This window comes from Melitaea cinxia, chromosome 18 (genome assembly GCF_905220565.1).
Source record: "Melitaea cinxia chromosome 18, ilMelCinx1.1, whole genome shotgun sequence".
Taxonomy (NCBI): domain Eukaryota; kingdom Metazoa; phylum Arthropoda; class Insecta; order Lepidoptera; family Nymphalidae; genus Melitaea; species Melitaea cinxia.
In genome coordinates, this window is record NC_059411.1 from 6,679,058 (window position 1) to 6,750,729 (window position 71,672).

Sequence of the window (71,672 nt, forward strand, 5' to 3'; positions counted from 1 at the left end):
CTGTACAGATCGAAATACTTTTTTTTTGTCATTTTGATATATTTTTTTGTCTTCTAGCACTAAAGATACAATAATTGTGAAATAACAAACCTCATTATACACATTATTTGGTGTCCATAAATATAACGTAAACAAATTCCTTTTACGTAAAAATGTATTTTAAAGGTTTTTAAATCACTAAAATTCTTAATTTTTAGTTACCTACGCTAAACAAAAACTATAACAAAAAAAAAAAAATTATACTTTTACGTATAAGGAATTAGTTTACGTTATGTTCATAAAACTTTGATTAAAAACGGGATATTAAAACGCGAAATGAATAGAATGCGCTACGCGATGTAACTCCGATCTTACTACGATCTTACTTAACACATTCAACATTAATCGTTTGTTCGTACTGTTCTGATGTATAGCTCTGTTTCATTTTAGAGCTAACGAACGTCGTACGAATAACATCATCTCGGACAGTCGGACAGTCGGACAATCGGACAGTGTGATACTCGGACCCATAGAAGTACAATACAAACTCGTCGGACCGCGCTGAACTGTGATAGTTGATAGTACTGTTACAGTTTACGATTAGTTCGACTAGGTCCGAATAGCGATTGATATTTGTTACTATTACATTTTGTACCCTACTAAGTAACGTAACCTTTTAGTACATCGTACATGTGCTACCAAAGACAAAAATAGTAATATCTTGCATGAAATACAGCGTCACTAAGTCCACACATCCTTATTAACTATGTAACTGCGATAAAATGCGAAAAAGTTGTTGCATTAATTTTTTTAGTTACAATAATGTTCACTCAATCACAAAAGAAAAATAACTCTTTGAATAATCTTGGATAACGCATACTTAGTTGACTATTTTTTCGTCTACCTAAGTACGTTGTGTTACCTACTTGTCGATGTACCTAATTGAAGTCGTTTTTTTTTCGTTTGCGAGCAAAGACAATTATGTTGTTGTTTTAAAATTTATCTCCAGTAGGGAAAGGCAAAGGACTATAATCCATACAGCCGCAAGTTTCAGTGGACATCACAACACTATTTTTAACTTACTTTACTATTAAAATCGAATGATGCTGGTGAAATTCAGTAATTAATTAGTTATAGCACTGGTATTTAAAAAAAAAAAAAAATATAGACTTAGAACTTGTTTCGTAATAATTAAAAATTCCATGCTACTATAAAGTAAGCGCGAAAAGAATACTCCCTATATTATATCATATTATTTTCAAAAATGTACGTATAAGTATTTATTAAAATCACTTTATTTCATTAATAATTGTTTTATTTTTTCTTACAGTTTCTAACTTTCTATCAGTTTCTACGTTCAGGACGCAGTTCTGAGCATAGCGGTTTAAACTTATTATGTCTGTAGAAAGAAAATTTGAATTATCAGCTATTTTAAATATTATTTTAAAAGTGAAATACAGAGAAAACTTAATTAAAAATATAAATTACTTTTGCTTAAAAACTTTTGATCAAAAACTTACAATACTTACAAATCGGTGCGAGTATTCGTCTACCTTTGGTCTATTCGTTTTGTACAATATCTGTAAAATTAAATTGACACAACACAAATGAACATTGAACACGTCAAAATTAGTTTTTTGTTCTAGACTGATACGAAAATGATGTTTTGAAAATGTATTTGTTGATAGCTATGCGTTTTAAGAGTACCAAAATAATTTATTAAACTATTAATACCAAATTTTAGTTTATAAACGTGTTGTATTTAGTTATTTTCGATGAAGATGAAGGCTTTAGTAGCGACTGTAATCAGTCTAGCACTAACGACTGTGGTAATAGGCAATGCTTATTACCAGAAGAAACAGTTTTATCCCTCTGTAGTTTACCTCACCAACTCCAACCCTAGTATGGCTGTAAGTAATTTAAATATTTGTATACCCTTAACACGTTAAATATCCAGAGATGCCAATAGTAGTCTTCAATCTTTTTGATCGTCGTATTTACATTTTTACGCTGAATAAATATCCACGTATGAGGGTCATCTAATATAATTTATTACTGTAAACTTGTAAGCAGTGATTAATACTTTACTGTGGACTTGTGAATGTAAAACTGTTACATATGTTAGCAAAAAACTTATTTTACAAATTGATAACTATAAATGTCATTGTAAAAATTGAACAGATATCCTGCACAAATATATTTGAATTGAAAGAAAATATGATACATTGTTATGAAAATGGATATAAAAACTCAATGATACTTTAAACTGTTTGTAAGTAGGTAACAAACTTTCATCACTTGCTTGTTCATTATCAGATTATTGCACCTGTATCACTATTTTTTGGTTTGGATTTCTAATATGATCCTTTGGTAATTGTCTAATATAACAAAGGGCATATATTTAACTCAATGTATATGTTGCAATAAAAACATATGCTGTAAACAAGTTCTTACAAAAAATTATAGGGAAGATTAAAAAAGTATCTAAAAACAATGTGAGTACCCTCACCTTAGAAAAAAAAATTGTTCCTTTTTTAAGCGACCTCAAAAAAAGAGGAGGTTACTCAATTTGACTATATATATATATTATTTTATGTATGTTTGGGGTTAACTTTGTCGATTATGAACCAATTTTGTTAATTCTTTTTTTGTTGGCAAGGAGATATCCCAGGTGTGGTACCATGATAAGGAAACTAGGATTTAGTGATGGGATCCCAGAGAAATCGAGGGAAACCTTGAAAATCCGCATAACTTGTTACTGGGTGTACCGATTTTGATGATTTTTAATTTAATCGAAAGCCGATGTGTATCATGTGGTCACATTTAAATTTAATTGAGATCTGATTACAACTTTTAGAGTAGTCCTTAATAATGTGTATTTACTTACGATTATTTTTTCATTAACCTACATTGTATTACTTGTTGATGTAATTGAAGTTGGTTTTATTCATTTGCCAGCAAACACAATTATTATTCAATTGAAATTTTCATGAATTTCAAATAATCTTCACTGAATTCTGTTCAAATTACTCATTGGATAAATTTAAAATATTCATTACCATTAATGAATGATGAATAAAAATATTTTAAAGATTTTCAAATAAATTTAAGGTATTTGTTATTTTAGGTCATGTATCTGCAAGCTTTCATACTGGTACTGTTGTTGGGTAAAATATTAAGAAGGATCTTCTTTGGCCAACTTCGACCTGCTGAATTTGAGGTGAGAAAATATCAATTTTGTACTAAATTTTTTATTGTAACTCCAAAATATAATTTATTACATTAAAAAAAAATACAAATGAAAAAAGTAATATAAAATTTATATCTCACAATATACCCTCATAATGTCAAATACAAAAATTGACATTTAAAAAAAAAAATTGTTATGATTCTAGCACTGATAGAGTGCTCCTAGTATGCCATGATATTTATTAATCAAATAGTTATCTTATGATTCTAGCACTTAATTGAACGCTCCTGGTATGCCATAACAGAGACTTGTTTGGCGTTTACGGTGTTCCGAGATGACTTCAATCCTAAATTCATAGCTCTGTTTACCCTCTTGCTGTTCCTGAAAGCTTTTCATTGGCTAGCTGAAGATAGAGTTGACTATGTAAGTCCTGTTGCAGGGTAAATAAATTTAATTATTAATACAGTATAGAATATTTTTGATTGCACATACAAATATATTATTATATTGCTTGAAGAATATACACGAAATAAAAAAGAACTTCAAGATACATAAATGACACAAGGGTAGCAAATGAGGTTGGGCACAGCAGGAAATTTCCTGCTCATATAATGGAGCAGCTCGACTGGGGTAGTATCTCGACTTTACAGAAGATCACAGCTAAATAATACTGCTTTCTAGCAGTGTTGTGTTTCCGTTGATAAGTAAGGTAACCAGAGCTCCTGGGGAAATTGGGGGTAGGGTCGCCAACGCGATTGTGATGCTTCTGCTGTTGCAGACGTCAATAACCTACGGTAGCCGCTTACCGTCAGGTGAGCCGTACAATTGTTTGCTGACTTAGTTATATAAAAATTGTAAATATCTAAAAAAAAATCTATCACTAAAAGCTATATCTTGCTAGTGAATGGAATGCCTACCTTGAAATAGAAAAAAAAATAAAAATAAAAATTGCATGTTTTTAGAATAAAAAAGGACATGGGTTCATAAGCCCGTGGATGTATATAACTTGTAAAAAAAAAAGAAAAAAAGTGAATGGAATGAATAAAAATTGGCCAAATAAAAAATTAATAATCATAAAACGGATAATAATGATCATATTGTTTAATTGTAATAAAACAATGACAAATAAATGCCCCTTGAAAAATTAACAATGAATAAAAAACTAATAATGAATTTTTTTCATTTGTTAATTTCTTTTATTAGAATTTTGCATTTATAAAAACCTAGCCCTATTATTAACAAAAAGTATGCGATGTGGTGCAGTCGTTCAAAAGTTGTGTCTGTATACATTTCTGTGAGTCATTTTTATTTATATAGATTAACTCACCAGTGGACAAGTACAGGATTAAGACAGAATTGCATATTTTTTTTTATAGGAACAATACCTTTGTTCAATAGTAGTGTGTGTTTAAAATACTATTAGTCGGGCCATTTTCACTTACATCTATTTTTGGTACCTATAAAAGTGGTTGACAGTTTTGATTACTGCTGCCCTACTGTGAGTCCATCTGCTCATGCTGCACCATGAGCATTATAACATAACTAGCTATACCTGTGTGAATAATTCGCACTAAATAAGTATAATTATTATCATTTTACCATATGTGAGTTGATTTGAAAATGAACAAAAAATCTACCTACCTTCAATCATATTGACGTTGTTTCCAAATTAAAGCCGTGCTATATATATAATTTTAATAATTAATTATTTTACAAAAAAAAAAAGCAGTAATAAGTTTTTGAGATGTGGATGCTGGCAGAACAAGCGATTATCTATAAAATAATATATAATTTATGTGGAGTAATTGTTAGATTTTTTCTTAAAGGGAGTAAAACATCTTAACCTTAGCGTATTAATATATATGATAGCTGTGATCAATTTAGTTTTTAATTTTGTATGGTATAGTTACAATAATAAAAATAATAAATGACATCTATATAAATAAAAATGAATGTTGCTAAGCGCATAACTCGAAAATGGCTTGACCAATTCGGCTAATTTTTTTTGTATGTTCCTTAAGGCCCACGGAAGGTTTTAAGGCAAAAGAAAAACAAATATTGGTTAATTTTTTATAAAATTTTTACGATTAATGTTGACAGATTGAAGTCTGTCCGGGCAGCTAGTTTCCTAATAAAAGTTTTGTCTAAGAATATATAAATAAATACACTTCTATACTTACCAATGGACAAAAATTATTAACAAAATTGATTTCTTTTCTTTAGATGGAGAGGAGTCCCGTAATTGGATGGTTATTCCATGTTAGGATCCTGAGCCTGTTGATGCTTTTAGCTCATGCTGACTTGTACTTCATACACCACGCATATGCCTTCACTGCAACTAAGGGCCCCTCAGTACAATTGGTCTTTGGTTTTGAATACAGCATATTAATTATCATGATTGTGAATATATTGATTAAGGTAAGAAAATTAATTTCGAGATATTATTATATTTTTGTGCTTCTTATTACTTCTATTCTTTTGTTACTTTATTTTTCGGTATGAATTTGGTCAAAACGAATTTAATAAACAAGCCATACCAAGACCGGTACTGGCTGATGGTACCCTTCTCAAAGTTGTTCAGGATTATGTCTAACTAGGCCATACCATCCATCTAGGCTGAAATATTTTCGAGAAGGGAGCCGATAGGAGAATTCGGATGGGCTAACTAATTGTTGCACTTTACAAATAAATTATATTAACATTATTTGTATTACTTGAGGTGATAATGCATGTTATGATAACCTATAAGTAAAAGAACATTGGCATCCTATTTCTTATGTGTGAGATCAATGTATTTTTTGTTGGTTATCCTTTGATAAATAATTAAATAAATTATTCCATGTTTTGCTATCAAAAGGAAAATATTTCCACCTTTTAGCAACATTTTCCATTGATGCTTATTCGTCGTAGGGTAATATATACATATTCCATATTTTTCTTTAATAAGTGCGCTGGCTTAATTTTAAAACTCCATTTTGATTTTTGTAAGAATAAATATTACTTCATGTTGTAACATAATATAAAAGATCTAATTTAAAGTTATAAGCAATCATCATCATCACATCATCATTACTTCAGCCTATTGCAGTCCACTGCTGGAAATAGACCTCCCCAAGTTCGCACTAAAAATGGAGTGATCTCATGTGTGTTGCCCATAGTCACCACGGTGGGTAGGCGGGTTGGTTACCGCAGGGCTGGCTTTGCCCTACCAAAGACGCTACTGCCCGTCTTCGGCTTGTGTATTTCAAAGCCAGCAGTTCGATATTTATCCCGCCATTGGTCGGCTTTCTAAGTTCCAAGGTAAAAGCGGAACTGTGTTATCCCTCAGTCGCCTCTTACGACACCCATGGGAAGAGAGAGGGTGGCTATATTCTTTAATGCCGTAGCCACATAGCTTGTAAACAATACACACTGCGAAACAACATTTGTCTGAAAAGTGATCGTCAAGATTCAAACCCAGACCACAGCAAAGACTGCAACTAACTAAAACACGGCTGCCCAGCTGTGGATGATTTATGATGATTTGATAGCGATTAACCTCGTAGATAGCCAAATAAATCGGTACCGGACATACATTAAAATCCAGACTAGCTCCTTGCTAAACTTGTTTTCCGCGTTAAAAGCCTTTTACCTAACTAAAGATTAGGACATAAGTAGGCTGACAAAGTGTAATCTAAATAAAATTATTATAGATACATATGCCTTAGGAAGTTAATGTCTGTGTTTTAGGTAACAGCCGACTGATCTACATATTTATGTTTATCAATGAATCCTGTGTAAAAATATTACACCTAGACCTGCGGCGATAATCCAACCTACGACCCTGGAGCGGATACACTGCTAACTGCTGTTTTTAATGTTATAATATTGTTGTTTAGTATGTCCTGCACGCCATCGATTCACGCTGGGAGGCCCCATGGGAGAGCAAGGCGGCAGTGCTACTCTACACCGAGCTGGCCATCAACTTTCTCAAAGTTCTGCTCTACGTTGGTTTCGTAGCGGTCATGGTCCGAATTTATACACTGCCTTTGTTCGCTTTCCGACCCATGTATGAGACTATGAGGTATGTAATATATGTACATATTGGTTTCGTTCTTATTAATAGCTTCGCCCCGCGGCATTGCTCGCGTCACATTCCACTTACACACTCTTAAATTCAGGATTTTATAATTTAAATTAGCTATTGTATTCTGTATTTTTTTTTTTTTAAAAAGTAGTTTTTTTTTATGTATGTTACTTCAGAAGTTTTAACTAGTAAGTAGTAAAGTAAGTAAGGAAGCTAGGTCTTCTGAGCAGGGCGGGGGTAGAGTAGACAATGCCTTTTCAATGTTCTGAGTATTGCAGGCGTCCTTTGCCTAATGGTATAAAAAAAATGCGGTGAGTAGATTCAAATAACAAAGCAAACAGAGAAAAGCCTCTCAAAGACTCACAGAATTTTATAATTATTTGTTTACAGGTTTTGTTGGAAGTAATCCTCCATCCAGACCTGACATATTCCTCTTTTCTAGACGGATTAAACATATAATACTAGTAGAGCTCACTGTTCCGTGGGAAACCAACATTCCTAACGCTCACGCTTCAGCCTGTAATATCCCACTACTGGGCATAGGTCTCTTTCCCCATGTAGGAGAAGGATCAGAGCTTAATCCACCACGCTGCTCCATTGCGGGTTGGCGGATATATTCCCTACTATATAGTAACGATTGCTATCAGGCGTACATGATAACAACCGGGACCGACGGCTTAACGTGCTCTCCGAGGCACGGTGGGGAGACCCACAAGGACTGCACTGTGTGGGGTTCGAACTCGCAACCGCCAGCGCAACAGGTACAATCCATGGCTATAACCGTTGCGCCAACGCAACATTACTAAAGACCACATAATAAAATTAAATAAATATTACGAATATTACGATCTAACAAACGAACTTAAACAAAAATGGTTATGTGATTAATTTATACGCGGTAGAAGTAGGAGCGAGAGGTATACCAGCAAAATCTCTCTACAATCTTCTGAAAGACTTTGGCCTGTCGAGAACTGCAGTAAATTCTATTTTAGAACGAGTGTCTAAGGCTGCACTAACAGGTTCCTACCAAATTTGGCTAGGCAGGGCGGGAAACTCGAGCAGTGAAGGTGAGCGTTGATGCGCATCTCAAAGGGGGCCCCCTTTAAACCTACACCCAGGTCGCACGTTCTGGGAACTGCTTTGAGTTTCTCATTCTGCCACACGATGGACCCGGCACCGGCACGGTCTCATATTGAATTTTTGTTTTTAATTTTAGTATATTTTTTTTTTCTAAAAAATGTGATTAATATTTTCTGACAGGGGAAAGAACAATAATAGTTCCGTCCCCTTCCGCTCGTACTCATCCCCATGTGCCGCGGTCCGCAGGAGCTTCAAGAAGGCGTACAACGACGTGGTGCTGTCGCGGCGCGCCATCCGCAACATGAACACGCTGTACCCGGACGCGACGCCCGCCGAGCTGGCCGCCGCCGACAACGAGTGCATCATCTGCCGCGAGGAGATGCACAGCGGTGACTACACCTGTCTGCTTACCTACACCACACTTCCTGCACTCACTGCACTTACCACACTTGCTACACTTATTACTACTTGCTACACTGCCTACACTTACTATACTTCCTGCCTTTCAAGACTTTAATACGGGTCTACCTCTTTTTATAGCCTAATAAATAAACGCCTTGCATTAAAAGTCCCGCCAATAGGGTGAAATTCTGTATCAGCTGTTTGGGAAAACACATGGATTAAGCAAAAATACCCAGAATGCAATAAAAATTTACGCTACTCAAAAGATGCTACTATATTTACTTACTTTTCACATTTTCAATTGGAAAGCAATATTCTTTATAAAATTCGGGTTTATATACATATGTAATATAACGGGGTATAAATAAATACGAATACCGAACAGAGGCGCGCACAATACTTGATCATTATTTTGCTGCGATGTTATTTTAAAACTGCGATATCTCGAAATCGAATTATGTAAAAGGCTATTTTGTTTTAAATTAAATACTTGTGATAATTAACGTATTTATTTAAATAAGGATTAATATCATGTTTATAAAAACGTCGTCGCAAATAATGCATTATTTTAGAACAAACTTGGTTAGTATAAAAAAGGTTATAGTGAGCCAAACTTAAAAGATAGATATATGCTGTCGCGGACTTTTTTTAGAACTTTTAAAGAGGATTCTGTCATACATGATTTTTGCGAAACTTTAACTGTTTTCACAGCGCACACAGCGGAAGCTCTCAAAAGGAAAAAAGAACCTCCGATTTTGAAACATTCTTCATTGGTGCTCCGCTCCTTTTGGTCTTAGCGTATATAGTATAGCGATGGTATATCATCATATATAGCATATAACCGTCCTCGATAAATGGGCTATCTAACGCTAAAAGAATTTTTCAAATCGGACCAGTAGTTTCTGAGATTAGCGCGTTCAAACAAACAAACAAACAAACTCTTCAGCTTTATAATATTACTATAGATATAAACTTTCCTCTTCAATCACTCTATCTATTAAGAAAAACCGCATCAAAATCCGTTGCGTAGTTTTAAAGATTTAAGCATACATAGGGACATAGTGACATAGGGACAGAGAAAGCGACTTTGTTTTATACTATGACTGTAGTGATATAAAATCCTCGTGTCGCGGTGTTTGTAGTTAAACTCCTCCGAAACGACTTGTCCGATTCTCATGAAATTTCGTGTGCATATTGGGTAGGTCTGAGAATCTAACAGCATCTATTTTTCATCCTCTTAAACATTCAGGGTAGTCCACCCCTACTTTTTTTTAGATAAATTATTTATTTTTTATTTTATTATGATTTGTCGTTGAAAAACAACATACAACCCTAAATTTTCACCATTCTACCACCAACCCCTGTTTATAAATAGCGTTGAGCGGCAAGACAAGGTTTGCCGAGTCAGCTAGTAGATTATAAAATAATGTTAGCGTAAAGCGATTTGTTATTAATTGTTTTTTTTTCTTTTTTTTATGTTCAGCGCAAAAAAATGCTTACAAAATATTGCAAATGTCAATCTTTTATGGTAAAGTGTTCATTGTAAAGGTTTTATTTTATATTATGAATATTTTGAATATCAATTTCACCCTGGACATTTTTAACGCTATCCATATAATATTAAAGTATACCACATAGCAATGGTATAAAAGTTTACTGTAGTTCACAGGAAATAATTTTGAGACTTTAGACTGAGACTTAGGATTGTCCAATGAGAGCTTCGTGGAGAACAATGTTATTTGTCCTTTTTTTTAGATGTTAGAGAGTGTGTCGCCGGCGCAAGGTTTTTTTATTCATAGTAAATACATATATAGTCCTCCTCATCGATTTCGATGTCGGCGATCCAGGGAGTCATAGCTTATTCCTCTGATGGGCTCTAATATGGCTCGCCAATTCGCATTTAGTTTTAAATGTCCTAGAGCAAGTGCGGCAGTAAAGCTGACCCGCAAAGTTGTATGTGTAAGTAAGTATAGGAGGGTTTAGGTCTCTGTTTATTAACATGGCGTTTTGAATCAGGCAATACAAATAATGTCATACACAATAAATGTAAATACAAATAATGTGATAGTAATATTAATAGGATCGACTTTTTTTTAACCGACTTCCAAAAAAGGAGGAGGTTCTCAATTCGACTGTATTTTTTTTTTTTTTTTTTTTTTTTTTTTTTTTTTTTTTTTATGTATGTTACATCAGAACTTTTGCCCACGTGGACCGATTTCGACAAATTTTGTTTTAATCGAAAGGTGGTGTGTGCCAATTGGTCCCATTTAAATTTATTTGAGATCTAACAACTACTTTTCGAGTTATATCTAATAATGTGTTTTTACTTGACGCTTTTTTCGTCGACCTACGTTGTATTATACCGCATAACTTTCTACTGGATGTACCGATTTTGATAATTCTTTTTTTTGTTGGAAAGGGGATATCCCTAGTTTGGTACCGTGATAAGGAAACTAGGATCTGATGATGGGATCCCAGAGGAATCGAGGGAAACTCTCGAAAATCCGTAATAAGTTTTTACTGGGTGTACCGATTTTGATAATTTTTAATTTAATCGAGAGCTGATGTTTATCATGTGGTCACATATAAATTTCATCGAGATCTGATAACTACTTTTTGAGTAATCTTTAATAACGCGTAGTTGCTTGACTATTTTTTCGTCGATCTACGTTGTATTACTTGTCGATGTAATTGAAGTCGGTTTTTTTTTCGTTTGCGAGCAAACACAATTATTCTAGACACACACACAGCCAACACAGGCCTATTGTGTTATAAATTGTATTTGTAACGTCTTTTTTACCGATCATTTTACATAAACGAAGTATAAATTTCTTGTCTTTTATAAGGATACTCGATTTTTATATTTTTTTTTTTTTCGTAATTCTGTATCTCTACTAAATCTTAGCAAAAATATTCAATATATTATCAGGTTTTGCAATAATTTTAGCAATATGGTATCGTTAAATATTTGAACATAAAATTAATTTTACTTTCGTCTATGGCTTATTAATATTGTTCATTCATTCTTTTGCTCTTTGTGTCACTTTACTATACTTACAATACTACTCTATTGTCTGTTGTCGGAAGTACGCCGTATTTGTTTACTAAATAAGACTCTTTCAAGAAATAGAATATAGGTCTTTAAAACATCGTATTTAAATACAGATAGAATAAATTGTAGGTATTAAATTTATTATTTAATCAAATGTTTGTAATTATAGAAAAAATATATTTTACAGGAGGTTACTGTAATTGACTAAGTAAACTATTTAACTAAATATATAATTTACCTAATATATACGAAAAATTAGCGTTTGTTGGAAGTAGAATGGCATCGTTGAGTAACCTTTTATGGAAGAGTTATGTTCTACTAGTCATCCAATAGCTTTCTTAACGACTTCATCTTCTAATATTTATAACGCTTCAGCTTCAGCCTGTAATATCCCACTGCTGGGTATAGGTCTTTTTCCCCATGTAGGAGAAGGATCAGACCTAAATCTACCACGCTGCTTCAATGCAGGTTGGCGAATATATTCCCTACTATGAGTAACGATAGCTATCAGGTGTACATGATAACAACCGGGACCGACGGCATATAGTGCTCTCCGAGGCACAGTGGGGAGATCCACAACGACTGCACTTGATATTTATAACATGAGCACTTATTTCTCGTCTCCAGGCGCTAAGAAAATCCTATGAAATCACGTATGAACATTTGTATCGCATATTTGTTACCAGGTGCAAAGAAGCTCCCGTGCAACCACATATTCCACGCGGCGTGCCTGCGGCTGTGGTTCCAGCGGCAGCAGACGTGCCCCACGTGCCGCCTGAACGTGCTGCGCGCGCCCGAGCCCGCCCCCGCGCCCGCCCCCGGGCCCGCGCCCCCGCCCAACAACGCGCACGCGCCCGCGGCTCCGCCCCCGCCGACTGCGCCCGCGCCTCCGCCCCCGCCCTTCCCCAACATGCCGCCGCCGCCCCGTGAGTCGCGTTACATTATAATATTGTGATATTGTGCCGGGTGAACGTACTACGTACACAATGCCCATATCTATATATATATATATATATATATATATATATATGTTGGGTGTCCCGGTAGTCGACGTCAAGCCGTAATCGGGTGGTAGGTCTAGTCATAATAGTTAACTTTTCTCAGCCTCGATTTTTTTTAAATATTTTTCTGTTAACTATTACTAGGCCTACTACTCGATTCCGGCTTGACGTCGACTTCCGGGACATCCTGAATATATATATCGTTGTTAAAAATGCATCATTAGTATAAGGAAGAAAGCCATTTTATCTATAATGAATTTCTGAATACACGAACAAATAATCATTTTTCATTACTGACATTATTCTACATTTTTAAAATTTAAAATACGACAAGAAACAAGTATTGTCGATATTATCTTGTTGAATCGAAACCTTTATTAAAATACATTCTTTAATTTTTAGAAAAAGTTTACTGTATCGACGGGATGAACATTAAATTTTTAACAGTGACAAAAACCCATGAACGTTTTGTATTGAATTTGTTTTTTCTTTTACTAGTTATTCTGCTAGTCGGGGCGGAGACAAATAGAACAAATCAAAAATAATGAAAATCGATCCAATCGTTCTCGAGTTATAATTGTTCCAACAAACTCGATTGCAATGTGAATACACTTTTGATACGATATTTATTTACAGTTTGTAAAATAGATTAGATGGTAATTGTAAAATAGATAGATTTTATGAAATTACAAATTTCAATGTGTCAAATTATGGTCAAATTCTTTTTTTGTTTTAATTTGAAAATGTTTTATGGTTTTTATACAAATGTGGGAAGTAGAAACACAACTCTACGTTTAAAGTGTTACAATTCTCTCCATGAAAAAGTTCCTGATATCTCTATGCATTTATTTTAAAGTTCTTCATGCCTTACTATATTTCGACAGGAATTTAAAAAAAAAAAACAGCCCGTCAGGGGAGGAATCTCACCCTTAGAGATCACAGGCAAAAAATACTCCTATTAAGTAGTGCTGTGTTCATGTAGTGAGTAAGGTGGCCATAGCTTCTAAGAGTCGATAACTCGCTTTCGACGCTTCTGGTGTTGCAGGCCTCCATAGGCTGCGGTGACCGCTTTCCGTCTAGTGGGTCGCACGCTTGTTTGCCAACCTAGTTGTATTAAAAATAAAAAATAAACATTTTTGAATATCGTATCAAAAATTGACCGCTCCAGCGGGGATCGAACCCGCGTCTCCGACTGACCGTGTCGGCGCTCTAGACAATTAAGCTATGGAACGATGTACTCGCTAGATCAAAATTTTTGATATGATGATTTTTATATTCGGTTTAAGCGAACCGCTACATCATCGCTGGAGCGGTCAATTTTTGATATGATATTCAAAAATGTTTAGAATTCCTAATGTGTGGGTAACACAAAAATAAAATCGTACATATTAAAAAAAAAAGAAAGAAAGAGAAAAACTGTGTATAACGAAAGTGTATAACGGACCAATGACCCCCACAGCGCTGCTGGGCTGGGGCCTGCCGCCGCCGCCGCCGCGGCCCGCCGCGCTGGCCAGCCTGGGCGCCGCCGAGCTGCGCCGCCTCGAGGGCAGCGAGCGCCGCAGCGTGCAGGCGCGCCTGCAGGTACGGCTCCTCGCCTGCCGCGCACGCGCACGTGTTGCCAACAGACCGTTCGGATAGTTCCCGCCAGTGAACTACAATTGGCGGACTTGTGGCTAATTAGCCAATTTCTACAAGAAAACCCACACGTAAAATGGGAGGGTAATTATCTAAATTGGGGGTAGGTGGTGTGGATGTATAATAAACTTACATAATTTGTATGTCTATATTCTGATATATTATAAATAAAAAGAAGAATAAAAATATAATTCATATATAATTATATTCTATCATCTATACATCTATACAAATAAATAAAATTGGAATGTCTGTCGCGAGCACAGCTAGTAAACTAATAAAGTATGTAAGCAATTAAAGTAAATTGAAGATAAAAATTAAATGAAATGATAAAAACACAAATATAAATATAAACAGAAAAGGAAAAAAAAAGAAATTCTACCATATAACACTAAATCATCTCCACCTCAAAATAATGATTATTAACGTGTTTCTTATAAGTTAACAGTGATTTAGCCTCCCCGAGATAAGGGCAGACTACTCCATAATTTAATAGCCTGACGGGTAGCTTCAGTATAAGTCTTGAAGATGATCTTAATACATACACATAGACGCACGTATGCACGCTGCGGTTACACACGCTCTATCTCATCTACTTATGTTGCACGCACGAAAGCATGTACGTAAGCTGCACGCACATGCTCGGAAGAGCGGTGCGTGCAGCGCTACGCATGTACGCGGTACGCACATATGTACGTACGTACACTACACGTACACATGATCGTACGTACATTGCACACAAAATTTTGTTGCTCGTCTGGCAATAATTAAGCATACATTAACAGTATTTTTTATATCACAAAATAATTTTTTATATTTTTGCAGCTTCTCCGTGAAATTCAAGCGATGTTAGACGCGTCAGTGCTCCTCATGCAACAATATTCTAACGTTGTCTCCAACCTGCCTTTGAATTGTCATAACGTCGCCACCCAGACAGATATAAAGTAAGTGCATGTTAAAATTGTAGGTATTTTATATATAAGTGATGTTATAAAAATTCAAGTAATATCACATTAGCCTATCGCAGTCCACTGCTGGACATATAGGCCTCACCAAGTTCGCGCCAAACATCCCGGTTTTCCGCAATCCTCATCCAGCTGCCTTAATGCATGAAGTCTTAATGTATCCACCATATAGCCCCGATCTTGCACCTACAGATTTCTATCTTTTTCGGTCTCTTCAGAATTCTTTAGGTAGTGTAAAGTTAACATTAAGAGAAGATTTTCAAACTGGTTATTGCAGTATTTTAATGAGAAATCCTAAAATTTCTACAGTAACGGAATCCCGTCACTACTTAAGAGATGGTGGCAAGTCATTGAACAAAATGGTACATACATATTATAATTAATGTAAATAAATTTTGTAAAATCTTGCCATGAATTTCTATATAAAATACAAAGAATCTTTTCCCCCGACCTAATATAAAAAATAAATATAAGTAAAATATATAATAATTTTTAGTACGTTGCTATTATGTATAATCTGGTTAACACTAATAATAAATATTTTACTGTCCACATCAGAACCGTGCACTTTAAAATCATATTTTTTTAGTTGATAAGTGTACGTAAACGACGTCGAATTAAAATAATTATTTATTTATCTGATTGTCGTTGTTTTTGAATAATTTTTAAAATTAATTTGATAACATTTTCTAATATTAATATTTTATATTTGTCAACAGTCAGACCGACCCAGCCCCAGAGGTATCGCCGGTGCAAGTGAAGACCGAGCCAGACGTGGTACCCAGCACTTCAACATACACGCCGATGCCGGGACCCTCGACGAGCAAGGATAATTTTAATGTTTCGAGTGAGACTCCCGAGACGACAAATACTGATGCTTTTAGGTGAGGATAAATTTAAATTTTTTTATGCTATCTTCATCACTTTTTGGGTGTTTGTAATTTCGTACAAGCATATTTTGGGGAAAACTCATATTGAGTCACGCACGTCTTTTCTAGAGCAAGCACAAGCGTTTTCTACGTTCTCTAACCACTTCTTAAGTAATTTGCAAATCAAGCAAAATATAGTAGAAATTGTGAAGTATAAGTAGGAATTTTATACTATTAAACGAGCAATTCTTGTATATACTCGTATATATAGTATATAGAATCTGAATCTCGGAAACGGCTCCCAACGATTTTTATGAAATTTAGTATGCAGGGGATTTCGGGGGAGATAAATAAATCTAGCTAGGATTCATTTTTAGAAAATGTCGTTTTGTCCCAGTTTTCAGACAGTGAAAAAAATGGCTATACAATATCGTTAGAATACGAAGGTAAATTTCACACTTGTTAATAAAGTTAAAATAAAGTAATAGCTCAGGTGAGAAATCGGCCGGTCGCGATCGACCGAAATAAATGACCACGGTTCAAATCGTCATAATTCCAGATCGATTTTTTTTCCTTTTTTTTAACCGACTTCAAAAAAGGAAGAGGTTGCTCAATTCGACCGTGTATATATTTGTTTTTTATGTATGTTCGGGGACAACTCCGTCGTTTATGAACCGATTTTGAAAATTCTTTTTTTGTTGGAAAGGAGATATCCCTGGTGTGGTACCATGATAAGGAAACCAGGATCTGATGATGGGATCCCAGAGAAATCGAGGGAAATTCGAAAATCCGCATAACTTTTTACTGCCTGTACCGATTTAGATAATTTTTAATTTAATCGAAAGTCACATTTAAATTTCATCGAGATTTGATTACACCTTTTGGAGTAATCTTTGATAATGCGTATTTACTTGACTAATTTTTCGTCTACCCACATTATATTACTTGTCGATATAATTGAAGTCGGTTTTTTTTAGTTTGCTTGCAAACACATATATTTCTAATTGGACTCGTTATTTTTTATTTAAATGTTTTTTATTTATATGTCGGTGAAATCGAAAAATATTATTTTTCTAATTCGTATATAAAATATTATTTTTTACATACATATTTAAATGATTGATGATTTCCAAAACGCACGATTTACTAAAAATACCGAGCTAAGCTCGGTCACCCGATTACTGTGATTTATTTACTGAAAAAACATTGTATTTTTCTTACAGAGAAACCCTTGATGCCGATGCAGAAGAGCTTAGAAGACGACGATTACAGAAATTTACAGCAGAGAAATGAGACCTTTCTTGAGAACCTTTGTATTTTATAGTTATGGGCACGGATTTTGAGTGCTGACCTTCAACCTGCGACAAATGAATTTTTGGGGTCTCTTTGATTGTATGAAGTGAGACACAGGGGCGACATAATCATATTGTCTTGCAATTATATTGGTCAGTCGCACTTCACGCATAATCGATCCTGCGCTTTTCGTGATTCATTCCTTTCTCTTGCTATAGGTGCAAAAACTTTTTTTATTAATTAGTGGTTTGATAAAACCCTATTATTTTCTTGCCTTATGACTTTAATTATGTCGAATTGGCTACCACTAATACTTAAAATTTTATTTTTTGTACTATTGGAACCTATTTACTTTTATTTTTCAATTTATTTTCCTTTCATACATAAATTAAAAAATGGATTATTCGCTAAAATATTTGCGATTACTGCACGGTGTGCAATCGCTGTCGCTGTCGCTGAGCGCTCAAGATCCGTGCCGTTAACTAAACCTGATATTTATATTTAATGTACAAAGTGTTTTGGTATGTGCAAGCATTGTGTATTTTAATCAGAAATAAATGTATTTGTGTTCTTGTAAATATATTATTATATGTACATGAATACATTTAAACAATATATTTTTCTCTTATTAGAAACTAATTGACATTAGTTAATAAAAAAACTATTTTGGGTAAATTCTATTTATTATTAAATTATTATTCTACAAATATACAATTTTCAACAATTATAAAAGGCGTTGATATAACCATACACTTTAGGGTTATAATTTTCTAAAACAGGCATGCCACTTAAGTACCGACAAGAATCGTATAACTTTAGATCGTTTTTGCAATACCATACATTCTTGACGCCATCAGTACCATCTAAGTTAAGAGTTTTTAACTCCAATACGCCAAAATGAAAGCGTTGGCCATCTGTTTGAATGCAGTTTAAGTGTATAGGTTCAGGTAGATCCTTCACATCCTCCTGTAAATAAATTCAATAAAATTTACTTTTGAAAAATACAATTTATGAAAATGAAAAATTTAAAGACATTTTATTTACCCCATATAATTGTTTTGCATATGCAGTGGCGACTGTGAACGCGTGGGTTAGCGAGCGACCTAGGATTTGTACAGGAGTGACAGGTGTCTCATAAATATTGCTCACTTCTGTGCCATTGAAATGAAGCCAGGTCGTGTGTGGATGCTTTTTCGTGACACTTGGTCTGATAGCTGTAGAAATAATGTACAATTTATTACTTATTTATTAAATTAAACTGAAATTATTGATAGCTATAAAAAGTGATTATTATATTGGGAAATAAAAATGTTAATAAGACTGAGGGCCTAAAAATTATATACCAATTAAAAATATGTTCATCTCATCATCATCTCTGTTATCAGTGCTGCTTTAAATAACTATGCACTTGTTTACTGATTCAGCAAAAATCTATGGATTTCTATAGGTGTCAGTATGTAGTATGTCAGTTGCGATGAATATTTGGTTATTCTATATTTGGATTGTTTTTTTATTAAATAATTTATAATTTAAACAATGTGTCTTAATAATCTTACACATATAAATTTATTGTAAGACAGTTTTATCATTAATTACAGACAACCTTATAAAAGTAGGCCATTTTATATCCAGACCAGGACAAATATTAATCTAATATATACAATTCTCGTGTCGCGGTGTTTGTAGTTAAACTCCTGCGAAACAGCTTGACCGATTCTCATGAAATTTTGTGTGCATATTGGGTAGGCCTGAGAATCGAACAACATCTATTTTTCATCCCACTAAGTTACGGGGATGGGGGGGGGGGGGGGGTTAGGGGGGTTAATGACATATATTGCAAAACAACGTTTGCGAGGTCAGCTAGTATGGTCTATACAAATAACTGTCACATGTATAAAGTTAGCATATCTAGTACATCGTCAATCCTTTTCACAACTATTATATACTGATGAACTTAATGAAAATGTTATTAATTTAGAATAGGGAGACTTACGGTATTGGCTACTTTCTGAATAAAAGTGTTGCGGTGGTAGGGTTACGGTGTGCTTTACAGGATACATATCAGGTATTTCAATGAATGGTATATCACTCTCATTTAAATCGTGTTTCAATGGCTTCTCACTTGTGACTAGAATATTTGACACATCTTGAAACTGTATCAGATCATTTTCTTTGTCAAATACACTCAAACTCTCCACATCATTTAACACATATTTGTTTTGTGTTACTTCAACATCATTACTTTTTTCAACTAATTGAAGTAACTTGTTTGTTAATATGATGCTAAAAATGTAAATATAATTATTAAAGTAATTAACCACTAAATTATAACTATAGTTTATAGTAGCAGAATTTAAGATTGTTTAAAATCCAACAAGTCATGTAAGTATTTAATAAAAAAATATTTTTTACTTTCTCCGTCTATCTGTTATTCCTAATATTCTTGGAAAGTTATAAGCAGGTCTTGCAGGATCTTTCTTTTTTGGTAACTTCTTTTGTTCACAATCAAACACATTGGCATTTAAAATTACTTGCTTAACTCCTTTGTGAATGGCTTTAGGAGCTGGTAAATCAGCAAGTTCTTCAATTCTTTGTGGTAATTTATCTTCCGCTATTATCGTCTTTGTTAGGACTTGTGCTTGAGAAATGCCTTCCAAAAGTACAGTGGTATTTTTAAGTGTGAAACAGGGTCTTTCCTTATAGTCTGGATGACTATTATCTAATGGAATAGGTGTCTTATATGGACCAACAATTTCAATCCTGTAAGAACATAATAGCTTTAATTTAGAACATTTTTTTCTCCATAGTAAACTGAATCGTGCTGTGTGGCTACAGTACTAAAGAATATAGCTACCCCCTCTCTTCCCGTGGGTGTCGTAAGAGGCGACTAAGGGATAACACAGTTCCGCTACCACCTTGGAATTTAAATAACCGACCGATGGCGGGATAACCATCCTACCACTGGTTTTAAAATACACAGGCCGAAGACGGGCAGCAGCGTCTTCGGTGCGACAAAGCCAGTACTGCGGTCACTAAGCCGTCTGCCCAGCGTGGTAACTATGGGCAAAACACATGAGTTCACGTTATTTTTGGCGTAAACTTGTGGAGGCCTATGTCCAGCAGTGGACTGTATAGGCTGTAATGTAAACTGAATCGAAAGTCTATCCCACTGACAGAAATGTTCTATTGCTATGCATACGTTTTTCTCATAAGAGACATAACGATAAAAATACATTACTGTATTTTTGAACAAAATAACACACTGATTATAAATATATTGAATATTACGATGATAACCTCTTTAAAACGTTTGACAAATATTAGCTTAGGCTGCAGGTCCTGTGAAAGATATAAAAAAACTAGTACTATACCTGTCTCTTGGTTCCGGTTTCTCTTTGACGAATTCTAAAGCATCTACAACTGGAATTCCTTTTTGTTTTAAATGATCTTCGACACCAGAATCAATCGGCACACGTTTTCCTTGTACTACCCAGTGTTTTTTAAACATAAATCCAATATGTTGTCTGTGAAGAACTTGCGATAATTTCATTATTGATGTTTGTACTTATTTCAACAATTAAGCAAAAGATATTTTCCAAAAAGTTTGGTATTCACATAACGCACTACGCAAGTGACTGACACTATTAAAGACTGTGTGACCAGATTACATTTAACGAATCTACTGCTAGTGGAGGTTAAAAACTACTTAATTCTACCAAAAGAGAACGAGAAAATACTAAAAATCTATTACATTTCTTCGCTGTTATGTTACAACGAAGAAGCAAAATTGTTCTCTTGATTACAACGATAAAACAATGAGATGAATAAAGAAACTAGCATAAATTAGATAAATCAATGTTTATAACTTAAAATTAAAATCTACAGAAATATAGATATTTTTAAATTGTGATCGTGTTATGGTTATTTTTCTTTATCTTGGGTAACATTGTCATAAAGCTGAGTCCATTAATTTGATTTGAAAGCTGTGTGATAGACTTGGGTAACTCATGAGTGAGTGATACAAATGAAACATATCTTTTCAAGTGAGCTAGTCTCTCATCAGCTCACTTACGTTTCAAATATATCTCCAGCTCACTAGTCTTATGATTCATTTTCGAGAGACTGACGTACTGAGCGGGAGTAAACGAGACTGAGCTAGTGAGCCACTCGATCGGACGATGGCGTTTATCATGCGAAAGAGAGAGATAGTTAGTTATGGCTCTGTATCTTTTCGATTCATATTTCACAAGGTCATAGACTCAACCGTCTTGCTTTGAACAAGCGAAAAAGTATTTTTTTACAACCACATAAGGTTGCATTTTGGTTGCTTTATAAAATTATTTCACTGAGCTAAATGAGCTGAAGAGCTAAATGAGTGATATTTGCATTTTGGTTGCTTTATAAAATTATTTCACTGAGCTAAATGAGCTGAAGAGCTAAATGAGTGATATATATCCTAAGATCAAAATGATTTAAATCTCTCTTTTCTTTTCAGTGATATAAAGTTCGCATGGCTACTGTGTGACCAGATTTCATGTAACGAATCTACTGCTTGTGGAGGTTAAAAACTGCTAAATTCTACCAAAAGAGAACGAGAAAATACTAAAAATCTATTACATGTTTTCGCTGTTGTGTTACAACAAAAAAGCATAATATCGTCCTCTTGATTATAACGATAAACCAATAAGATAAACAAAGAAAACATCATAAATCAATCAAAGATAAATAAATGTTTATTACGTAAAATTAAAATCTACGGAAATATAGTTATGATCAGTTCTTTACGTTGGGTAACATTGTCATAAAATTGTTTTGAGTCCATTAATTTGATTTCAAAGCCCTACTTGTGTTTCACGCGGAATTGATAACTGTGGGGAACCACTACATTCCAAGAACAATAATATTCAATCCTTAGTACTTATGAAATACAGCTCAAATTGGCTTGCTTAATAAGAGGCTCATATAAAATGCCTCTGGGAAGTACCATTTATGTAAAGTTAAATTTAGGTACAAGTAGTGTTACAAAGTCTCTGTTAAAGAATTACAGACCGATCTCACTTCTGAGCCACGTCTATAAGCTGTTTTCGAGGGTTGTTACGAATCGTCTCGCCAGAAGACTCGACGAATTCCAACCACCAGAGCAGGCTGGGTTTCGAAATGGCTACAGCACCGTGGACCACATCCATACTGTTCGGCAGATTATCCAAAAGACGGAAGAATATAATCAACCGCTGTGTATGGCATTTGTGGACTACGAGAAAGCCTTCGACTCCGTCGAGACCTGGGCTGTCCTGGACTCTCTGCAGAGATGTCATATCGACTGGCGATATATCGAGGTACTAAAATCTATGTACGACGCGGCGACGATGACCGTTCATGTCAATGACCAAAGAACAAGAGACCTATTTCCCTCCGGCGCGGGGTAAGACAGGGGGATGTAATATCACCGAAACTGTTTACCACTGCGCTAGAGGATGTTTTTAAGACCTTGGATTGGGGGGAACGGGGCATCAACGTCAACGGTGAATTCATCTCTCACCTTCGTTTCGCCGACGATATTGTCATCTTTGCGGAGACGCTGAATGAGTTAGGCCAAATGCTGGCCGGCCTAAACGAGTCCTCCCGACGTGTCGGTCTCTGTATGAACTTGGATAAGACGAAAGTTATGTTTAACAACCAAGTCATACCGATACCGGTATCGGTCGATGGTACCCTTCTCGAAGTTGTTCAGGATTATATTTACCTAGGCCATACTATCCAACTAGGCCGCAACAACTTCGAGAAGGAGGCCGATAGGAGGATTCGGTTGGGCTGGGCGGCGTTTGGCAGACTCCGTCGAGTCTTCACTTCGAAGATTCCGCAATGCTTGAAGACAAAAGTTTTCGAGCAATGCGTCCTGCCTGTGTTAACATACGGAGCCGAGACGTGGACACTGACCAAGGGACTGGTCCACAAGTTTAAAGTCGCTCAACGTGCAATGGAACGGGCTATGCTTGGGGTCTCTCTCAAAGACAGGATTAGAAATGAGACTACCCGCGGGAGAACGAAAGTAACCGACATAGCCCACAGAATTAGCAAGTTGAAATGGCAGTGGGCTGGTCATCTGTGTCGCAGGACCGATGGCCGTTGGAGTAGACGGGTCCTAGAGTGGAGACCGCGTCTTGGCAAACGCAGTGTGGGACGTCCTCCGGCCCGTTGGACCGACGATCTACGTAAGATTGCCGGTGTAGGCTGGATGAGGATTGCGGAAGACCGGGATGTGTGGCGCGAACTTGGGGAGGCCTATGTCCAGCAGTGGACTGCGATAGGCTGAAGTGAATGAGTGTGTGATGAATGAGTGTTACAAACCTCAAAACTCGTATAATTTATGTTTCATGTGCTAAAATAGAGTAAATCGGGAGAATTTACCCTAAAATCGTTTTAACGGTATTTGTTCACCAAAATCGCCCGTTCCACCGATAAATTGGTAACCTTTACATACACACGAAAAGAATGAAAATTAAAGACATACCTACCTAATCAATTTTTTAATACATGTGGAATTCCCCCCAGCAGCTTTCCCTCTCGAATAATTAATATTAGAAAGAGATAGTTACAATCCATTCGATGAAAAGGTTGTAGCACAGCAACAAAAACGGCTAAAGAAGAAGCTGAGGCCCAAAAGGCCCAGGTTGGCGACCCCCGACGTCCTGCACTACTCATCCAACTAGAAGCGTACGTCGAGGAGCAAGGGCTCAGCTATAGCCACCTCCTACGGCATGCAGCTGGCACTATAAACCTGTAGGACCTTGACACAGAGGGGGCCTAAGTATCTGGCGTGTTGCTACCGGGGCCAGGCTGCTAGAGGTAGCGAAGGGGCAGACCCCAGACGAATTTCCCTTAATACAGACTTAAGCGTCCTCAATAATCGCTTCTTCGGTTCATCTATTCCGAATCCTGACAGTGCAATACCACAAGCATCGCAAGCACGTTGCCGAACCTATCCCAACTCCCCCATCTAGCTCTGGTCTCCTTTCTCACCCACAGGAACACAACACTATTTGAAAGTAGTATTATGTAGCTGTGAACTTCTGTAAGGTCGAGGTGCTACCCCAGTCCGGCTGCTCCAAATTTTGAGCAGGAAAGTTCTTGCTGTGTCCTACCTCAGTTCGCCTGGTGTTGCCCAGGGTAGTGTGCTTCCCCACTTTTGTTCTCCATCTTCATAAATACTGTCACCGAACTTTTTACCGTTTCCTTTCATCTTTATGCTGATGACCTACAGATTTATTCGACGACGCGTCTTTACCTAAGCCTTCTTTCTGTAAACCTGTAATAGGTATTCCAATTCTTTCGCGGTAAAGGCTATAAGATTGGAATGAATTCTATCTAAAGTCCGTCAATATATTACACAACGACGTTACATTGCAAGCTACTTTCTGGTGGTAGTGGGAAGAAATCACTATTTAGTGATAAAGCCGCCCGTTACACGCTCTGTTATTATTATTATTATTATTTTCTTCTATATATTTTTGTTGGTAGTGCAATAAAGTTATTTATTTTGCATTTATTAATAAAACATGATATATAATTCTTTCAATAACACTTACAATAAATACAAATAAAATATGCTAAGAAACTATATATGTATTAGGTATTATATTCAAAGTAGAACAATTCCGCGGTATTTGCGGGATAATGTGTACGCTTTTTTGCCGACTTAGTTGAATAAAAAAAAGTAACTTAGAACTGTATGTCGTTAAACATAATACCTACAATCATTATGTCGGTTATTGTATAATATACATTAATAATTCAAAACGAGTCTCTTAAAGTAATTATTGTTGTAATAAAGAATTCTTGTTATTGTTAAGTAGAGTTAAAATAATGTTGTAAGTATGTATCTAGATGATATAATTATGTGGGTTTATCTTAATTCTGTGTGAAATTTCCGGTTAATTGTCCATATTTGATTACATTTATACAATACTAGCTGGTACCCGCAACTTTTTTTGCGCAGGATTAGTAAATACTTGGAGTAGCTTATTATCTTCTCAATATCTATATTGATACTAACATTTATCGAAATTGATTCTGAAAAAACCGACTTTAATTACAATACAACGAAAGTAGACGAAAAAAAATTAAGAAACGCACTAGTCGTCACTACGATTTTTGAGGATTTCCATCGATTTCTCTGGGATTCCATCATCAAATCCTGGTTTACTTATCATGATACCACACTTGGGATATCTCCTTTCTAACAAAAAAAGAATTATCAAAATTGGTTCATAAACGACGAAGTTATCCCAGACATACATGAAATATATATATGGTAATAAATATATGGATATATAATGTATATATACGGTCGAATTGAGTAACCTCCTCCTTTTTAAAGTCGGTTAATAAGTATATTATCAATTCTTAGGAGGATGGGAATGATTAGCGCCCATCCTCCTATATGGTGCAGAAACATGGTGCACGTACAAATCAGATGTGAAAAAGCTTGACGCTTTTCACCTAATATGTCTGAGATCTGTTATGAGAATAAAATGGAAAGACCATGTACCAAATGCCGAGGTCCTACGTGGTTCTGGAATGTGTGGAGTGGAGGCTTTGCTTATCCAGTGACAGCTGAGATGGTGTGGGCATGTCCTTCGTATGGATGATCGCCGTCTACCCAAAGCGGTCTTTTACTCTGAGATGGCAGAGGGTAAACGAAGGTACGGCGGTCAACATCTACGGTATAAGGATGTGCTCAAAAGGAATTTAAATGCTTGTGCCATTGATCCCGAAAGCTGGGAGGAACTCGGATTGAATAGGTCATCTTGGCGATCTACTATCAAATATAAAGTTAAATCATTTGAAGAAAATCGACTTCTAGCGCTTGATGAAAAACGCCATGCTAATAAACAGAGACCTAAACCCTTCATACTTACAACTTTGCGGGTCGCACTTGCTCTAGGACATTTAAAACAGAATGCGGATTGGCGAGCCATATTAGGGCCTATCAGAGGAATAAGCTTCATGACTCCCTGGGTCGCCGTCATCGAAATCGATGAGGAGGACTATATATATAGATATCAATTTTTATTGTATTTATGGTTCATTGTTTTGGCAATAATGGCTTACACATAATAGATATGTAGATATATGCTGTCGCGGACTTTTTTGTAGGACTAATAAAGATAAACATTTTTCTCATACATTATAATTATACGTATAAACTCTACAGTTTTTTCAGCATACGCCAAAATAGCTCCTAGATTGCAGATTTTTCCGACTTTCTTGACAATTACCGTTATATTTTGGACAATTCATACACTATCTTTAAAAATTATAGCCTATGTGTTATTCTAATATATAAGCTATATTATTGTGAACTTTCATTAAAATCCATTTGGTAGTTTTTGTGCGAAAAAGGAATAAACATCCATACAATATTAGTAAGATTTTTAATTTAATTATTATTGTGTATTAAGCAACTTTGAATAATATATTTAAAAAGGCTATAATTATACACGAGGACACAGAAGGACACCGTTATAACTACTTTAAACTGTTTTTATACTCATAAACTTTTTTTTCTGTCACAACTTTTATTACTATAACTAATTAAACTTGAAACTAACTAACTTTGAAAAGATAGTAAATTAAAACTTGGAGTGATTAATTGCAGCGATAATTGTTATTTAACTACCTGTTAAAATTTTTGTAAAGTTTAAGAACTGCGGCAGGTATGTAAGTCAATGAGCCTTGACTGCCAAGGTTGGTTAGAATCCATTCAGCCCTCACTGGAGGTAGAACCTCATTCGCTGTTTGGTCGCTCTTCAAGACACGCGATTCCATTCACTAAGAAAAGTTAGTTGCAGTTGACGTGAATGTAAAAAATATCAGTGAATAGTGAACATTTTAAATAAAAACAATGTATTTAATTAGTAGTTCGTGTTTATTTATTTTATATTTATGTTTAGGTTGCAACGCGCTATCTTTGGTAAGATTCATTTATATAAAATTTGTAAATTTTATAAATAGAAAAAAATCTTTATATTTTCTATTCTCTTATATAGTATTACAATTATTGTAACACATTTTTTCAAATTTGAATTTATTGAATACAAACTCTAACTGTACTTACTTTTTTAATTTAAACTTAGTGTAATATCGAAAAAACAACCCAAGCTAACAAAAGCGTGGTAAAAATAATGTTTTATATATTAATATTTATGAAGTTTAAATACTGTAAAAAGCCGTTATTTTACTATAAATGTGAAATTTGATAGCGTTCCATTTCTCTTCCAGTAATTTATTTGCGTTATTAACAGATCATCTATTTTTTTTGGATTACACATAATTTACGGAAATCTTGACGGAAGACATATTGTTTATATCTTCTGTAGCTGTGCGTGGCTTTGTTCGCGTGGAATTTAACAAAAAAGTTATTTTTCAGTTCGCTAAGTTACAAAGTAGCCTAAGTTACTCCTTATTACTTCAGCTATCTGTCAGTGAAAGTCCCGTCAAAATCGGTTCAGCCGTTTCAGAGATTAGCCGGAACAAACAGACAGACAGACAGAAAAAATTGTAAAAAATGTTATTTTGGTATATGTACCGTGTATACATCCATATTCTTTTAGTAAAAAGCGGTTATTTTATTATTACAAAAAGACACACATTTTATTTATTTGTATAAATAAGAATAAAATGTTGTGTAATATGTTAACAGGTTACAAGTTAGGTAGAATACAAGCAATTGTATGTCAGAATATCTTGCGACGTCGGATTTTTTAAATATATTAATAATTTTAGCTAATTTTATTCTACACGTATTATCAAAAAAATATTTACTTACGCTCGTAATAAAACTCGTGTTAAATTATTGTGCTTTTAGAAAACTTGTTTTAAAAATATCTATTTCATATTTAAATAGGTTTCTAAGATGTGACGAAGAAAAGTGTAACTTGACTGTTTTACCTCGTTTGCACGATTTAATTGATTTCCTAAAAACTTCAAAATTAAAAAAATAAAGATCTTTCCTAAGGGCTATATTTTTGTATACCTAATACGCATGCGAAATGTTGAAGACTTTCTTAAAACAATAGTCATGGTGTAACATACGTTAAAAAAGTCTTTGTATTTGTTAGCGATTTAATTCCTCTGATAATAAAATTATGAACATATTAGCTGACCCATCAAACTTCGTAACGCCTCAGAATTAAAAAATAAACGTGCTATGTTAATTTACTATAAATTTGCAGAAAACCGAAAAAAAAAAACACTCAAAAACATTTTCTACATAAAAATACATTTAATTTATACGTTTAAAGAATAAGGAAAAATATAACGTCTCGATTCTGTGTAAATGCCTCTTTTTAACCGACTTCCAAAAAAGGAGGAGGTTCTCAATTCGACTGTATTTTTTTTTGACCGGGTGGACCGATTTCGATAACTTTTTTTTAATCGAAAGGTGGTGTGTGTCAATTGGTCCCATTTAAATTTATTTGAGATCTAACAACTACTTTTCGAGTTATATCTCATAATGCGTTTTTACTTGACGCTTTTTTCGTCAACCTACGTTGTATTATACCGCATAACTTTTTACTGGGTGTACCGATTTTGATATTTTTTAATTTAATCAAAAGCTGATGTTTATCATGTGGTCACATATAAGTTTTATCGAGATCTGATAACTACTTTTTGAGTAATCTTTGATAACGCGTAGTTACTTGACTATTTTTTCGTCGATCTACGTTGTATTACTTGTCGATGTAATTGAAGTAGGTTTTTTTTTCGTTTGCCTGCAAACACAATTATTATAATAAGAATTGTTAAAGGTCAATCTTCTACACTGCTCTCACGTTTGATTGAAGAATACTTTTAAGTACAAGTTTTAGAATTTTTACCGAAACATTAGTGTTTCATTAGGGTGGTTTTCTTCATCTATAAGTCAAGATGAATTTTAAAGGTAAATTTAGCTTTTGAAGTTTAGCACTGTCACTATGTGCTCTAGTTTTATTAGAGCTTTCTATATTCTTTCTTCTTTAGATGCCTCTTGTATCAGTTATTTTTTAAACTAAAGAAGTTTATAAATCAAGTTTTTAATTGAAGCCTGAAAATTTCGTTCCTTTTAATTTGCCAGAAACTCGTTTAAGCTTTGACGTGTACTAATTATGCTTTGAATATGATAAAGTGTACTAATTGTTTTAAATAATAATCTATAATATAAAAATGAGTCGCTGAATGTGTTGCTAAGCGCAAAACTCGAGAACGGTTGGACCGATTTCGCTAATTCTTTTTTTAAAATATTCCTTGAAGTACGAGGATGGTTCTTACGGAGAGAAAAATTCTAAAAAAAAAATTTTAAATTTCCTGAAAAAGTCTAAAAACAACACTTTTCTATACTCCCATACAAAAGATTTGTGATAATACTTAAAAGTCAATTTGAACTTTAATACCATACGATAAAGTTTGTGTTAGGCGATACGAAGTTCGCCGGGTCAGCTAGTTTGAAATAAAAATAGATATTAAAAATACAAAAGAAATTATAAGTTTAAGAATAATTTCTTTATTGTAATTTTAAAATTTTTATGATACAATAATAATTACCAAATCTATAAATAAACTGGTCTTAGCGTGTCGATATTGCGTCCACACCGTTAGTTCATTATGCTCTGTTATAGCAATAAAAAACATCAGCATATTTGACATTTAGGTCATAGTAAATATGAGACATGTCTATTACATTTAGACATAATCATCACTTCTGTCTATCGCAGCCCACTGCTGGACATAGGCCTCCACAAGTTTGCGCCAAAAATAGCGTGACTTATGTGTGTTGCCCATAGTCACCACGCTGGGCAGGCGGGTTGGTGACCGCAGGGCTGGCTTTGTCTCACCGAAGACGCTGCTGCCCGTCTTCGGCCTGCATATTTTAAAGCCAGCATTTGGATGGATATCCTGCTATCGGTCAACTTAAATAGTTCCAAGGTGGTAGTGAAATCTGTGTCGTCCCTTAGTCGTTTCTTACGACACCCACGGGAAGAGAGTTGGTGGCTACATGCTGCAACCACACAGCGAAGACATATATATATTTTATTAAAACCTTGGCATTGTCAATGCATTGCCAAGGTTTTGTCGAATGCATAAAGCAAGAATGTTGTGCTTACGGAGAGGTCATGTAAGATTTATTAATATTTATTTACACAACTACGACCTATTTGACGACGCGTTGGCGCAGCGGTCATAGCACTGGCTGTTACGCTTGCGGTCGCGGGTTCGATTCCCGCTCACGACAAACATTTTCAAACATCGACCATATAGATGTTTGTCGTGGTCTGGGCGTTGTGTTTGTGTATTGTGTGTGTTTCCGGACCCCCAAAACAGGAGAAAATCGTACTGGGTGATCCGATGAGTGTGAAGCGTTTATTATATTTTAAATAATTAATTAATTATTAATTAATTTAATTATTTATGAGTGGTAAAACACATTCTTTAATATCATGTTACTGTTTTTATGTTTGTATAAATACGTTTAAAAAATTTATTTAGAGAGGTCAAGTCGGAATAATAAACACAAAGTTTATCTCTGTGTATCGAGTATCTAACGATAAAATTTAACCGGTCATTAGATTCAAGCATATAACAATATCATTTTTTATTTATGGAATATGTAAATTAATTTGAAATTATTTAAATTAAAATGTTTAACTTAAAAGGATTGTTAAGCGGCCATTGCTCTACATAATAATGTTATACTTAACCGGTTAGAGCAATTTTCGAATTATTAAAATCCAAATCAAAAAATCAAAATTAAAAACAACTTTATTCAAATAGGCTTCAAAAGCACTTTCTTATCGTCATTTTATAAATTAAAATTTTAAAGTGATTAATATTTATAATAGTAAAGCTACCACCGATTAGGAATGTAGATTCTGCAGAGAAGAATCAGAAAGAAACCATGCAGTCACTTTAAAAAACAGTTTGTTTTAGTACAAAATCAGTAATGTCTTGCATGAAATTCAGCGAAAGGTGAATCGACGACGGTCGAAGGTTTAAATCTAGGCTTATGTCATTCATGCTGTCAAGAAGTAATGCATCGCAGTAACTTATAATATCTAACTATAATACTAACTACTTTTTATACTTTTTCTCAATATTTATCTGTATATAGACTTTGGATTACCAAATACCTTAGACCATATTTAGTTCTTCCATAAAATTTAAATTAGCTATTACAAGTAGATTAGCACGTGTAAGTTATTTTTTACAATTAAATCTAAATAATACAAAGTTTTATATCAATTTATTTTACGGTTTGTTACACCGTGTTAATTGATTTAAGTACTGAGTCTATCCAGCGTGACACACATCAAAAGTTACATTTATTCCTTATCTGAAATAATATAAAATACTGGCCAAATTTTATGCGGTTAAATATACAGGTGTTGTAGGTCTAAGGACGAGAAGAAGGAGAGCACAATTTTACATTTAAAATGCCTTCTATCTATTTTAATTTATAAATTATAAGTGTCATTGTTACCCTATTAATAGGTATCTATTTCTCTGAGGTATTATTCGTTTTCAGTACGATTATGTAACTATCTGATACAAAATTTTAATCAGGACGTTACCTTTAATAATTATATAATATGTGTTGTTTCAATGAAATTTAAAGTTTTACCTTTTTATAACAATAAGAAAAATATTAATATTGAGATACTAGAAATCCCTCTTTATTCGTATATCGATTGGAAATATAAACGCGATAGCATCAAATTTAATTTCTATAAGAAAATATTACATTTTAAGAATAAATAAGTTATAATTATACTGATAAAATATTACGATCGTTACTCATAGTATGGAACATATCCGCCAGGCGCCAACCCGTAGTGAAGCAGCTTGGTGGATTAAGCTACAATCTTTCTCCTACATATGCCCAGCAGTGGAATGTTACAGGCTCAATGAGATATTAAAATATTATTTTATATTTCTAAACAGACATCATTATGCGGATTATCGTTATGAGTAATTGCGTATGATTTAATATATTACATAACATTTTTATACACAAGATCTGACACGAAAAGTTTCCGTAAACTTTCTGAAATCCAAAAAATATTGCTGTGTAAGTTTGATAGACTAATAAAAACATATGATATAGATTATTTTTATTATAATTGTATTTGCTCGCAAACGGAAAAAAACCGACTTCAATTATCGACAAATAATACAACGTAGGTAGATGAAAATATAGTCAAGTAAATACGCGTTATCAAAGATTACTTAAAAAGTTACTGTCGGATCTCAATGAAATTTAAATGTAACCACATGATAAGCATCAGCTTTCGATTAAATTAAAAATCATCAAAATCGGTACACCCAGTAAAAAGTTATGCGGTATAATACAACGTAGGTCGACGAAAAAATAGTGAAGTAAAATCGAATTATTAGATATAACTCATAAAGTAGTTATTAGATTTCAAATAAATTTAAATGGGACCAAATGACACACACCACCTTTCGATTAAACAAATTTTTGTCGAAATTGGTCTACCCAGTCAAAAGTTCTGAAGTAACATACATAAAAAAAAAACAGTCGAATTGAGCCTCCTTTTTGGAAGTCGGTTAACAAAAAGTTGAATCATTTTGATCACATATAAATGTAATCATAATACACAATGATCAGTTTATCATATAATATTGTATATTAAATTGGAAATTACTTTTTTCTTGTTGTCGATATTTCCAGGAACAGGTTTGTATAACAAAATTAAAAAAACAAGTAATCAATTAAATCACGAGAAATAATTCACGAAAATAATAATATTATGGCGATACGAAGTTCACCGGGTCAGCAAGTGATTGATATTTAATGTTTGTTAGTTATATAACGTTAATATGAGTACAATTTCACGATTTTAGTAAACTTAATATATGTATTTAATTTTTTTTATTTCTGTATATACAGCGTTTGCGATGTGCTTTCACATGTCTATCAGGTGTCTCATTCTACTTCATTTAATTTTTGTATACATTAAAAATGGTATGTAGTAAATGTGGTTTAATTTAATATGTCGTTCTTATAAACATTATGTATTAACTACGGATATAAAAAAAAATTCGAACACACGGTTTACTACTTTCGGCATACGTGTCCAATATACACGGATATTAGAACTACGTCAGTAATAAAAACGTATAATTTGGTCCAAAGCTTTGAGAAAACAAGTGTGCGTCGATATTTTGTACGTTTGATGTGTGACCGTAGAACGTCATGAACACAAAGTGCAGACTTGTTTCGCAACCGGATCGCGTAATATCTCTCCATGTTTGTGAGCAGATCTTATATTGCCTCATCTCGAAACTACGACGAAAAAATCTTTAGTTCTTATGTCTTAAATTAAAAAAAAAAAACATTATGTCTAAATTAATATAATTTTGTATCTGAGACAGTTGTTATAGCAAGTAAATTGAACGCTGGCTTTCTTTATAGGTATATAATTATTTTCAAACAATATTGATGATATTAATTATATAAATGTCATCGCTGTCCTTATATTTCTCTGAGGTATTATTCTATTTCAGTACGATGATGTAAGTACCTAACTAATACAGAAGCTGAATCAGGATGTTACTAGAAATAATTATTATTTTATGATCGTAAATACATCAACGCGTCTTTAATTTTATAAGACTTTATGATATTGAACGCAATTCAGAAGACCTTACCTGTATAAAATATGATAAACGCAAAGAGTACAGTTTTGAGTCAGGTGTAGGTATTAAAAAAAACTCCTTAATTCTTCACGTCATGACGTTGTAATACAATAATGTCGGATAAAAACATTGAATCTTCACTGAGCAATGGTGTCATGGTTAGTAATAATGATGGATTGTACAATATGTATACATACATACTGTTTAATTCATTTGTGGGATAACGCTAGCTAATTTTGGTCGTTTAAAGTGTCACGTCAACCTGAAATCCTTGACAGAAAACGCAAATGGACACCAGCGATTTTATTATTAACATGAATGCTTTATATGCGTAAATATGACACAACAGACATTACTAAATATGGCTCGATAGAGTCACTGTGTTAAGTATTTATTAAAACAAATACTTTTTATCATATATATTAATATGCTACGGTTAAGATGGTTGCTTCTCTTTTTAGAAAAAACCTCACCATTACTCCAGATAAATTAGATATCATTTTTAGATAATTGCTTGCCCTACCGGCATCCACGACTTAAAAAAATATATTATTGCTTTTGTTTTTTGAAATTAATTAATTATTAAAATAATATATATTATGGCTTTAATTTTGAAAAACAACGTTAACATGATTGATATGTCGCTGGCAAGGGCTCTGCTCAAGATGCTGGGGGCAGGCGTGGCTCATGATATAGAAATAAGGAACTAGATATATAGATATATATGATTTCTTATATCCTTTTGATTTATCAAATAATTACAAACAGCAATTATTTTGCATGTTGATATGATTACTTAAATTTAAGTTAAATATTTATTATTGAACTTCTTATTATTGAATTTATTATTATTGAATGCTAGCTATGTTTGATTATTAATATTATCTTAACTGAACTTTACTTTTTTATATAAATTTGATTAAAGACCTTTTTAATGAATTTTATTGTTAACAAGTAGGATCTTTTCTTTTAATTTTTATGTGAAGTAATTTTAATTATACTTGCTTCATGGCATTAATATATTATGGAATGTTGTGTACCCCGTAATGGGATACGTATTAGATAATAATGTAATAGTGAATCATATATAATGTTTTATATGTATTCTGTGGATGTACCTATAAAATAAAATAAAATAAATAAATAGATAAATAAATAATCATGTAGTGTTATTTAAATAAATAATAGAAATAGATAATTTATAAATAGATAAATAAATAATAACTATATATATATATATATATATATATATATATATATATATATATATATATAAGAAAAAAAAAGAAAAAACCCCTTACTAACAGTAACATAGGTTAAGTGTACATTGTAAGTAGAACATAAGTGTACATATATGGTAACTAGGAAATAAGTGTACATATGTGATAACTAGCAAATAAGTAAGTAAGTAAATATAGACATAGATAAGAAAAATAATAATGTTAGAAATTAGAAAGGAATTATGTGTATATTTCTCCATAAACAGTATTTAGTAAGGAAAAAAAATACCGTCAGCGTGGACCACGTCCTAGTTTTACTAGGCAGTCACAGGACTGTTGATCTGTAGTAATAAAGAAAAATCGCCTGTGGTACTATTATAATGCATGCATTATTAACAAAAGGCACGGGCACTTTGAGCCCGTGGATCAAAATTTTTAAATAATAAAAAAAATATGTATATAAAAAAAAACGTGATTGACGGTCGGTATTTTTTTTTGCTCAATTTCAGCCATTTTTTTCCTCACATCAACGCGGGTGAAACTGCAGAGCCCAGCTAGTTTTATTTATTACATTAAAACGAATAAAAAACTGTATAAAATATCTTATCAATAAATAATAATATAATATTAATAATAATAATTTAATTCAGACATATGTCCATATTTTTGTTAGTTAAATTTTTTTTCCTAAACTATGTTAGTTTTAACAATTGTGACAAAACAAATTATACCAAATCAAAATCCAATCAACGCTAAAATCAAAATCAATATACTAAAATTCAATCAAACACAAAATTAAAATCATCACCAAATTCAATACTAAAATTCAATTAATATTAGAATAATTAATATTTATAATTAAAATAAATACTAAAATTCAAAATTACAATAGTTAAAATTAAAAACAAAATCAATACTAAAATTCAATCAAAACTGGAATTAAAATCAATAAAGAAACAAAAATCAATATTAAAATTAAAACAAAATTAAAATTAAAACTAAAATCAAAATTCAATCAATTAAAAGGTTAAAAATAATGACATTCAATTTAAATTAAAATTAAAAAATTACAATATATCAAAAAAACAAATTTTATGTTCGACAAAAATTAAACAGATACAATTCAATGATCTAGTTACAATAATTAATTTAAGGTGAACAACGTTTATTAGCTTCGGTTATCAAGAAATCTTATAATCACTTTAATACAAATATCTGCAAGTATTTTCTGTATACAATGATCACAACAATTTTATGTGCATACGCACGTGGCAATACAATTAAAATAATAATATGAAACAAATTGTTACATGGATTGACTAAACAAAACTGCAATGTAAGCGTAGAATTATTATGGGTCGGTTCCGCCAGTTGTTTTGTACAGTTTATCCTGCAAATATATTACGAATAGACTTTGACAGTAGGAGGCCATTAAGACCTGTTTTACCTCGATTATTAAACTACAACTTTAGATTCATAGTCGTGAAAAGGAATACCTCATAAATATAGTGGAATTCGATAGTAAAAAAGAATAATTATATTTACAAACAGTGAAATAGGCACTAACAATGGATTTACAATTGTGACCCATATTATTTTGAATACAAAGCCCATCAGATCATAGCTTAAATCATTGTTTTATTTATTGTTGCTTTTATTCTAAACACATATGAATTAGAAACTTGGTTCTTTGGCAACTAATTTACTATTCATCGCGCATTATTTCCAGTTATGTGATAATCGCTCCAAAGATCGGTTATCTCATGATTAGTAAATCCAAATTATGTAAGAAAGTAACTTTACGTATACCGATTTTTTACGAGCAAGATATTTTTTATTATATAGGTTTCTAAATATTATTAATCTCTATTATTATACTCTTGCACTACTGTGCCCCGCGGCTACATCATTTTTCACCATCATTTGTAGACTGGTAAAGATCTCAGTCAGTAATGACAGACCTGGAAAAAATCAGGCGTTAAAATCAGGAAACTGGATGACTCTTTCCGATCATATTGTGAATCTGGCTGGATCAGGATTGCGGAAGACCGGGATGTCTGGCGCGAACTTGAGGAGGCCTATGTCCAGCAGTGGACTGCGATAGGCTGAAGTGTGTGTGTGTGATCATATTGTGTGTTTGTGTGTTATCTTAACGTGTGGTGTCCCTCGCGATTTTCCATTCTATCTTGCATTTCAATTCCATTCCACAAAATAATATATATTTGTATTTTTGATATGGTGAAATCTTGTTTTTCGCATTCGTGGAACTAATTAATTTAAGCAGGTGACTTTGAACCATAAAAAACGCATATAATCGTCTTTATTATTAACATTGATCTTGAGCATTAAATTTATTTCGATTGTTACAGGTACAAGAAAAATAATCTTTTTATTGTTATTTAATTGTTTGAAATGGTACTCCTAATCGTAATCGAATAAAGTTGAAATAATATTAAAAAATATGTAATTAAAATAGAGTCGATAATAAAAAAAAAAATACGTCACTAAGTATGCTAGGTATTTTATTGACGAACACTTAAAAGTCGATCATTAATAATGCTTCTGTCAATTAAGCAATTGGTTTGAGTTATCGCGTTCAAATACTCATTTTTGTAAACAGTACAATTAGTTTGCAATTGAATCTTTGTATATATTCATTCTTCTGTCGATTCATGTTTGAATGAATATACACAACGATGACTAAATTAAATTGAAATTTCGACAACAACGACCGCTCTGGTGTAATGGTTCGTTTGCTGTGTCGCCGATTCCTATACACCGTTGGCCGCGGGTTCGGTTCCCGCTCAGAATGGATATTTATGTTCATACAAATATTAACATTAATAGAGATATAAGAATATACACAATATATAAGAATTAATTTAAAAATAAACTGAAAAAACAACGTCTTTAAAGTTCTTTTATTTCTAAAAAAAGTTTCATTTAAATAATTATATTAATAACTAGACCCGTCCGTGGCTTTGTACATTAAGCTTACATAATAAAGTATGTGCGCTAGTGAAGGTGACCCGTAAGATCCCGGTGTCGTAAGATCGCGGGTTGTTGCACATTCCGGATTTCAAGTTATTTGGACCTAAAACTGTTAATTGTGGTGAATTTCTGTACTAATAAACCTTTCAATACTTATGGGATATCCTTTGAAATTTCTTCTAACATAAAACTAAAATTAAAATTGACTACACTTTAACATATTTGAATGACAACATGTATATAACATCACCTCTCTCAAAGGTACCAGTTGAGTTTAGGGATAAAAATAATCTAGAGTGCTAGCTCGTTGCTTAGTCTTTAATTAGAAGACTTACCAAGATTCATTTAAATTACATTAGTTGTTTAATGTTTGAAGCAGGTATAAGATACTTACTAGACAGATGAAGAGTAAAAAAAAATCGTGAATGCAGTGTCGATTATAGAGGGACAAGCTAATTTTTTAAAATATTTTTATATTTAGAATTAAACTTGTTATGTTTTATTACAGATTTAGACAGCAAGAACTGGTTTGTTAGAACATATTGCTGTCTTAATTTAATTTTCCTTATGGAATGTAGAGTTCATGTACTGTACAATAGTCCATTGCTTAGTTCTATTACATTAGGTAATGATAATTTTATCTATTAACTCATTTTTAGTCAATCGTGCTAAAAGAGCTCTACGAACATAAACCGTAACTTATACCTAAGCTGCATTAGTAGGACACAAAACCTTAAACTTAAGAGATGTAGTTCAATAAAGGTGATTAAGTACATTGTATTTTAAGATCGCTAGCCCAGAACATAGCAGAAGACCGTCCTCCTTTTAACCGACTTCAAAAATTCTTTTATTTTGTTGGAAAGGAGATATCCTTGGTGTGGTACCATGATAAGGAAACCAGGATCTGATGATGGGATCCCAGAGAAATCGAGGGAAACTATCGAAAAGCCGCATAACTTTTTACTGCGTGTACCGATTTTGATGATTTTTAATTTAATCGAAAGCCGATGTTTATTATGTGGTCACATTTAAATTTTATCGAGATATGATTACAACTTTTGGAGTCATCTTTGATAATGCGTATTTACTCGACAGTTTTTTTGTCTACCAACGTTGTGTTACTTGTCAATATTATTGAAGGTGGTTTTTCTTCGTTTGCCTGCAAACACAATTATCCATGTTTAGTTTGAGTATTCTAATATTTTTTTTTATAAATGCGTCTAGATATGTATTTAGATACCTACACGTGGAAAATTTCTAATACCGTTACATCTGTGCACGTAATACGTTGTGCAATGTGAATGCGGGCCTGAGAGATTATGAGCATCGTTTACAAATAGTGTTAGTTTCTAATAATGTCATTGGAAATTTACCGACTATTTAGGTTTGAAGGTTAATTACAGCACGTACAAATCATGCAATTTGTGTGCGTTTTAACCTATATTGATATAATAATGTATTTTCCTTAGCGATCCATAGAGCACGCTTAGAAATTAAAAAAAATAAATATCATCGATTGTTTTTTTTATATAACTAGGTGAGCAAACAAAGCGTACGGTTCACCTGATGGTAAGCGATTACCGCAGCTTATAGACGTCGGCAACACCAGAAGCATTGCAAGCGTATTGTGGATCCTATCATCAATTCCACCCAGGAGCTCTGGTCACCTTACTCACCGCAGGAATACAACTCTGCTTAAAAATAGTATTATTTAGCTGTGATCTTCTGTAAGATCAAGGTACTTCCCCCGTCGGGCTGCTCAATATTTTTTTAATTTTATATACTGCTGTGCCCTACCTCGAATAAAACTCATGTGGTACGCAAGAACGCGAAAGCGCGAGGATCTCTACTAAAGTTCGGTATACATTTACTACAGTAATCAGTCTTTCTTGATGTAAAAAACAAGTCATATGTATTTTAATTATTATGTTACAATTTAGGTAATATTAAGAAATTTATTAATCTCTGGATCAGTTAACACGACTTCTTATCGCCATGTTTTGTTTTTCATTAAAATATCATTTTTTTCATTTTCTTTTGTACAAATCTTGTCCTGACAGTAACGAATACAAGAGAAAAGAATTATCTAATTTGGTGCAGTCATTCTGAAATTATGCACGGTGATACATACCTACTCGGTGATTCATTTCATATAGATATACTCGTATATAGATAAGTGACATTTTAACAATATCTACTTAATGTTTCTTTTTTTTAATCAAAGATTTTTTTCATCCAGCCAAACTCACACACATGTGTAGTCGGGGCAGGCTACTCAGGACTGGCCGTTTCGCGCTATTTGAAGGAGTTCGGCGTTAATTACACTGTATTTGAAGCGTCAAGATATGTCGGAGGCACGTGGAGATTCGACCCACACGTGGGCGTGGACGAATATGGAATACCGGTGTTTACTAGCATGTATAAATACCTCAGGTAAATCATTAGATTGACCTGATAGACGATAGACTATATTATATTTTACTTTTTATATTAAATTGTCTAAAATCGATTAAAAATCTTTATATTGTAACATATTGTTAAACTTAGTTATCGTAGTGTTAGTGAAACTAAAAGAAGTAAAAAAAGTGAAGCCTGCGTAAATTTTACATTTCTATAGATTGATTAAAACTTTTCCCGTTTCTTTTTTACTTAATAGAAATTGAAATTTGTCTGTTTTTTTCATGACTATTATTTTAATTATGGCACTAATCTAATGGTATTAATCTAATAATATTACAGAACTAATACGCCACGACAGACAATGGAGTTTGGCGGCTTTCCCTTTCCAGATAGCGCACCTTCGTATCCAACCGGACCTTGCTTCTACAAATATTTGAAATCTTTCGTCAAACACTTTGATTTGATGCCGAATATTCAAGTAAGTAGGTATGTTAATGTAAATTATAACTATATTAGTAGGTTCTCACGATAAATACCTACAAATAGTTACATTTAATAAATATCACTAGTCGCATACTAGTTAGCAACTGGAAATTGAATAAATCTAATGCACCCATATATGTATTGTGGAATAAAACTCGTTCTCTTCTTAATGCGGAAATTTATTGATATGCGTAAATCTGTTTTGTTAATTTATAACAAAACATAGCAATGGTCTACATAATTATGATGTATTACGTATAATGTTACTAACATCATCTTAAATTAAGCTTTATAAATCTAAATCTGGCATTATTAGTACAAAAATATATTTAATAAAAATTTGCTCGAGTTATTCTCAAGTGATATGCTTAAATATATATGTTTTATGTTGTCGTTGAGACGAATTACTTCGAGTTTCTTTGATACATTACAATTCATATTCATTATACAATGAGCACGCAATAAAAAAATATATTCAATATAAAATGTTTGGTACAAGTTTTTCTGTTAGATGTTGAAGGATACGTAACGGAAGGGCTAGCTCACTATTTAACACGTGACGTGAACGCAAACGACATAAAAAAGATGTAGATTGAAAGCATTGTATGAAAAGTGACAGTATTAATTCTATTTTTATAAATAGCCTTGAAATTGAATGTAAATTTTCGTTTCTGATAAGTGCCTGAGTTTCTTATTAAGTTATGTATTTTTTTAACCGACTTCCAAAAAAGGAGGAGGTTCTCAATTCGACTGTATTTTTTTTTATGTATGTTACATCAGAACTTTTGACTGGGTGGAGCGATTTCGACAAATTTTCTTTTAATCGAAAGGTGGTGTGTGCCAATTGGTCCTATTTAAATTTATTTGAGATCTAACAACTACTTTTCGAGCTATATCTAATAATGCTTTTTTACTTGACGCTTTTTTCGTCGACCTACGTTGTATTATACCGCATAACTTTCTACTGGATGCACCGATTTTGATAATTCTTTTTTTGTTGGAAAGGAGATATCCCTAGTTTGGTATCATGATAAGGAAACCAGGATCTGATGATGGGATCCCAGAGAAATTGATGGAAATTTTTGAAAATCCGCAATAGCTTTTTACTGGGTGTACCGATTTTCATAATTTTTAATTTAATCGAAAGTTAATGTTTGTCATGTGGTCACTATAAATTTCATTGAGATCTGATTACTACTTTTTGAGTAATCTTTGATAACGCACAGTTACTTGAGTATTTTTTCGTCGATCTACGTTGTATTACTCGTCGATGTAATTGAAGTCGGTTTTTTTTTCGTTTGCGAGCAAACACAATTATTTAATAAGAAATTCTTGTATTCTATATAATTATACAACCCTACTAAAATAATTTAATTTTAAGGTACCTACAGTACCATGATACTACATTATAAGATGGTGTTTAGAGGTCAATTTTTGTGGTAGTGTGATTTTAATTGTTATTATTGATTACACTACTGCCCTACTACTGCTAACCTGTAAGAAGACCACACAGTTTTAATTTATAGAAAATATAAAGTAACGTTAAATAGCATAGTTTAATAAGAAAGAGATTAATAATTTTGTATAAAAGTATAAGATTCTAAGCTTCAATGGCTAAACTAAGAAAAAAATATACAAAATTAATTTCAAGAACACTAATTAAAAAACTTATTATTTCCATAACTACGTTACAAAAAATACTTTCTAACCATTTGAATTCACGTTCGACTCACATTCACAGATTTTATTATATATATTTGCATACAACAAACCATTCCATTTTTATGATTTCCATCTTTTTTACAGGTTCGCAGCTTCGTACAAGCCATTAGATGGATAGATCAACACTGGGAGTTGACGTACACGCAGACTGAAGAGAGAAACAACTACACAGTATCCTGCGACTTTGTTGTCATAGCAAACGGTCAATATGTAAGACCGTTACTGCCCAAGTTTCCTGGCCTGGACGTTTTTAATGGTAGATGTGTATTTATATTACATAAAATAAAAATAAAAATGCGAAAATTCTTTAATTTTTTCAATACCTTACGTTTACGTTTGTGGGAATCTATCCGACTTTCCGTGTATTCAAAAGATGGAATTTGTTACCATTTTGTTACATTTTTACAGGATCAGTGATTCATAGCCACGATTACAAAGAGCCTGAGACATATAAAGATCGTAGGGTATTGTTAGTTGGTGCTGGATCTTCAGGGTTAGATCTCGCTACGCAGTTACACAATATAACAAATAAACTAGTACACAGCCACCATTTAGTTTATAACCAACCCAAGTTCTCCGATCATTACGTTAAAAAACCGGATATCAAAGGATTTACGAAGAACGGAGTCGTGTTCAAGGATGGTACCGTAGAAGAAGTGGATGATGTCATATTTTGTACAGGTATAAAATGATACGTTTTTTATTCATGCAAAAAAAAAAACATTATAATATTGTATTGAAAAAGGTAATTATATACCTACTTGTGATTTTGTAATTATTGTTTAATTTGGTTCTCCATAGGGTATGAGTATTATCATCCCTTTTTGGATGAAAGTTCTGGGCTCACGGTGTCTGGCAAGTTTATTCTGCCGTTACACCAAAACATTATCAACATCAGGCATCCCAGCATGAGCTTCATAGGGGTTGTGAACAAAGTCATTACCAGAGTGATGGATGCCCAGGTGTGTTTTTTTAATCTTTATGATATGGTTCCTTAATCGTACTTCGAAAACCGTCAATTACAATGTCCTATTAAGTTATTTTTGGTCAGTGATTTCTCGTTTAAAAATAATCGACCAAAGAATGTTGATTGTCATTATTGTATAATTGAAATGTAAAGTCGGAAAATTATAGGAAGTATATTTTGCAGGCGGAGTATATAGCATCGTTGATTGCTGGTAAATTCAAACTGCCCTCTCAGGAAGAAATGCTTAGGATGTGGCTCGCACACGTTTATAGGCTTCAGTATAAACGCAAGAAGATTATTGATGTCAACACCGTGGGACCAGATCAGGTTCGAACATTGATTAATAATAAAATTAAGTAAAAAAAAAAATTCGCGTGACACTACATATTTTTTACCGAATCACGTTTTTTCTAAATGCTTATAAATTTAAGACGTTACTTTTGCAAGACACTCGTATCTTCAAAAATTTTAATTATGATATTTTTTTAATTTCAGGACCAATATTTCGCTAATCTTACAATGGAAGCAGGTATAGCCAGAGTACCACCAGTTTTGACTGATATAAGAGACTTTAACGCAGTAAATCGTTTAGAAGATCTTTTAAACTATAGAGATTATGATTACGAAGTTTTAGATTCTTATAACTACAAACGGTGGCACAATGGAGGTGGCAGTAGAGCTGAAGAGTGTCCAATTGACGCATAAGAGTTGTATGTGTCACGAGATAAAATGTAAAAGTTTATCAGGATGCCAAAAAGAAATTCTCAAAAGTCAAGCAATTTTTTTCAACTCAAGATAAAATCAATGTTAGAGCGATGTTGTTGTTGAGCGTTAAAGATATTAAAATGGCATAAACATTTGTGCACAATGGAAATAGAAATAATTTGTCAGTTGAATTATTCGTATATTTTGACAAGTTGAAGATAGAAATTCCCCTTAAATTTGACTTGTGTTGAATTATTTGCTACATTAATGGGTTGAAGAAAAAATATATACTAACCTATACTTTAACAGTATTCGCCAACGATATCAATTTGATCGAGAAAAATACGTTTTATCTGTTCTGTTGAAATCTTCTTCAGATTTGTTTATTAAAATAAATAAATAAGACTGCTTAAAATCTCTCTAAAGATTTTTTTCAATAAATATAATTTTTATAAAAACTTATAGGTACAATACGTTATTATAAGTTATTGAAATAGTGGAAGCAGTTTGAAGTATACAATTTTATATAATTAGCTGAACCGACAGATGTCGTTCGGTCTTGTGTATTGACATAGGTTTGAAGTTTCAGTCAGTCAGTGAGTTGAACCTATTGCAGTCCACTGCTGGACATAGGCCTTCTCAAGTTCGCGCCAGACCTCATTCATCCCATTTAACTTTAAATAAAATTGAAATTTGAATAGGGACACCGTAATTATCTTAAAAAGTCATAATGATTGATCGAGTTGTTTCAGAGGAGAGCGACTACAAATACCGTGACACAAGATTTATGCGGAAATTTCTTAATCTTTCACTCCTTAAGAAATTTTACAAAATAAAAACAAAAATTGCCTAATTGGTCTAGGCGTTCACGAGTTTTGCGCTTAGCAACACATTTCATAATCATCATCATTATTTTTATTTATAAATTATATATTATGCAGAAAATTAAATATGTTAGATTTATATACTTAGTAGATGATATGCGGTTATTAAGGTTACCGTTAAATTACATTTTAAAAAGTATATAATATTTGTATGCTTTCGCTAAGCCTAAAAATAATGGTTTCCTATGTATTGTTGTATAGTTTTATATGTAGTACTTATGTAAGTATTAAGTACGAAACACTCAATCAATGTAAAACCTAAGTTGTTATTTTTGAATACCTAAACGTAAGTAGATGTCTTAGGGCCGTTTTCAATAATCTATCTAAGCCTGGTTTTTCCTACTAGGGATAAATGTTTGACATAATTTTTGGAGCTTACGTCAAAATTCTAGAAAGCAAATTAAGAGATAGATAAAACATTAAAACTGGTCGTTACATTTATATAAAATTTGTTACATTTGTTTTATTAGTGCAAATATTGCCTTTTAAACATATAAGGGAGACCTAGGAGAGCTGAAACAGTTTTTTTTTTTTTTAATATATATAATTAGGTCGGTAAAATACGGCTCACCTGATGGTAAGCGATTACCGTAGCTTACAGACGTCTGCAACATCAGAAGTATCGCTAGCGTGATTCAGACCCCACCCCCAATTTTATATTAAATATAATATAAAAATCCGTGAGGTCAGCTCCTTATAAGTTACAATACTAATGAATGACAAGACAAAGAGTAGTTGGTGTATTAAGGTATGAATTTTATATTATTTTTAATAAATCGATACTGAGTACAAAGCAGTGTTTTTCGTATACAACCACAAGTAATTTTTAAGCGAATAATAATAATAATTTTTAAACAGTAAGTAATTACAAAGCTTATTTTGATTTTTGAAAATACTTAATGAAAAAAGTTTAAACAACAATAGTTAAAAATAATACATTTAAATAATACAGGAAAATCATAATACAGGTAAATTTTGGCTGTATTGCGTGTAAAAACCTATATTTGTACAAAACCGTAAATAATATTTACAGCCTTTATCTAAACGTCTTGTAGCTAGACATAAACTGATCCTAACCATCACTTATATTCTGACTTGTTACCTCCTTAAAACCCAAAGAGCAACACTTAAAACCTGATGAATTTGAAATAGTTATCAACGCATGAAAAACTACTCTGGTATCGCGTAGAAAACACTGACTCGATTCCCGCTCGGGATAGATATTGGTATTTATTTAAGTATTTCTTTCCTGTTTGGATGTCTGTCTTTGTGGGCCGCCGTGCCTGCGTAAGCTCTCAGTACCGATTGTTATTATAATTATACAATTTATAGTGATCGTTGATCATAGTTGGAAATATATTCGCTAACCTGCAGTGGAGCAGTATGGCTTCGAATCGGGATCAAGTAACATAGACACCAATATTTTGATCGAAGCTTAGATACATGTAAAAGGAAAGCTTTTGTTGGGTATTCTTGGGCCTGTTTTTTAAAGACATTCTTGATGTTACTAACAATATCAAGGGCAAAAACGCAATTACGCTTGCATGGTTAGAATCGCCGTAGGCGATACCGATCCGATTCCAATCACTATTAAGGCCTGGCTGGCTGGCTGACACGTGGGCTCGGCTTATTCTTGTACGACGTCTTATTATATTATAAATATTATCACTGCATGCTTCCAGAACCAGTGTCTATGTAAATGTAGCGAAGATGAAGAAAAATTCAGATACATTGGGTCCGTTCTGTGCGGATCCGGAGACTCTCATCTATCTCAGAGTCTGTGACTTAGCGGATTAACTACATGTGGAATGTCTAGGGTGGAATGCTCATATTGCATTTGTTGAAGGACTTACCTTTAAATAACTACGATATATTTGCTAAGAAAGCTATATGCTATAACTGGGCATCTTGACGGAAGACAGAAAAGTACCTAAGACCGTGTAAAGTACATAAGAATAAAAACAAAGTGGATAAAAATAAAGTTAGTAGGCAGAACCAGGCAATAGCCGGGAGTAACAATGCCACGCTGATAAAGATACTCCAAAACAAAATTCTGGTGCTTATCTTATATATTTTTGCTTATGGTATCACTTATGTGAGCAGCGAGCAGAACCACAACACAGCACTTACGTATGTAATCGGGCAACTGTTACGATACTGTCATACAGATTAATCTTACATTTTCACAAGTATACACATACACTACTTTTACAAATGAAATTTAAATATGATATTGAAATGCCATAGAAATAGTTCAAAAGACAAAATAAAAATGAACGAATAACCACTTAAAATATATATTTACTTAAAATTTTAATAGTTATGATAATTGATAGAAAGTTGGACATTTTAATACATTTACCTGTTTAACGTTTCACTTTTGGTAAAAAGTACCAACATAGTGTACACTACAATGATGAAAAATTAAACAAAGTATTAGGAGTAGATAGACGTAATAAATAACATGTCTAATCATAATCTATACATTACGTTAATGAAACTAATACATATTATCTTAATTTGATGCGTCTAACAGCTACTCTTTACTTGCAATCTAAATTATAAATTATGGAAAAATATTAGGTATTCAATTCAACGTATATATAGAAAATCAATTATCTTCATTTCAGTCATTAAGTCACATTTGATTTCTTACCAACTATACGAACATTCACAGACGCCGCATACAGGTGTTTGTCGTGGTCTGGGTGTTTGTGCAGTCCTTGTGGGTCCCCACCATGCCTCGGAGAGCACGTTAAGTCGTCGGTGCCGGTTGTTATCATGTACACCTGACAGCGATCGTTACTCATAGTAGGGAATGTATCCGCCAACCCGCATTGGAGTAGCGTGGTGGATTAAGCTCTGATCCTTCTCCTACATGGGGAAAGAGGCCTATGCCCAGTAGTGGGATATTACGGGCTGAAGCGAAGCGTACCTATACGAACATTTACATTTACAAAATAATTTATGTAAATATCCCAGAGCTGGGCAATGGCTTTTTCTCCATTTAGGAGAAGTGGTTACAAATAAGAACTAAAATGTAAAACAAAACTAAAATTATAAAACATGTTTGTAAAATGTAATGTAAGTACATGTAAATTTCTTCAACTAAAATGATTGGATTCATTATATTTTTGAATGCTAAAGTTCTCATTATCAATGACCGTGTAAACGTAGTCTCTGAACGTGTACAAATTTTCCAACATCATATGCATGTTTTTTATTCGCATATTGAACATGACTGGAGGCACTCGGTCTATACCGGATTCCTTTGTCAAATCAGCGTAGTATTCATCCTAAAAATAATAGAAAATATTAACAAATGTACAAGGCAACTGAATGCTATGTGATTTTTTAATACTTAATATTAATAGATGAACCAATTTTTGTTTATACTTTATTTTACTTATTCTACGTCAATCACGTTCTATGTCAGACAGTGAGCAATCAAAAAGAAATATATAATACTACTTGACTCGATACTAGATGCAATAACTATGTGTATTGTATATATGTATATAGTAGATAAGAATTATCTTTCATTTTTTTACCTACTAGTTTTATTTAACACAATTATTGATTGTTAATATTTTCTACTTACTTCTTTCTCAGCTAGTAAATGTATGTCAGAAAAAGGTCGACCCTTTGATCTGATGACATTAGCTCGACTCTCCCATTCTTCTAACATTTGCTCCTTTGAAGGTAGCGTGAAGTTACCTTTTATTACAGCCGTTGCGTATTGAGACTAATAAAATTTAAAAGAAAATCATTATAAAGAGTATTACAATAAAAATTATAAAAATATGAAATTATCGCCCTGTAATCTTTAGTATGTAAGCTCAATTGCGTCGCAATATATATAATACACTAGCGGAACTGGCAGACGTTATCCTGCCCGGAAAACTGCTACCAAAGATTGCTTACATACCGATAGCAACGCCACCTACCGGGTCCAATTGAGATAAAAACTACCCTATCTCCCAAGTTGGACCAAATTACAGTTGCTTCTAAAATTTGGTGAAAATTGGTTCAGTAGTTTCGGAGTTACATACCGATAGCAGCGTCACCTACCGGGTCCAATTGAGATAAAAACTACCATATCTCCCACGTTAGACCACACAGGATAAGTACCAGATTTCGATAAAAAAAGAATCTAGAATTCCTAATGTGTGAGTAACACGAAAAAAAAATCGTAGATATTAAAAAAAAGAATCATCAAAATCGGTGCATTCAGTAAAAAGTTATGAGGTAATGCGCATAAATTACTGTCGAATTGAGAACTTCCTCGTTTTAAGTCGGTTAAAAAAGAATACAATTCACTTTAAACATTTTTGAGTAAATAAGATTAACATACAATTTACCTGAGTGTCAATCGCCACAACTAGACAAGCTCGTACGATAAGTCCCAGAAACATCATTGTAGGTTGGTTTATATTAACCATGTACTTGTACAAATGAGGTATGCTTCGAGGAGTTATGTCTAATCCACAACTTTTGTCCAAAAATGGGTAGTAAATTTCGTAACCTGTAATTTTACATATATAATAAAATTATTGATTTAGTTCTACTATCTGCAGTTCTAGATTTCTATCTACCAAAAATAAACAAAAAAAAAAAAAAAAAAAATACAAAATAAGCCGTTTCGGAGGAGGAGGTCGGTAGCTAACACCGTACTAACGCCTCATAATCAGTAGCCACTAGTGCTAGGACTTACTCCAGTGTTAGATTTCTAGAAACATATGAACGAAAAATATACATATACAAACAGTATAGCATATGCGGTAATCGATCCTGGAACCACGAGCGCATCAGTCAGTTTTTAAGCTAGTGCGCCAACGTGTATTCAAAATATGATTGTGTGACCAATAATAGATACTATTAGTGAATTAACAAGCCAACCTGTACAATATATGACATCGTCAACATCCTCGTAGCTTCCATCTTCGAATATGACTCCTGTTTCGGTAAATTCTTTAATATCTGGTTTTTTTAAGTAGTGTTTTGGAAATTTTGTTCGAAAGGGGACTTTCGAATGGTGGCTGTGGATGAGAGTCTTGCTGACGTAGGCTACGTCCATAGTGATATCCATGCCTGATGGACCGGCACCTACTATAAGAACTCTACGGTTTTTGTAGCGGTCTGGTTCTCTGTAATCGTGACTGTGGATTATTGAACCTAAAATATTGTAAATTTTGAAACGAAGTTGTTTATTTAAATAGTTATAGATAATTTCAGTGGTCGGTAAAATGGTAATGGTAATTGTAAATAATATTACAGTTCTGTAATATCAAAGACTACCATCAAACTGAACTTACTCTCTCAAGTAGGCATACATAAAATTAAACTTATACCTGAAAATTTCTCTTCTCCCAAAAAATTAGGCATATTCGGTTTACTAAAATGTCCAGTGCCAACTAAGACAAAGTCGAATTCATTATCAAACTCTTCATTAGTCAAAACGTTTTGATACTTGACCTTCCAAATATTTCCTACCCTCGAAACTAATATAACCTTGTGTAGGAACTGTAAAAATAAGAATTAATTTTTATTAATGATATATTTAGACCTAGGTTACAACACTTTTGCGCAGAGCCAATATTTTGGTGCTGAATCACATATTTCTACACACTGTCATGTGACAAAATACATTGTCTAATAGTCTGTATAGCGACTTAATGTCAGTGAAATGTGGCTGTGTTGTTATAGGTATCTACATTAACATATAACAAATTTATAAATCAGGAGATATCCTTAGTGTGGTACCATGATAAGGAAACCAAGATCTGATGATAGGATCCCAGAAAAATCGAGGGAAACCTTCAAATCAGCATAACTTTTTACTGGGTGTACCGATTTTGACGATTTTTAATTTAATCGAAAGCCGATGTTCATCATGTGGTCACATTTAAATTTCATCGAGATCTGATTACAACTTTTGGAGTAATCTTTGATAATGCGTATTTACATGACTATTTGAAGAAGGTTTTTTTTTTGTTTGCTGGCAAACACAATTACTATCCATTTAAATACAACTGCTTACCTTAATATGTTTCTCCAAATCAAAGTGCTTGGTATAATCCTGAATATATTCGTAGTAAGTTTTCCAGGTCGGAAACGAAGCCATGTCTTCTGGCACAGGGAAACTTTTGAATTCCATAGTAGGTTTTGGTAGATTCGTCCTAAGAACATTTTAAACTTATAAAAAACAAGGTTAATGTAATTTCCATAACCAGTTTTTCATCCCCACCATATTCTGAATATATCATCGATCCATAGTATGTTAAGGTTTTAGGTTTTAGAAGTACGCCACCGCAGGAATACAATGATAATTAGGATTTAGTGACATATGAAAACAAAAACTCATAAATTCCGATAAGAGTAATATGTTCCGATAAGAGTAATTCGTAAATTATATATATTCAAATGTCGCTTACATTTTGTTAAATGACTCACCTCAAATGTTTATACATACTGGTATGTATCGGCAGGCCGTTTTCATCGGTGCCCACTTTGGGGTCATATCGCCAGGTGCCGCCGACATATCGCGACGATTCGAAAACGACAAACTCGATACCTTCATCTTGTAAATGCTTGGCTGAAGTCAGTCCTGCTATCCCAGCTCCGATTACGCATACTCGTGGATTTGAGATCTTTGAGAAATAATAAACACCATAACTTATTAAAACGATCAATTACATTCATAGATTGATGTAGACTCTAAGGTGTCATTGTCCTGGCACTGTCTTACATAGGCCTAAATATATACATAACAGGTTTGAGCATAATTCACAATGCTGCTCAACACTGATTTGGCAGATATTTTTCCTAACAACGAGTAACGATTACTGTCAGGTGTCTATGATGTGGGGCCGATACGATTACATATTCTCCGAGGCGCAGGAGGAAGACCCACAAGAACGTATACCCAAAAAAAAACAAATATTGTTGTAAATATAAATATTTGTCCAGAGCGGGAATCCAATCTGCGACCACCGACGTTTTAGGCAACTATACGAAGTACGGACTATATTACACCAGAACGGAATTAAACATAAATATTTAGGAAGATGTTATTAAATTGTAATTGTTTTTTTTTTTTCTAAGAAAAACTGAACTCTTGAGAAAACTAAATTACAGTAGTTATATTGATAGAAACAGACGCCAAAACAAAATATAGATTATTTGTTAGTCTGCGTACATGTCTCTGTACATTTGTGTTTTGGTATTATGTGTCTCTGTACATTTGTTCCAGACTCTGGCTGAATTTCATTCAAAAAAATGGATGCAGTTTTAACAATTGTGGTGACAGAGATGTAAGTTAAAATGTAGTGTTGTTTCATTGTTTCATGTTCATATAATAATAATAATTAATAAACGCTTCACACTCAACGGCCCCCAGTAGGATTTTCTCCTGTGTTGGGGGTCCGGAAACACACACAATATACAAGCACAACGCCTAGACCACGATAAAGATCTATACGGCCGATACAAATAGCTGTCGTGAGCGGGAATCGAACCCGCGACCGCCAGTGCAACAGCCAGTGCTATGACCGCTGTGCCAACGCGTCGCCATGTTGTATACATATATTCTAGAAGTGAAGATTTTTATCTAAAAACAATTATAGAAAAATCGTTAGGAAATCATTTTATTCACTAATTATAGTTTTTAATATCAACTTCCATAACATAAAGTATAAATTTAAAGACATTATAATGGTGTTACTTAGGATCTGTTGTTACGATTTTATAATAAATAAATAAACAAACGTCTCACACTAACGGCTTAGGGCTAAGGACTTTCTCCTGTGTCGCGGTCCGGAAACACACAGAATACATAAGCACAAGCGCCCGACCAAGGAAAACATTTGTATGGCCACACAAGCGTTTGAAATGTGTGGCAACCGCCAGTGCAACAGCCACAAACTAGTGCTGTGACCTCTTAAAATAATAACATTTATATTTTTAGAAATTTGATTATTTTAATTAATGAAATAATTTATATACTATGACACATTTAGGATAAAATATTCATTACAAATTATGTTTTATGCACAAAACACTTTAGTTTAACGTACTCCGTAAATGCACACTAGTAGCTGTCCTTAATCAATTCGGAACAATCGCCAACTTCACTTCTAACGTTGACGTAGAAATGGTTAGTTGCAATAATTGTTCAATAGGTACATAATATACGAAGCTGAACGATATCGTTATATCATTTATTTTGTGCTACGTAATTTGATCCAATTATAAACTACGATAACATTATCAAAAATATAAAATTAAAACAAATGGTACTCAATCATTTGAAGTGAACTATGTCAATGTTGAGGTTATGACTTACGAATGACGACGATAAAGATGAATAAAACTGTTGTCTTACCATTATTACATTCGGTGATATGTTGAGTTGTTAACACAAAGATTTTTAAAATAAACATTCCTTTACTAATTCAGTTTCAATTAGGATTGTCGTTGATATCGTCATACAACGACAATCCCTAGAAAAATATTTTCAAAATGCACGTTTCTTATGCAATCAGTGGAACAAGGAACTAGTATGAAGTTTTTGACATATATTTAAAAAACTGATACTGGGACGTGTTGTATTGGGGCGTGGTATAATAAATAATAATATCTCTGTTAGATATCTTGAGTATTACTAGCTGACATTTAAATCTCTTATCATTTACGTAAAAAAAAAAAAAAATAAAAAAATTAGCATGAAAGATGTATGCGCAATATTGCATAATATGATTGAGTAGTCTTACAGAATCAGTCTTAGATAAAAAATATTAAATTGCAACGAACACACTGCTAATAATTGTGTTTGCTCGCAAACGAAAAAAAAACCGACTTTAATTATATCGACAAGTAATACAACGTAGATCGACGAAAAAATAGTCAAGCAACTACGCGTTATCAAAGATTACTCAAAAAGTAGTTATCAGATCTCGATAAAATTTATATGTGACACACATAAACACATCACATGATAAACATCAGCTTTCGATTAAATTAAAAATTATCAAAATCGGTACATCCAGTAAAAAGTTATTGCGGATTTTCGAGAGTTTCCCTCGATTTCTCTAGGATCTCATCATCAGATCCTGGTTTCCTTAGGGATATCTCCTTTCCAACAAAAAAAAAAATAGTAAAAAGAAAGAATTGTAAAAAATTATGCGGATTTTTGAGAGTTTTCCTCGATTTCTCTGGGATTCCATCATCAAATCCTGGTTTCCTTATCATGGTACCAAACTAGAGATATCTCCTTTCTAACAAAGAAAGAATTATCAAAATTGGTATATCCAGTAGAAAGTTATGCGGTATAATACAACGTAGGTCGACGAAAAAAGCGTCAAGTAAAAACGCATTATTAGATATAACTCGAAAAGTAGTTGTTAGATCTCAAATAAATTTAAATGGGACCAATTGACACACACCACCTTTCGATTAAAACAAAATTTGTCGAAATCAGTCTACCTAGTCAAAAGTTCTGAGGTAACATACATTAAAAAAAAAAATACAGTCGAATAGAGAACCTCCTCCTTTTTTGGAAGTCGGTTAAAAAAGACAACTACAAACTAATATCACGAATCTATTGTCTGGGTACTAAAAGGGTCATCATTACAGCCTTTACAGTCCACTACTGGACATAGGCCTCCACAAGTTTACGCCAAAAATAGCGTGAACTCATTGTGTTTTGCCCATAGTCACCACGCTTGGCAAGCGGGTTGGTGACCGCAGGGCTGGCTTTGTCGCACCGAAGACGCTGCTGCCCGTCTTCGGCCTGTGTATTTCAAAGCCAGCAGTTGGTTGGTTATCCCGCCATCGGTTGGCTTTTTAAGTTTCAAGGTGGTAGCGGAACTGTGTTATCCCTTAGTCGCCTCTTACGACACCCACGGGAAGAGAGGGGGTGGCTATATTCTTTAGTACCGTAGCCACACAGTACACTAAAAGGGTATAGTTATCAAATATTTCTCTCTAAAAACTTAAAATGAGATATGTAGTAGTGGTAATTCAACGGAGAGTGATATTGAATGGGTAGGTTATTTTTTTTCCGTGTTCACTTCAAAAAAAGGAGATTACTAAATCCGACCGTATAATATATATATATATATATATATATATATATATATATATATATATATATAGCCGCATATTTATATTCAGCCCGTGTCCATCTCCAGAGTATTAATTTTTTATGAAGAAATAACAATCAATACTGATTAGGTGTGTTTAAAGACTGATTCACGTATGTTTGAAGATTAATTAATGTGCAGTACTATACTTAATAAAAAAACTACACCTTTAATTAAAATTTTGTAATTTTTATTTATTATCAAAATCAAAATCAAAAATAGCTTTATTCAAATAGGCTCTAAGAGCACTTTCGAATCGTCATTTTACAAATCAAAACTTTAAAAATAAATTATTATTTTTGTAAAAGTGAAGCTACCACCGATTCGGAATGTAGATTCTGCAGAGAAGAATCGGCAAGAAAAAAAACTTTAAATTTATGTTGAGACAATTCCAAAATCGTTTGTGGTATTTTATTATACATGCGAATACCGTGACCCAGAAAGGAAACGTTTACTTTTCGCAGTCGGAAACTTGGAGTTACAATTTTGTTATTCCTTCTCGTGTTTACAATGCGATTATTACTATTTATCTCAAAACAATGAATATTCTGGCGGATATACATAATATTGTTATAAATATACTGCGACACGATCGTTAATATATCCACTTTTTGGAAAACATCCCGTAGGGAGACTCGAGCTCCAAGATCGTAAATGCCGCGAATAGCCCTTTTTTGCAAGATAAATATAGTCTCAATATCTGCAGCATTACCCCACAGTAACAGGCCGTAAGACATAACACTATGGAAGTAGCTAAAATATATTAAGCGTGCAGTTGCAACGTCGGTCAGTTGTCGTACTTTTCTAACAGCGAATGCCGCGGAGCTGAGTCTACCATTCAAGGATGACAAATGGGAATTCCACTGAAGTTTTGAGTCCAAATGTATCCCTAAGAAAACTGTAGTATCATTGACAATAAGCCTCTCGTTATTTATTATAAAATTATAATTTGGATGCTTAACATTAGGTAACGAAAACACAACGCACTTGGTTTTTTTGGCGTTCAAAACCAAGTTGTTTATTTTAAACCAATCTTGAATTCGTGACAAAGAAGCTTTCACGTCGTCATAATTTACTTTTTTCTATCAACTTTAAATATTAGAGAAGTGTCATCTGCAAATAGCACTATATTACAAATATATTTGACATAAAATGGCAGATCATTTATATATATTAAGAAAAGAAATGGATCCACAATCAACCCCTGTGGAACGCCCATTTTTAGCACAGATCCAGAAGACTTCGTTCCGTTTATTGCTACGTATTGAATTCTATTAGATAGATATGAAGCAATTAGATAAAGAGCTCTACCATTAACGCCGTAATACTCAAGTTTACTTAATAAGATCCCGTGGTCCACGCAATCGAATGCCTTTGATAGGTCACAAAATATACCAATAGCATTTTGTGATCTCTCCCAGGCGTCATATATATGTTTGAGAAGTGCCACACCAGCATCTGTCGTAGAGCGACCTCTAGTGAAACCATATTGTTCACTGTGAAAAATTCCATTAACTTTAAAATGGAAAAGAAGTTGATTTAGCATAATTTTTTCAAATGTTTTACTTAAGGACGGTAAGATTGAAATGGGTCTATAATTACTGGGATCACTTCGACTTCCCTTTTTAAAAAGTGGTAAAACTTTACTACATTTTAGCAAATCTGGAAAAGACCCCACTTTAATAGCATTGTTAAAAATTGAAGCTAAGTACGGAGCGAGGTCATCAATGATTGAACTAATTAATTTAACTGAAATGCCCCACAGATCATTTGTTTTTTTAATATCAAGACTCTTAAAAGCTTTTAGAATATCTAAAGAATCAACTTGCGAGAATGAAAAATCAACATTACATTTGCTTACGTTATTTTTAAGAAGTTGGGTAGAATCAGTTGAAGATGAATTCAGTCGAGAAGTTAATCAATGGGTATTTTATCGAAAAAGGCTTCAAAGACGTTAGCCAACTTGTCATCCGAGCTTACAACAGCACCATTTATATTTAATTCAATTGGTATAGTTTGCTTATTACGTTTCCCACAGATATTATTAATTATATTCCATGTGCATTTAATTTTATCATCAGAATTAATAATTTTATCTTTGATATATTTTGAATTAGCAGCCTTGTATGGCCTTGTACAGCTTTAAAAGTTTTAGAATATTCTTTTACATAATTCAAAAATCTAGTCTCCTGATTCCATTGCTTCATACTGTACAGTTCGTACAACCTATTTCTACTCTTATAAATACCTTCAGAGGCCCATTCACTAAATTTTAAGTTTACATTTATATCGAAAGTTTTAAGTTTAAAAATGTTATAGAATTCATCTAAAATTAATTTGAAAACTGAATTATAGATCACATCTGGATCCTGTGCCATCATATCTACTTTACATATTTTTTGCGCTACAATATCCCTAAAACAATTTGTTTTCTTTACCGTTATTGGTCTACATATAATTCTTTGAGAATTTATGTTAATTTTCTCATTAATAGAGAATTTTTGTCCGCAGTGATCGGAAGTTAAAACAGTTATAACAGATTTATTGTGAATTTCAATATTACTAAATACGTTATCTATACAAGTAGAAGATGTCTTAGTGACTCGAGTTGGTTCACAATATCTGTGTATTAAATTAAAAGAGTTAAACAAATTAATTAATCTACTTGTAACCATTGTGTCCCTTAATATGTCTACATTAAAATCACCACACATTAAAACAAATTTAGAGCTTTTAAACAACTTCTTAAGTGTGTCTTCCATTACTGTCTCAAATACAGTTAAATCACCTACGGGGGGCCGGTACACGCAAAGTATAATGTTACGCTGTAATTCTACACAAGACAACTCTACAGTTCGCTCGACAGAGAGTGCTGCAATATAGTTACGTGATTTATGAGCTATATCATTACGCACCAGTATTAGTGAACCTCCACGAATAGCATTACTACGTATTTCATTACTTTGTTTATCGATAACTATACTTTACAACACTATGCAAAATTGTACTTAACGGTTGCTGGCGCTACAGGCACTTCACGCGAATTATTGCACGGCGGTTAAAGGGTTAATCATGTCACGATCTTCAGCAAAGTGTTTTGCATGAGTCCACAAAGGTTTCTGAGTTGATACGACAAAAAAAAACAAAGCGTATCAACGCGCGCAGGGTACAGCTAGTAATATATATAAATAAATAAACGTCTCACATTCAACATCATCAAACTCAAAATCAAATCATATTCCTTTTGCCGAATAGAGGTCAGCTAACAACGGATTTTAAGAAATTCCACCCACAAGAGGGGGTTGCGGTAACAATGGGAAATTCCCGTTTTTCAACTATAGCTCCTATCGACTCCTTTGGTAGGAGATCCTATATGTGATGCAGAAATAATTAATGAACGGATTTTATCATAAATCATCCCCAATAAGGATTGCGGGGGTGGGCGTTTATTTATTTATTAATACTTTATTGCACAATACATTATAGAATTGTACAAAAGGCGGGCTTAATGCTAAAAGCATTCTCTACCAGCCAACCTTACGACGTACAAGAGTAGACGTTTGTAGGCGTTAACAATGAAAATTCTAAATTTCCGGGCTATAGCTCCTTAAAGACTCCGTGTATGAATTTGATTGATGATGTAAAAATAATTTATTAACAAATTTTACGATATCCCATATTTATTTAAATTAAAATTTCATTTTGATTTAAATAAACTAATTATTTTGTAAATATACTTATGAATAATACTTATCGGTTGGATATTCTTTGTAAATATGATTGTATATAATATCAATTTTTTTGTGCGTTATATGCGTTTTTAATCGCATTCGTCAGTCTATCTGTCGGTTTGTGTTGGCCTTTACAAAATAACAGAACAACTTTAAGCTAAATTGATTACTTTTTATTCCAAAATTGAGCAAGGTCCAAAAATTAAACGAACCTAGGTAATATTGACTATATTTTGTCTTGATATTGGGGACGGTTAATGAGAAGATTAAATGGAACGAAAAATTTTTTCATAACAACCCATAGACGTTATAACATAAAAATAGCTTGAAAACTATTAGGTATAGAAACCTTTGAACATACAGCTCATCTTAAGCTGAAGTTAATAGGCTAATTAGAATCTTATAGGCTTCGTGATTGGAATCACTTCAGCCTATCGTAGTCCACTGCTGGACATAGGCCCTCCACAAGTTCGAGAACTCATTTGTTTTGCCCATAGTCACTGGGAGACGTTAAGTGGGTTGGTAACCGCAAGACTGGCTTTGTTGCACCGAAGACGCTGCTGCCCATCTTCGGCCTGTGTATTTAGAAGCCAGTAGTTGGATGTTTATCCCGCCATCGGTTGGCTTTAAGAGTTTCAATGTGGAACCCCTTATAAAAGTATACAAAAAAGTCCGCGATTGTATGTCTCTTAAGAATAACCCACAATAACCACTTCCTATCCTTTACTTTTTATGAGAAATAGTAACTTATTTGCGAAGCGATTTTAAATAGTACAGCATTAATCCTTATCCAATTTAGTACTTAGATATACTTAAAAACATTGTGTATTTAATATAGATTAATATGGTCTTTTACAGCATGTAATTTAAATGAATATTTTCGAAGATATTACAGATTTAAAATACTAGGACATAGCGGTTGCCTAGGAACCGGCCGGGGCCTGTGAATGTTGTATGTAAAGATGTGTAGTATATTTAGTATCAGCATTGCACCCGTGCGAAGCCGGGGCGGGCCGCTAGTATGAATTATAATTACATTCAGGAGTAGGTATGATATGTCGAAATATTTTCTACAAATTACCTGACACATTTATTTTTAACACAATGTTAATCAGTTGTTTAAGTCATCTCAAATACTTATTGGTAATAATTTTTACAAAGTTATTGTTTTATAAAAGAAATATAATCATCAAAAAATAAGCTAGCACAGTATTTGAGCACTGATGTAATGTTCTTATACACGCCTATAAAACCCTGGGACATACCTTGCAGACTTTCATATCTTGCAGACTTGACACTGATGTATTTGATGTAGAAAAATGTAACGTAATGAAATTGTTTATTTTTAAGATCTAAAAAAAGTTTGTGATGCCATATATGTATCAATCTTTTAATGATAGCTTACTATGAAACTAACTTCCATAAAAAATTCTCTCACAAAACGCTATTGTTGGAAATCTGTGTAGACGAATATAGTACTGATCCTTATAAAATTAAATACGTTGCGCGTGATAATAAACCTGATCGTGGACTTCAAACTGATGCACTATTTGCTGTCTCCAAGAAAATTATATAATACCCCTATGAAGCAGGGGCAGGATGTAAGTAGAGTGATAAAAATTCAAAACTTGAATAAAACTTAGTAAAAGATACGGGCAAAGTAAATATTATAAAGAAGTACAATCTGCACTGTCATTAGCATCTAAACAAAACGCACACTGTCACATTCCATCAACTCTATAGTTTTAATACAGTCAAGATAATATAGGTTATAATAAAAACAGATACAATACCCCTGATACAAATGCAGTAGATGCATTTATTCCTAAACACAAAACACAGAGTGCAATACCGAAGAAGTAATTTTTGTTCATATTTATTAACTATACACGAATATATAGATTTAAAATTCCAGTGGACTCGACTATGATGACAACACTGTGCTTCTTAACGTGGTATCAACTATTATATACGTGACCTCTATCTCTACGACGTAGGCATTTTAGTAAAGAGTGCACAATTTTATCAAATCAGTTTATTGTGTAAATTGATACTCATATAAAATAATATCTTAAACGACTTTAAGCTACAAGTTTCCTATTTCTGGCTGGATCTAATTGATTTGTATTTCTTTAAAAGTCTATTTCTTAATTATTTTTAAAAGCACACAACACAAAAAAAACCGTCACCACGTTTTTGGTTCACGGTTCGGACCACGTCCTAGTTTTACTAGGTAGTCACAGGACTGTCGATTTGTAGTTTTTATGATAACATGTGGTAATTATTATGCATGTTTAACAAAAGGCATGGGCATTTTAAGTCCGTGGATGTTGATATTAAATTAAAAAAAGCATACAACCCACATAGTCATTCACAATTAAATCACTTATATATCTCTTTTTAAGATTCTTAGATTAAAAGATACAAAATATCACAAATAATTTAAAAAATAATTGTTTGCTCGCAAACGAAAAAAAAACCGACTTCGATTACATTGACAAGTAACACAACGTAAGTAGACGAAAAAATAGTCAAATAAATACGCGTAATCAAATATTACTTAAAGGGTTGTCATCAGATCTCGATTATTTTTACAACCACCAGTTTTCGATTAAAACAAGAATCATCAAAATCGGTACAGACAGTGAAAAGTTATGCGATATAATCTAACGGAGGTCGAAGAAAAAAATACACAAGTAAATAGGTACGTATTATTAGATATAAGGCGAAAAGTCCTTGTCGATTCTCGATTTAATTTAAATGGGATCACATGAGATAAAAAAAAAAAAACATCAAAATCGGACTACCCAGTCAAAGGTTCTGTGTATTTCTGTGTCAAAAATACATTTAAAAAATACAATCGAATTGAGAACCATCTCGTTTTTTGTGTACCTTTTTACGACTACTGCAGTAAATAAACTTATTTTAAAACACACAATAGAATTTATTGCACAGAAGAAGTAATTTTTGTTAATACTACTCGTATTAACTAAACACGAATATTAAGAATTAAAACTTCTGTGGACTCGACAGTAATGATAATACTGTGTTCCTTTACGTGGTATCAAGTATTAAATATGTGACCTCTATGACTAGGACGTTGGTGTTTTAGCATAGAGATACCAATGTGCACAATTTCATCAAATTTACTTTGTGTGGAAATATACGCTCACTCGTATACAGTAATATTGTATGTTTGTATTTAACCTACACTTTCTATAGATTTAGAATGGAAATTTTCCTTCTCCAATCGTCTGTATTTTTTTATGTGTCTTACCTCAAAGCCATTTACTGATGTACCGTTTATGATTATTATTGTTGCTTGTGCTTGTCATGTGGTCTAGATAGAGATCTAGCGTGTACTTTTGAGTTATCCTTAACGTGTTTTTAATTGATTATCTTTTTGATTCGGTTTGTTTTCGGTCGGCAGCTAATACTTGGAAACAATATTTTTCATACATATTTCTTCTGACGTTTAGAAAAAGAAAATATTTTATTTATGAAAATATGTAATAATTTTTTTTATTCTCATTTCACTTTAAAATTTTTATAACGTTTATAAAAGTAGTAATGTGTATAAAGGTTTCTTTCGTATACAAAAAATGATTTATAGTTAGTTACTTTAGTTTAGCGCTGATTTTTAGGCGGCTGAGCTTTATTTTAAGTATTTAATTAAAGTATATAAGGATAGCAAATCTCTCAAAAGTAATAAGATTGTAATTCACAAAAAAAGTAATTGAGCTCTTGTTACATGTCTTCTATTATAAACGATGGTTTATATAATATATCATCATCATCATCACAGCAGCCTTTCGCAGTCCACTACTGGACATAGACCTCCACAAGTTCACGCCAAAAATGGCGTGAACTCATGTGTTTTGCCTATAGTCACCACGCTGGGCAAGCGGGTTGGTGACCGCAGGGCTGGCTTTGTCGCACCAAAGACGCTGCTGCCCGTCTTCGGCCTGTGTATTTCAAAGCCAGCAGTATTCAATGTGTGTATTTCAAAGCCAGTTCGATGGTTATCTCACCATCGGCCGGCTTTTTAAGTTCCAAGATAGTAGTGGAACTGGGTTATCCCTTAGTCGCCTTTTACGACACCCACGGGAAGAGAGGGGGTGGCTATTTTCTTTGATGGCGTAACCCCACAGCATATATAATATATGATTTTGATATATTTTATTTGTGTTTACAATGGACGTAGTGTGCCAATTCACTGCTTATGTATAACAAAAATACCCTAAATAAGCTACAAAAAAATTTATATCTTTCTGATCCTATTATATAATTAGTTAAATTTAAATTGAATTAGCTGAAAATAGCGTATAAATTAAGAAAATAACATGTTATAATACAAGATTTTGGTTTATTTGTAAGTTTACAACAATATGCCTAAAAAGATCCTTGGCATAAAATTTGGTATAGGTATATAAAGGTGTAGAAGATATTTATTTTGCCGACTATCAAAACGCGTGCATCGGTCAGGCTATGAAAGCGCAAATTAGATTCACAAGGGGCCATTCGCTTCGACAACTGTATTATATTCTAAATTGACCATGAAAAAGAATTTTACCGGAGTCTACCCCATCTAGTGCAGACTATGAAAAAACTTAACATAATCTAATCAAAAAAGTTTACCTTTTAAAATATACTTTGATAATTTGGCTGAATTTGAAAATTAGATAGAGTCAGGATTAGTTAATAATTAATCAGTACCCGCTCTTTCTATTATCTTGTTTAGGTATGTGGTAACATAACTTTTTGAAACTTTGTAATGACTAACTGACTACTGATAAATCTATCACTTTACTATTGACATCAATAAATTGACAATGTTAATAGTAAAAACAAGCTATTGTGCAATATGTAATTTCTGAAATGCGAGTTTTAATAAAATATAAAAAGTAAAACGTAAACTAAAAACGTAAACTAAAACGCAGCTAAATTAAATGTGAAATGTATCTATTTTTATCTTATCGGTTTTACATAATTTATCCTAACATTTAGCATATACAATATTCAACCCTCGTGTAGATTAGCCAGTCGAGCTTGAGGGTTCTTCAAATCACCGCCCATTCAAGAGCGCGGATTTCAATTTGATTCATATTTTTAATATTCATGATAATTACAAATGACACTTAAATATAAAATAAAATAAAGTCGTGAAATAAGTAAAATAAACGTTTCTACGTTATATAGAATATAAGATCAGATCATAAGAGATATAGACGTATATTGTTAAGCTAATTTTTATATTCGTGCAGTCGACATATTTCAAAAAAAAAAAAAAAAAATCATAAAAGCTAAATTGATTATACTCAAAATATATTTCATAATGAAATTAATATGATATATTGATTATAATGTAATTATTTTTTTACCATTATTTCAGAGACAAATCTATATTCCAAAGTAGCTTACCGGGTGAAATTCGTGCATTATTTTTTTGTCTTAAATATATAGTTTTTTTTTTAATTTTTGTAAAAATCCTGTTCTGATGAAAATAAAAAAAAAGCACAAAAATAGAATTATACAATTCGGTGCAGTAGTGCGTAAGTTATACGCGCACATACATCTCAGCAGTTCATTTTTATTTGTTAGTTATATAGATGGTGTAACTATTTGAGACGTTTTATTAATAACATTAGGAGAGTTATGTGATAATAATTCATATGCCACATTAATATGCTTCCCGTTATTCGTGTTGAGTAAATTCCAGTTTGATTAGGTGTTATCAAAGTGGAATGTCGTCGACTCATCGTCACTCAATGGTAGGATGCTTGCTGTATTAAATTTTCTGTTAATTGATAAATACTTGCCCATCGATGTGTATAATCGAATGTTCATACACAGTTCGATCTATTCCTCCGAAATATATTTTTTGGGATGTGTTAATGTTTCGTTTTGTATAAAGTTCATCGTCGTTGCTTCAACAGGAGGTGTCCACTTCGCAGTTCGTGGTCGTGGTGAAACTGGGCGAAAAGTATATGCGAAGCGACTGGTTTTTTATTTACAAACTTTAGTATTAAAATCGTTTGTATATATGTGTAAAAAGTTCAATCGTATGGGTGTAGGATACGTACATATTATATGTCTTTAAAGAAATTCAAAAGCTTTGTTCAATAGTTTGTATTCGCCTGCCAATATTTTTTTTCCAGTGTGTGAAACTAATAATTATATTTGCTCGCAAACGAAAAAAAAAACCGACTTCAATTACATCGACAAGTAATACAACTACGTTGACGAAAAATAGTCATATTGTTTTCTATATTGTTTTCTAATGTTTACGCGAATTTCCTCCCGTGACCATGGTTGCTGTAAAGTATCCGAAACGTCGGGAATCAAAAGTTAACAATAAACCGCGATAAAATCCGAAAAAAGTGTTTTATTAAATGAAAAATAGTCAAGTAAATCCGCGTTATCAAAGATTATTCCAAAAGTTGTAATCAGTTTTTTATAGGATGTTAAAAAACAACAGTTGACAATAAACACAGGTGAAGAAAATTGTATGTCGTTACATATTGAACTCGAAGCTTCGGCGGAAGTCAACTTTTGTACAACATTACAAAATTTGACTTCATATTTATAAGTGTTTTGTAGCGATTCTTAATTTAATTTAGTCCAGCAATTATTATAATCTAGTCCAGCAATATTTGAGATCATTATGGAAAAGATAAATATATACCTATTTATTGCCTGGAGATTATTTCAGACTGTCGTAGTTAGTAGATAGAATATATATTATGTATTTGAAGTATTTAATATAACCTGGGTACCCATTTTATACAAAAAAACAGTTTTTTTTAAAAGTAACTTCAAGTTCTTGCCGATCTCTATGTATGCTTTTATAATAATATACTTTATTGCACTCATAAAATACACGTAAAAACAACATAATAATAAGGTTTATGGCAAAGATGGACATATCACTGAAAGAGATTTCTTCCAGTCAACCCATGGTCATGAGTAAATGCTTTATATAGCGAGGCAAACAGTTCAAGAAGTATTTACTATTTATATTATATATATTTTACTAAACAATTAAAAACAACTAATGTCTTTCTTGTGGTCGAACACTTATCTAAGGGGTAAATGTACGAAAATGATCGTTAAAATAATGACATTCATGCGTACTAACAAAACTTTGTGCGGGACCGCTCAGTTACGGTTTCCTTTGTCCGGTGTACGGTGACCGCGTCCAAAGAGTTTGCACCGTTGCTTATACACATCGTTTAGGTGAAGTTCCTCGCTCTTGTTACTGCAATATGTTTAAAGATATCCTTTTTAATGGGTCTATATTTATATAGGGCAAGTTAAACACTTTCTTGACGATTTGACAATGACTGTTTATAGAGTAATAAATCCAAGTCTAGACGGTGCATGATGAATCAATCGTTAATCACTAGATTCTCCAGGATCACAACTGAGAAAAAAATATTTATATTCGGGTGGCAGATTCAGAACAAACATACCAATGAAGACGCACATAAAAATCGAAAAGCATTTGTTTTTTTTTTACAGTCATTGATAATTTTAGAATGCGTATGCCTGCTTATATGTAAGAATAATGTATATTTATTTTTCTTTCATTCAAATATAAAGTGGTAAAACGTAACGAAGCTAGATTAAAAAAAAATTAAACAACGCACGATTATCAGAAATCGATTGTTTGATATGCGTGTGAATTTTTTGTTTTAACTTGTATTAATAAATGTAATTGTATTAAGTTACATGTTATAGACTGAATTAGTCAAACATTGACACAGCTAAGTTTTGTTCAGTTTTGTTGCTGCTAAGAGCTGCTGCAAAACGTGATAGAATAATATAATATAGACAAACAGAGAATGTTAAATGTATCCTACCTAACCTAACATACATGATGAAATACGTATGTAGGTTTCATAATTATAAACCTGTAGGTAGATAAAAAAATGAAATATTAAACAAGTTTCTCTTATCACAAAGTTGTGAAGAAAATAAATTACAAACGTTCGATGGCAATGTACATTATGGAAGCGGGAGCGCAATTTGTTGAGGTAATGGAAAAATTCCATGGAGATCGGTCGTCTCGCTCCTAGCTCACGGGGAGACACCAGCTATACAGTAAGGGTGGAGAAAAACTGTATGAGGATTGGTGGTGTTTAATATATATTTTTAATATGATTAACATTCAATGGATATTGATTGTGATCCTTTTTTTAAACACTTTTAAAACTTATATAATTGGCTTCGACCAACGAATTTGAAATGAAAAACTATATGAGGATTAGCACTGTGTTTAATATTTTTAACCGACTGCAAAACGGAGGAGATTCTCAATTCGGTGCGAAAGAGTTGCCATTTTGGTCCTATAAAAATTTTATTCAGTTTAGCTCAGAAGTTTTATGAGCATTTTTGCTAACTTGAACGAATATAATATTCACGATACTTTGTGTACGGCTTTTTTAGGGCTAAACAATAAAATGGACTATAGTTTACCAGATCTAGATAAATTAGGACTTTACCTGCTGTAGCTTACAAAATTACGTTATAATATAAACACTATAAAGTAACAAAAAAACTACGTTAACAAAAACCGACTTAAAAAAACTAGCATCAAAAACTTTAAAACACCTCTTCTTATTCAAACCTACCATAAAATACTATTACTTGTATGTGCTACCTACTAATAGCCACCGTAGAATTTTTAGATATTTACTAACTCACAAAGACTAAGAAATATCGAAAACTATTTTTGTTAATGGTGGTTTTGATTGATCTATACAATATTATATTGAAGATAATGGCTGACGATAACAAAATAAATATACAGTTTATACATAGCGACGTCGTCACAATTTTAGTATAATTTTTTATAAAGTTTACCACCAAATTTTATGTTGTATTTCTAGAAATACATCTGCGAAAATCACATCTAAAAACGTGCGTCAGATTTTTCAAGATTTTGGAAGATACAAACAATCATTTTAAAAATAAATCAATCACTTAATTTTCCTAAACGTCTTTATAGATTAGACGAGTATACAATTTTATTATTGCTTCAGATAAAAGGGAAGATATATATTTTTTAAATGTCCATCTCTACTATATATAGATTATACAGAGACAATTTCATATACGAGAACCTTTATGTTTTCATTGCGATACGAAGGTGGGATCGTTCAAGAAAAAATACATTTTTCTTCGAAGATTTCAACAATTAAATACACGTAGTTATGTATTAAGTAGAATAAACGTTATTTTTCTTTTTCATGAAAAAGGAATTCTTAGACATATCGGACAAAGGTGTCTCGATTCGCGACAATGCGGGTATTAGACATGCCCTTACAAAGCCGGTTAAAGCCTGCAAGCCGGTCAACGAATGAGTTCCGGGCATCGTCAAGATTACCTACCACACAAAGGCAGACTTATTGGAATCTCTTATATTTATGGCGTGACTTTTATTGTGATTTTGACTGTAACACGTATATAAGGTATACTATCATCTCTAAACATTGTTTTAATTTATATGTAAAGCTGATCCGATAGACGTTGTCCATTCTTCCCTATGTATAGTCAATTTAATATTATACAAATAAATAAACTAAATTTATCATGGATTAATGCCCGTCGAAGCAGTAGTTTAATTCTCAAACCTGTGAAGACTCAAGCAGTCATCAAGTTTTCCAAAATTTACAAATTTCTCAATAGTTTTCTGATTTTTAATCGATTCAATTTCACGACATTACATTTAATAATGGTCGCCCAGAGATCGAAATTCGGCCATAATTAAAAATTAAAATTAAAGAAAACCAAAAAATAAAGAAAATAAAAAACAATCAACAAAAAAGTATAATATGCACGTGTGTGAAAATACATTGTAGTGTGTGTAATGTTTTTTTTTTAATAATCTAATATATTTTTATGCATAATTTTGAAAAAATATTAGCATTCTGCACTCCTGCTCTATATAAACTTTAAGTGTACGAAATTTCATACTCCTTCTTCCGCGCAATTTTCCTAAAAAGGTGTACAAAGTTTTTGTTTCACGTATTATAATATATAGATACCTCCATGCACTAGTGAATGAATTTTAAACCAATTCGAATGAAGAGATTGCTACAGTGTCATCAGTTGTATATTTTTACGTTTAAATAAGAAAATCGATGAAAAGTAATACATTGTTGTGTAAATAAAAGCAAAATATAAACGTAATACACCGATTGTTTTCAATAAGATGTGTATTAAATTATTATCCCGTAGGTCCAAAAAATTACATCAAAACTTTATCTTTTGTTTTTTTTTCACAAAATGTTCCAGTAGATTTGATGTTCCAGTAGATCCCCGCAAACGTTGTTTTGCCATATATTTTATTGACCCCACTAATCCCTCCCCTATAACTTAGGGGTATGAAAAATAGATGTTGGCCGATTTCCAGACCTACCTAATATGCACACAAAATTTCATAAAAATCGGTTTAGTCGTTTCGGAGGAGTATGGTAACTAGCATTGTGACACGAGAATTTTGTATACATATAAGATTGAAAATGACAAGCGAGTGTAATCGAATTGCTTAAAAATTAAATTGAGGTTCATAAAAAGCCTGTTTTAGTAAGTTACTGAAAGTGGATTTGATATTTTATAAAATTTATTTATATTTATTTCTTAATAGAGAGTTTCTATGTACACAGTATAAGGCATGTTTCCTATAATCTTTTGTAATCCTTAATAGAATCAAACAGGTGATCGTAATATTGTTGCAGTATTTTTGCTTCTCAAACTAACGATGATACAAAAATAAAATTGTGTTTTAGCTATAGTCAAAATTTTATATTTTCTTAGCGATATGATAAAAAAGTAGTTTCTATAAATTTTAACAAAACTTTTAAATTATTGTTTTTACGTATATTTATAAAAAAAAAAAAACAAAAAAAAAACATTCCACAGTTCTAGCTTTTGTGATTGATTTAGTGCCATTCTTTTCCTTTCAAAACCCATCATCAAAATGAATTGAATTTATATGGTTTCTGGAAATTTCAACGATAACAAAGACTACTTTTTCTGTCACAGCTCTTCTACCACCGAGGTAAGTTGTAACAAGTACCGAGGTAAGTTGTGACAGGTACCGAGGTAAGTTGTAACAGCATTGTTTTAGACTACGTGATTAATAAAAAATACTATTACACATTTTATTGACATAGGGAATAGAAGGATATATCTCAAGTATTTTTATGGTGAGTAAGGTGGCCAGAGCTCCTGTCTGGTCGGGGGTAGGATCGGCAATATTCTTAGGATGTTCTGGTGTTGTAAGCGCGTATAGGCTTCGGTTACCACTTACCATCAGATGACCCATATGTTTGTTTACCGACCTAGTGGTATAAAAATATTCTAAATAATTTAAGCATGTTTTTTTTTTTGCAAAAACGTACTTTAATCACTTTTTAGGATGGGTATCAACAAAACAAAATAAAACTATTCATAGACAGACCATGTGCGCGATTGGTCACTGACGTTACTGCAGCGTTTAAGTGTCAAGGGTGGTGGTGTGAGTCAGCATGCAGATATCGGTCGGTGTGCACTGGTTTCCTGTAGATAGTATGGGTCACCGAGCTATCCGTACGTACTCCAACCTTAACATCAAGGAATGCCATTTCAGTCTCGTGAACAAGACATTCGCAGTTAATGTCGAAATATCGAGCTCCGCAAAATGAAAATAAAAAGCATGGTAAATATCCCGTTTATGAATAGTTTTAGTAATAGAAGTAACCATGTTAATTTAAAATCATATATAAAACAAAATAAAATATTCCACTAATGAGAAATTATCCCATATTATATCACAAAAAATATATGGCACCTTCTAAAGGTGAGTCAGCAAACACAGCTGATATTACTTTGACGAACACATGACCGGTTTGCTATTTTTTTTGCCGGAGCTTTTGGCAATGGCCTTACTGATTCTGACGGGAACATGTTAGGGACAGTAGTATGGGGACGATTTTGGACTACAAACGATGCAAAAGCTTCAATGGTATTGTCTCTTGAAGAAACCTCTTCAAACGCTAGGTCGTAGATTTAGACACCAGCAGTTCCTTTATCATTCTTTCTTTTATTGTCATTTTGCGTACAACGTAGTTTTGTAGTAGCTTCTCGTTTGGTAGCGGCGACTACTGAGTCAAGTAGAGCAACAAGCGACAAACGTGGGTTGTTGCCACCACGCT

At 33.0% G+C, this 71,672-nt stretch overlaps 4 protein-coding genes across 5 annotated transcripts; 2 read left to right on the forward strand and 2 right to left on the reverse strand.

Annotated features, from left to right (window-relative positions):
* Positions 1-1,760: 1,760 nt before the first annotated feature.
* LOC123662404 (E3 ubiquitin-protein ligase synoviolin) lies at positions 1,761-18,110 on the forward strand. The gene is made up of 11 exons (XM_045597245.1): positions 1,761-1,889; positions 3,107-3,199; positions 3,440-3,592; positions 5,393-5,587; positions 7,048-7,232; positions 8,562-8,704; positions 12,456-12,695; positions 14,230-14,351; positions 15,231-15,349; positions 16,090-16,254; positions 17,463-18,110. Exons 1-11 carry the CDS (start codon positions 1,761-1,763, stop codon positions 17,530-17,532), a joined length of 1,614 nt encoding a protein of 537 aa, XP_045453201.1. The 3' UTR covers positions 17,533-18,110.
* Positions 18,111-18,196: 86 nt separating this feature from the next.
* On the reverse strand, positions 18,197-21,181 carry LOC123662406 (39S ribosomal protein L37, mitochondrial). 2 transcript variants are annotated; one of them, XM_045597249.1, is made up of 5 exons: positions 20,904-21,181; positions 19,945-20,292; positions 19,655-19,815; positions 18,577-18,746; positions 18,197-18,498 (listed from the first exon to the last, which is right to left on the reverse strand). In XM_045597249.1, exons 1-5 carry the CDS (start codon positions 21,080-21,082, stop codon positions 18,250-18,252), a joined length of 1,107 nt encoding a protein of 368 aa, XP_045453205.1. In that variant the 5' UTR covers positions 21,083-21,181; the 3' UTR covers positions 18,197-18,249. The 2 variants fall into 2 exon arrangements, with proteins under 2 accessions (XP_045453205.1, XP_045453203.1); XM_045597247.1 differs by having other exon boundaries at positions 19,526-19,815.
* A 6,118-nt stretch (positions 21,182-27,299) lies between these two features.
* LOC123662405 (senecionine N-oxygenase-like) lies at positions 27,300-46,392 on the forward strand. Its single transcript, XM_045597246.1, has 8 exons — positions 27,300-27,505; positions 40,678-40,871; positions 41,178-41,316; positions 43,128-43,299; positions 43,452-43,724; positions 43,845-44,005; positions 44,194-44,337; positions 44,506-46,392. Exons 1-8 carry the CDS (start codon positions 27,437-27,439, stop codon positions 44,713-44,715), a joined length of 1,362 nt encoding a protein of 453 aa, XP_045453202.1. The 5' UTR covers positions 27,300-27,436; the 3' UTR covers positions 44,716-46,392.
* Positions 46,393-48,664: 2,272 nt separating this feature from the next.
* Positions 48,665-57,229, reverse strand: LOC123662489 (senecionine N-oxygenase-like). Its single transcript, XM_045597331.1, has 8 exons — positions 57,137-57,229; positions 52,053-52,249; positions 51,640-51,778; positions 50,951-51,122; positions 50,499-50,774; positions 49,961-50,124; positions 49,201-49,344; positions 48,665-48,895 (listed from the first exon to the last, which is right to left on the reverse strand). Exons 1-8 carry the CDS (start codon positions 57,227-57,229, stop codon positions 48,704-48,706), a joined length of 1,377 nt encoding a protein of 458 aa, XP_045453287.1. The 3' UTR covers positions 48,665-48,703.
* Positions 57,230-71,672: the final 14,443 nt, after the last annotated feature.

Excerpts from the sequence above, each read along its gene's own strand:
- LOC123662404 (XM_045597245.1), top strand. The coding sequence starts at position 1,761 with ATGAAGGCTTTAGTAGCGACTGTAATCAGTCTAGCACTAACGACTGTG. Across the intron at positions 5,588-7,047 it reads TTGTGAATATATTGATTAAG|TATGTCCTGCACGCCATCGA; the intron begins GTAAGAAAATTA and ends ATTGTTGTTTAG. Across the intron at positions 14,352-15,230 it reads GCGTGCAGGCGCGCCTGCAG|CTTCTCCGTGAAATTCAAGC; the intron begins GTACGGCTCCTC and ends ATATTTTTGCAG.
- LOC123662406 (XM_045597247.1), bottom strand. The coding sequence starts at position 21,082 with ATGAAATTATCGCAAGTTCTTCACAGACAACATATTGGATTTATGTTT. Across the intron at positions 20,293-20,903 it reads AAACCGGAACCAAGAGACAG|GATTGAAATTGTTGGTCCAT; the intron begins GTATAGTACTAG and ends ATGTTCTTACAG. Across the intron at positions 19,816-19,944 it reads ATAACAGATAGACGGAGAAA|CATCATATTAACAAACAAGT; the intron begins GTAAAAAATATT and ends TTACATTTTTAG.
- LOC123662405 (XM_045597246.1), top strand. The coding sequence starts at position 27,437 with ATGTATTTAATTAGTAGTTCGTGTTTATTTATTTTATATTTATGTTTA. Across the intron at positions 41,317-43,127 it reads ATTTGATGCCGAATATTCAA|GTTCGCAGCTTCGTACAAGC; the intron begins GTAAGTAGGTAT and ends TCTTTTTTACAG. Across the intron at positions 43,725-43,844 it reads TGATGTCATATTTTGTACAG|GGTATGAGTATTATCATCCC; the intron begins GTATAAAATGAT and ends GGTTCTCCATAG.
- LOC123662489 (XM_045597331.1), bottom strand. The coding sequence starts at position 57,229 with ATGGTTTCACTAGAGGTCGCTCTACGACAGATGCTGGTGTGGCACTTC. Across the intron at positions 52,250-57,136 it reads GAGATCACAAAATGCTATTG|ATCTCAAATCCACGAGTATG; the intron begins GTATATTTTGTG and ends TATTTCTCAAAG. Across the intron at positions 49,345-49,960 it reads TTGTGGCGATTGACACTCAG|TCTCAATACGCAACGGCTGT; the intron begins GTAAATTGTATG and ends AAATTTTATTAG.